Raw genomic sequence first — 72,089 nt, 5'->3', positions numbered from 1 at the left:
CCGTCGAGGTCAACACCGCAGATAAGTAAATAACCCATCTCTGCATACAACCACAACACACAACTGTTGTGCTGACATACGTTTCCTGTCTACATCAGACACCCTGGTGGAGACAGGAACTTATTCCCCAGTGTACATACAGATGTCCTGCTTGTCAGAAATTGACACCACTGCATCAGTGTCACCCATCACCATATAAATCACTGCAACTAGCCCGGTCATGTCACTGCAGCAGTGAAATTGTGGGAAAACCTGCCCACAATGTTGTAGGAGTCCAGGCAAGGCCGGCGCTAGTCAAGGAAGTGTGGGAAGCTGCCCAGGGCCTGCAACTTTTAGCCCACAAGCAATTCTAAAACCTTTCCATTGAAGGTGTGAGAATTGATTGTGGGCTCAAAGGTGTTGGGGACCCCAACACCTTTACAGGGGGCCAGAGGGGAAAAGCAACTACATTGCCCAGCATCACTTGTGGCATGAAAGGCTTCTACGTGCTTCCACCATGTCCAGAGGTGCTGAAAAGTGTCTTCACCCTCCCGCAGCGCAGGATGCCACACCTTCACCGGGGGACAGAGGGGGGAAACAAGTACGTTGCCAAGCAACACTTGCGGCAGGAAAGCCTGCTGACGTGCTTCCACCGCGCCTGGAGGCGCTGAAAAGAGTCTTCACTCGTCTGCAGTGCTGTAAGCTAACACCTTTACCGGAGGCCAGAGGGGGCAAGCAACTACGTTGTCCAGCATCACTTGTGGCAGGAAAGGCCGCCCACGTGCTTTTACCACACCCAGAGGTGGTAAAAAGGGTCTCCACTCTCCTGCAGTGCGGGACGCATGCAGGTGTGCCTGGGATGCACATGGGCATGCCCGGGCCATGCCTGGGCCAAGGGCAGGCCCATCTTCGCACGTCCGCGACAGGAAGAGGCAGGGCAGGGCCACTCCTCCAGGTTCCATCTTCCTCTGATTGTTCCAATGGGTAAGACTCCTGAACTCAAAACCTTGCATTGGCTCATCGTTTAGAACTGGCATTTATCTATGCACCTTGACGAAATTCCTACAGCCATATGGTAATAACTGTTTATGATTGCACTGGACAAAAAAGGGGGAAACTCTTTTTGGGATTATCAGTTTGTTTGGCTTTACTCTTTCTTCTTCTCCTGTTGCATGAACATCTGGGACTCTCAGGCACATACTGGAAGAGATCTTGTGATTGATAGTGACACTTAATCCGCATATCATCCTCACAGATTTGTGCGCCTATAATTGGATTACTATACAAACCATACTATGATTTAGAGTATTGTGTAGTTATATACTTGCTGGTCACCAAACACTAGCTTGTCCTCCTCCCTGCTTTATTCTTTATTTATACCATCTCTTAATTATTTTTAAATAATTTTATAGTTGATTGTACACATTACATTCCAAAATAGCCCTGTCCTGGGGTGTTTTTTAATGGGATAGCTGGGGTTTAGGCTGAACCAAGTTGTACGATGGGGAAGCGGACATGCCAGCCGAAGCCTAAAGCTACCACTCTACCTCCATTGCCACAAACCTCGATTGACAGGATGCTACAGTGACCATAGGGGCGGTTAACACTGAAATTGAGCTTACGGAGAGGGGTCTGTCACTTACCCCATACTTATATATTTCAGTGTCCAACCTATCCACTCCGCAAACCGTCACTCAAGTCCACCTTGTCGAACTATCTCCACCATCACTTCTAGAATTTCAATTAAAAAAAACAGCACACAAATGCAGGAATACCACTAGCATCCAAAAGAATGGGAAGTGAAAAAAGGTACATGAGGCAGGACCTAAAAGAAAGAAAATGTGTGAGGATCCATTATTAAGTACAGAGGGCGAGAAGCAGGATCAAAACACAAGCGGTCCGTCACTCACTAGAGTAGGCATCGATCATCCTCCCTGGGCATTGAATTTGTTGACTGACTTGCAGAATCAACTAAGAAGTAATGTTAGGGAAGAATTGGCCCCCCTACTTAATCGCCTAGTTGAACCGGTAACATTGGGGGATGTAGGTAAATACATTTTAATACTAACACCACTCACACAACAGTAAGGGAGACTTACTCTGGTTGTCTGGTGGACACTCTAAGCCTAATATATCCAGACAGGTTAGGTGTAAAGATCAATGTTGGTCCCATCACAACTCAATAGACCAGGTATTCGAATGTCAATAATCACCATGCAGGCATGAGCACTAATTGTGAGGCTGGCGGTAAAAATGGAGCACCCCAATAAGGGACATGGGTACAAACAGCCCCCCTTACATGGGCGTAGAGGGACCTCAAGTGGGCGGGTGAGGGAAGAATGCACTGCTGCTAGGCCTGAAATAGTGAATCTGCTGACCATAAAGCTACCCTCTGCCTGCTCCCCGTATGTAATTATACTGTCAGGAATCCCAGAAATCTAAAACAACCAGAGGGAAACACAACTTGACTTTAGGAATAAATGCCTGTTCTGGCTAGCAAGGCACAGGCAGTTGGATCTTGGCAGGGCAGGGGAAATTTTAATGGTCTGTAGAGTAGGCTGGGTGGGAAACCAATAGAAATCAGTTCAAGGGTATTGTGTAATTATAAACTTAAAAAATCCCCAAATTGCAAGTAATCTACTCAATCAGCCAACACGCTACCTGGACCTACCAACAGGAATTAGACTTTTCCCATTGACTTTTTCTATACCCAACACCAAATGCTACATAGGGTCCATACTACCTCTAATACATTGAGATGGATATTAAGCCCTCAAACTGAGGGTAGATGGGATACCTCCCCCATGCCTCTATTATTTAACATACCAGCAAATAATAGATAAGGAAATCTGGAGGTGGTAGATTGACAAGAGGTAACTCCGACTCCAAATGGAGAAACTAGAAGGCAGTGGCTAGATATTGAACTGGATGAGTGTAGTGGGAATTTTCTCACCCAAACATCAAATTGTGGGCTGGGGGCAACAAGAAAGGACCAGAAATTAGACATATCCCAACCACTGGACCAGAAGGTGCCAGGGCACAAACGATAGGAGCACCAGCTGTGCCACTACTTGCCCCCTGAGTAAAGCTTCAAGAGGAGGTTTGTGTGCGAGGTCATCAGATAACCACCCCACTATGCAAATGAGGGAAACCCAAATCCCTAGTATTAGTACACTTGAATCACTCGATGGGAAAAGAGTGCAAGGTAACATACTGAGGGTCCTATCCTAGATCCTTGCTGGGCTTAAAAGTAAACTCTCCTGCCCAGACTGGGGGCTTTTTGTGGATAAACAGGATGTGTGCTTGTTTCAGGAAACCTGGGCCAGGGAAGATCACAAGAGGGTAGGCTTTGCTACATTCAACATCTCATCCAGCTCAGGGCGAAGGGGTAGACCATCAGGGGGTTTAACCATTTGGGTAGGCTCACACCTGGGCTGCAGAGCTGAGCAGCTGTCTACCCCTACGAGTAACATCCAGTGTGTTGCACTTCCCTCCCCTACAAAGACAAAAATTGCTCTTATCAATCGATCTGTTGCCATTAGCAAAGAATCAGTCACCTTAGAGCAACTGGGCCTTTTTATTCCCACTATTGATCCAGCCATAGTTAGTGACTTTAGCTGCCAATTTGAGCCCCTTATTGATATAAGCAATACCTCCCCCAGTGAAGAAGATCTCCAATGGCTAATCCCAGATCCACAAATCCAACCTATCAAAGCTTGGTCCCCGCTGGCTCTCTAGATTAACTCAATCACATTAGCTTACTCACTAAGAGCGTGCAATGGCCAGACAAAATCAGATAACCTGGGGCACCTAACATTTAACAGAGTTGGTCAAGCTTCACTGCTGGATTACATTCTAGTGGAAACCAGACTTTGGCAAAGGGTTTGTGATTTTGCTGTCATAATGAGGCAGGACAGCGATCACAATGCTTTAATCCTGGATCTGGAGTTGCCGAACCTGGGCCACATTAATTCTAAACCTAATACCACATCCCAGAACAATGGACTAATACTCTCAAACAAGTGATGGAAAATTAGGGGGGGGGGGGAATTCAACAGTCATCTCATAATCTGGCTATAGTCTACCAGACAGCAATCCCAATATTCATAAAAATGTGGGCGGTTGCAATCGCAGAGGGTTCTCCCTCAACTGCGGAGACGGTTGCAAAAATACATATAGAGTTAACATCAAAACTGGCAGAAATATTCTACCCAGTGGTACCCAGTAGGGCGAAAAGCTGGCCTAAATGTACCTGGTTTAACACAAAATGTCAAAAAGCAGGCCTTGCTGGAAGCCATCAGGGCACAGGATAAGCATCGAACCAAACTTAATCGGGTGCTGTTTAAAGACACCATCCAACAAGCAAACAACATTTAGGGAACTGGATAGATGGGAAAACCTTAAATCTGCAATATCTAATAAAGATTTGAAGACCTGCTGGGTCATAGTTAGTTCAGGTGACTTCGAAAGGTACCCAAAAAAAATGGATTACCATATCCAGGACCTAGCTAGGGTGGCGTTTTGACCCCAAATCAATTTGAATTGGAAGGTCAGGTATTCATGGCAAGAAAGAGCAAATGCTTTCTTGAGTCCCCTCACTCACCGGGGTTTCCAACCGGTGACATGTTTCTTCATTGGGGTCCTCTCAATCCGCCATCGATTGAGGCGTTCTTCAACTTGCGAAATTATGTAGGAGCACTAATAGGCAACTATGTGTGTTGCAGTGGATAGGAAATCTGAAAATACCTGGCTAGTGGGCGAAATATTTTATTCTAGCTCCTAGTCGGTATATTAAAAACAGGGGTACTAGACAACAATGTAACCATAATGAGTTAAAAGTCTCTAGTGTTGGTCAACATGTTTTGAGCCTCCACACGGCTCTTCCTCAGGACCACACAAGGGCCAGCCCTATGCGTTCCACTCCTAAGTGACCCAAAAAGTGAGGTAAATAGATTGTTAAGTGAAAAGTGATGTGTGCACACCTACTGTGTGTGCACTTTAATACATACTTTTTTAATTCAATTGATCGCCTCAGCAGTTAATCACCTCCTCGTACCCCTGGAAAACTGCATCTTCATCATTTACAGTCCCTGTACACCAATAAGGAAGTCATGACTGTAAACATCTACTGAGACTGCCCAGGTGATGGGCACAGGGATTACTATGTCCGAAGTGGTAAATGCAATCAACAAGCTTTCTTGTAACAAAGCACCAGGCCTCGATAAATTACCCGGAGACCTTCTTCATGGGGGTCTTCTTCAATGCCATCATGAAAGGCATTGACCCCCTGATACTTGGCTTGGGGCAGAAATAGCCCTGGTCCTCAAAAAAGGCTGCCCACTCTTACCTACCAATTATAGGTCAATTGGTTTGATTGATGTTACCCAGAAACTTTTTGCACGGGTACTCCTTGATCGCTTTCAGGTATGGAAGGAAGAACAAGAGATTCTAAGCACCTATCAAGCCGGCTTCAGAAAAAAACACCTCTACTGTCGACCAGATATTTAGACTCCAACTTCTTTTCTGGAAAACAGTGACAATAGAGGGTGGCAGTCTCTATTTAATATTTGTAGATATGAAGTTGGCCTTTGATCTTGTAGCAAGGGACAAACTATAGGATGCACTAAAGGGATGAAATGTACTATTCCCAGTCCAACCTAAACCAACTTGGGTAAGGTGTAGGACACTAAAGGTGTGACACTTACTATCCCCACTGCAATTTAAACAAACTTGAGGAAGTTGTTAATCACTGTACTTTTCCCACTCTAATTTACACCAACGCTGAGAAGGTGTTAATCACTGAAGTAGTAACATTTAGCATTCACACTCCAATCTAAACCAACTTGGGGAAGATGTTAGACACTAAAGGGTTCCCACTTCAATCTAAACCAACTTGGGGAAGAAGATGGACACTGAAGGCAGACATTTACTCTTCCCCCTTTAAACTAAACCAAGTTGAGGAAGGTGCCGGACACTGAAGGGGTGTCATTTGTTATTCACACCACAACCGAAACCAACTTGGGAAAGGTGTTAGACACTAAAGGGGTGGTATTTACCATTCCCACTGAATTCTAAACTAACTTGAGAAAGGTGTGAGACACCAAAGGGATGACATTCACTACTTCCGCTCCAGTCTGAACCAATTTGAGGAAGGTGTGGACACTAAAGGGGTGACATTTACAACTCACACTCCTATCTATACCAACTTGAAGAAGGTGCAGGACACTAAAGGGGTGATATTTACTATTCCCACTCTAAACCAACTTGAGGAAGGTGTTGAACACTAAAGGGGTGACATTTACAATTCCAACTCCGTCCTAAACCAACTTGGGGAAGTTCAGGTGTGATGAAAGTACATTGTATGTGTTCCACTGTTAATACAATCAAGGAGTGAAACAAGGGCCATACTAAGAAGTATAATGCCGTATTGAGTTAAAAAATCACTATCTTGACACTATGCTCTAAGTGAGCCTTCCTTCCATGGTTGTCATGCAGACATGGAACCTGTAAGGTTACTAGTTGCAAGGAAGTATAGGTCAAGTCATGCTCTTCACTTCATTAAAGCAGAGCAATAGTATGGGCGTAAAGATATTTATTTACCCGAAATCTTACCTACCTGAACCGATGACGCAATGTACCTATAAACTGTATGACTTACCATATCTGTTTTTAGTAGTTGGATATATAGCAGGGCAGGTCTGCATTGTTTAGTATTTAGGCTCCTAAGCAGGAGAACAAGGAATGACTTCCTGTTCTTTTTGTACAGTCCACAGAAAAAGCAGAAATGCAACTGCGATTGGGCAGAAGTCGAACTGCATGGACACACTGTGAGATCCTGTTCACAACTAGCTGTCGAGGTGCAGGCGGCCAATAAGTCTGATACACTAAGACAAAATCAAACTAAATAGTGATGCTATGAGCTTGGAATGGTAAGCAAGTATGCTAAATATGCCTAGTTATTACTAGCATGCCATGAAGTTTGAAGGATCTTTACTGAGCTCCCCCTCCTCTCTTTTCCTCATCTTATGATTCATCCATTCCTTCTTGACATGGCTTTGATGTGCATTGTAATGCTCGTGGGGTTGTTAAACGATCTTGTCTCCCTATCAAATTAAGTTGTACTTTAACATATTCAAACCAGAAAATGCTGCCTGCCTTGTCTAGCTGTAGACAATTGTTAATTACTGATTTGGTTAATAACGCTTCAGGGCTGTTCCAGTCTGAAACCCATAACATAGGAGGGACTACCTGGACATGGTCACTTACATAACAGAGGCCCGGTTCTTCATGACAAATGGATGACGGTACAGACATAGGTAGCCGTTACAATTTCCATACAAATTTGTTTTCAGCGACCTGCAGTTTTGACGGCTCCTGTATTCCCCAAATCCCTGCTCAATAGGTGGCTACTGAGACATATCTGGCTTTGTAAATGTTGAGCAGTGCACCAATGGGTGAGAAACCTAGTTTTGTGGTAAACTTATGGATAGCAAGCACATTCTGGTCGAATTTGACACACCTAACCAGGCCCAGATGTTTCCAGTTGCATTCCCTTTCAACGTGTAGCCAAGGTTTGTGAATGTGCTTACTGTGTCTATTTTTGTGTCTTGTAGGTGGAATGATCTTGTCTTTCTTTTGGGGCTGCCACATATCATGGTAAAGGACTTCACTTTATTAGTGTGCAACCCTATGGATTCCATGTATGCCAAAAACCCCTCCTGGAGCCTCTGGAGCCCCACTGCTGTTCTTAACATAAGAACGCAGTCATCTGAGTAAATTAACACTGAGATGGATCTTGTCCCTGCCCTTGGTGGGTCAGCCACAATCTTTCCTAAGTGTTTCTCCAGGCCGTTAACATAAATACTAAAATGAAATGGGCGAGGACACAGCCTTGACTTACTCCCTTCCTGATGTTAAACGTAGACGGACACTTCCAGTTAGAGCTGTATCTAGTACATCCCCCCACATCCTCTTGCAATTTGTTTATGATTTGCACCAGCCCCACTTCCACTCCCAAGTCCAACAGTTTGATCCAGAGTTTACCTCTCAATATTGAAAAATGCTGAGCTTAGGTCCATGAAGGCGAGGTATGGTAGTTCCTTCTTGACCCATACGTACTTACAATGAATAAGAAAGAGGTTTAGGTATTGGTCAATCATTCCCATTTCTCTCCTAAAGCCAAATTGAGCTGGAGTCAAAATCTTGTTGTCAGTTGCCCAGTTCTCCAAGCGTTCGAGAATTATCCTGCACAATATTTTCGCTGTGCCTATAAGGGATATCGGGCGATAATACCTGGTGTCCCCTCTATCGCCCTTCTTGAAGATCGGTACTATGATGGCATTTGATCAGGACTTGGGAGGCCCACAAATGATGGCACTGTTTAAGGTATTAGCCAATATGGGTGCCCACTACTCAGTGTTATTCTTAAGTAAATCTAGTGACACCCCGTCAGGCTACGGAGCTTTGTTGTTTGGGCATCTGGTTATTGCTAGGTTGACTTCATCTAGTGCGGTGTTCAACAGATAATGGCCTGTCCCTCTATCCCGGATCAAATGATCAAGCATTTGCTCATTATTTAGATTGTTGGACTCTAAAGGGGTGACATTTACTATTCCAACTCCAATCTAAATCAACTTGGGGAAGGTGTAGGACACTAAAGGGGTGACACTTACTATTACCACTCCAATCTAAACCAACTTGAGAAAGGTGTTGGACACTGAAGGAATGACATTTACTATTCCAACTACAACCTAAACCAACTTGGGGAAGATGTCGGACACTTAAGGGGTTGCACTTACTATTCCGAGTCCAACCTAAACCAACTTGGGAAAGGTGTTGGACACTAAAGAGGTGGTAATTACTATTCCAACTCCAATCTACACCAACTTGGAGAAGGTGTTAATCACTAAAGTGGTAACATTTACAATTCACACTCCAATCCAAACCAAATTGGGGAAGTTGTTTGACACTAAAGGGGTGACATTTACTATTCCAACTCAAATCTAAACCAAGTAGGGGAAGAAGTAGGAATCTAAAGGGGTGGCATTTACTATTTCCACTCCAATTTAAACCAAATTGGGGAAGGTGTTGAACACTAAAGGGGTGACATTTACTATTCCCACTTCAATCTAACCCAACTTGAGGAGGTGTCAGACACTGAAGGGACGATATTTACTATTCCCACTACAACCTAAACCAAGTATGGGAAGAAGTAAGAATCTAAAGGGGTGGGATTTACTATTCCCACTCCAACCTAAATCAACTTGAAAACGTTTTGGGCACTATAGGGGTGACATTCACTATTACCACTCCAATCTAAACCGATGTATACATAAAGTATTAATAGAAATTACAATAATTTGAAAATACTTCCTACCGATCATAACATTAAAAAAATACAATTATGTAGAAATCAAATAACAAATGATAAAAAAATTTGAAATATATTTTGTATAGTTTTATATTTTAAAAGTTTTGTAAACAAATATTTTACATTTCTAAAATGTTTTCATTTATGTTTTCATACAAATATTACAGAATCATAAAAATAATGTAATATTTTTAATTTCAAAATAAATCCAAATACACCAATTTATGAAAATTAAAAAATATAAATTTTACAATGGATATTTTTTAGATCAAATAATCAAATATAAATCTTATTTAATATCACATGTAAAAAGATTTTTCAAATAATATAAGAAAATACATTTTAAAATGCAAAATAATTTATTTATATATCTTTAAAATTATTAACTGAAAATGTAAATTTAAAATACATATTTTTATAAAAAAATATCCCCACCCTTAACCCCTAGTAACCTATCATCCTGCTACAAAAACGTCAATAATAATTAAAAACATTAAATACAATTTAAAATACAAATTTCTATAACTTAAAAAAATTATCTTAAATAAAAACAAAATCAAAAACAGTATAAACACATAGGGCCTTATTACGAGTTTCAGTGGTCCTGGAGACACCATTGCACCGCTCCAGGACCTCAAAAACTCACCACCGTCCACCAACAAGATTACAAGTAATTTTGTGATCTGGTGGGCGGGCCGCGTGGCGGTCACACAGCGGTGCTGTTTAAAGGCTCATTGTGAGCAGTAAACTGCACTGCCTCTGAACCGCCAGTGCTCGTTCCTGCACAGGAAGGAATGCATCATGTCGTGCATTCTCTCCCGTGCAGGAACTGGGGTGCATACCTACAGGGGAGCATAATGGGTGCACTCCTGCATGCACCCTATGCACAGAGGCACCAGGGGCCCTGTAGGGCCCCCTTTGTTGCCTCACCGCCACCCTTTTCATGGCCGTGCTACCACCAGGGAAAAGGGTGGTAGTTAGGCAACTCAAAATATGCAAAATATGCTCCTCAGTGTGGCAGTGGTCGGACCGCCATTACCACTACAGCTGTCTCATGGACCGCCGTAGTTGTAATTAGGCCCTTAGGATAGAGAATACAATACATTACACACTAATTAACACTAAAAACTATATTATATGAACCGATATTCGCTACATCGATATGTTTGACAACATTTTTTAAAAAAAACACTTATAACAATAGTTTACGTTGGATGCTTTTTTTCACGATATATTTGAAGTACTGATATTTTTAAAACAATATTTTTGCACAAAATATTTTTTATATGGTATTTTGTCCAAACATCGCTCACACTCCTTTCCCTCGTGTCCTTTACCCAACTCAAGAAGAACCATTAGAATTCTGTCCCTTATTTCCAGAAACTGGCAGCAACAGATAAGAAGGGCAACATCAAATGGTCTAGCAAATAAACTCATTTTTCCCCAGATTGGTTGTTAAAGTTAGTAGGTTTTCCTGGAAAAGGCTAAATGGTCCCCTTAAATTATCTGGACTTTTTTTTTTATTAGACTCTTTCTTAAGACATGCAATGAGATTTCACTATACCATTTCGGCCCAAAAAAAAGGTAATTCTGATTTCTCTCATGACACTTCATTAAAAATCGTTATCAAAATTCTGATATTAACTTTAACCCCATGAAGAGAAATGCATTTTGGAACGGAACAAGCGCTGAATTCCAGCAACTGCCACCACTCTGAGAAATAACAATTCCCTGACAATTATGTAGTACGCTTTAAGGAGAGACAGCTGGAAATAATCAACATAGTACAAATACAAAGTAAAAATCAAGGTTTCGAAAGATGGTGAAAAAACTAGAAAAATCATGGAAAACTAAAAAAAAATAACAGTGACGAGTTTCCTGTTCACTGTTTCCAGTCCTCGTTTCCTCATTTCCTCTTTTGCTCTCGCACTTCCTGCCAATCAGGCGCCTGAGATTGGATATCCACAAGGCATTGATGCTCCATCACCAGAAGGTTGTGGATTGTTGGACATGATTGTTAAAGGTCGGAATGAGATTGTCAGCCATGTCTGAGGGAAGGGGATTATGATTGCTCAATATCTTCGGGAGATGCCAGCCTGTGATTGCCAAAAACACTCCACAGCCGTATAGTTGGCAACAAGGTAACAATCCCTTCTAACATAGGCCATCACACAACTCGGTTTATGGGCACAAACGCACCCTCGAGGTGAGAGAGAAACGACAAAGTCCACAGCATGCTCACTCCGAACAAGGGCAAAGACTTCAAATTCACACAAAAGAGAGTCAGACAGGGACCCTCCTTCACAATAGTTGTAACTGCCAGAAAGCACTACATTGAACAGACACATCTGTACACTGACCTGGTAAGAGATACACAACCTCCAGGACTCCTATAAGTGAGAAAGTCACAATGTGCATCCTCCGACTGCTGAGTGTGTTACGAGGACACATGTATGACAGAAATGTGCTCTACAAGTGTTGGTAACATAAATAGCTACTAAAATGGTTACATTGTTACCAGGGTGAGTTTCTCTACAAATCAAGGGATTTGCCCATATTGATCAGAAATGGATAGTCAGGCGCGCAGGCAGATGGGTTAACAAGTATGTGTCTTCCCACCTAGGAACATTTAGGAAGATTTCTTCAGCAGAGGCAGAAAGGTGGAAAGCGGCGGTTGCTAAACCGGCCATGTCATCGTTTATTCATTATTTAGCAGAGACACTCTACCTCAGATTGATTTTCTGCTGCTGATTCTCTTCTCGACTGTCACGCGGTTGCTAAAGACTGTGGGCACTGACTCAGAGCCCATAACTGAGGCATTAGTAAGCCTGAGAGTGGGGGCATTGGAGCCATACACACATAATGGCAGATTTACAAGCTCCTTGCGCGGCCGGTGCGACACACCAGCGGCACAGTGTGGTGCTCTATATTTACAAGGCCAAGTAAAGCCACCACCATGAGTGGTGTTTCATGCCCTTGTAAATACACCCCTCTTCACTCAGCACTTTGCGTGAAAGGGATGTGCCATGGGTGTTGCTGTGGTTGTTCCCATGCAACACCCATGAATTCTGCCATATTCCCAGATTGACAACATTTTGCAAACATGGGAATGCATCTACATCCTTTGCCTCCCCAGGGGAGGAGTAGGGAGGCGAAACGAGGAGAAGTAGGTATATTTAGCCTCCTTTTTCCCTCTTTCTATGCGTGCTGCATTCTGCAGCGCACATAGAAAGAGGAAAACATTTCATGTCATGTCATGTCAAGTCATGACATTGTTTATTTGCAGGAAGGCGTCCCTTGCTGCGCAAAAACAATCTCCCCTAAAATGCAGACACCCTTGCACCATGGCGCAAGGGTGCCTGCGTTGGCACATTGCAGCCAATTTTGCACCAGCACAGGGATGCGGCATATTGATGCATCCCTGTGCTTTGAAAGCGATGCAGCGCGGCGCAGTCACATGGCTTGCAGTGCTGCACTGAGTCCCTTTCTTATAAATAAGGCCCATAAGCCGGAGGGTGGCACTTGTTAAAGCACCTCTGATGCTCAGCCTCAAAAGGCAATCAATGATGCACCAATGGCAAGCATGCACATTGAAAAAGGCTGTCCGAATGCATCGATGCGGTCCAATAGTCATGTTTAAGCAGCAAGTGCAACCAGCCCCAGCTTTTGAAGTGGCAGCAATTTGCATCCTGGATCGTATATTTTCACTTTTTCAATCATGTGCATAAAGATCCAGAATGCAAACTTATATTTGAAGAACAAGAACAGAATTGGCTTGGGGTGTTACTCCTCAGTGGACAAAGTTTTGAGAAGTCCTGATTTTCGCTCCACGTGACCTTATGGTCCTCCTTTGTACAGAAGGTTTCTTCACATTGCAAAATAATTTTAACTGCATAGCGAGATAATTTTTACTCTGTTTGCTGGAAAAAGCGTGTGACTGTTACTTTAAGTAGCTGTATATATTATAGGGCTTTTCTTACTGGAAAATGCAAAAGGTATGCAGACTTCTTCTTTGCAAACTTATCATTTCAGCGTGATTTCTATACATAAATGTATTGCTCAGGAGAAAAAATGTTTTATAACTCATTATGTGTGGCTCTAAATTCTGATGGGACTGGTAACAGCACTGCACTTTAATTATTAATGCTTTTGCTGACGTGGAGTTTTCAGCTGCTGAAAATAATTGAATTCTCCGGGTGAGGATTGGCTCATGAATGAATTACTTAGGGAATCAGACTAAACTGTACTGATCCTTCAGTAATTTCTCATTTTATAGTAGACCCTCTGGTATCCGTAACTTAGGGAATGGGGAAAATCTGGCCCATATCCAGAGCAGTTGTAGTTTGAAATATCCAGTAGGGAATATTGGGGCATATTACCAACAGCTAGCGATATTTATCGCTAAGTAGGCTTAGCGGCAATTTTTGTATCGCCGCGCATCGCCGGATATTATCGCTGAGATAACGTGCTATTAGCAATGTTTATCTCAAAAGCGATAATATTTCCGGCGATAGCGGCGAAATCCGTGAATATCGCTGAGAATACAGCGATATGCACGCATTATCGCTAACAGGGTCTTAGTCATTATATCCATATTCCATTGGATATAATTGCTAAGAACTGGTCTGAGCAGGCATTCGTTTTTGGAGATATTCGCGCTTAGCGCGAATATTTCCATCGCTACGCCTGCCTTGCTAATAGGCAATAGCGACGTTAGCGACTGCTTCCAGTCGCTAACAGGTTGGGTACGCCCACTTTGCATGTCAGTAGCGATAAACATCGCTGACATGCAGAGCGGGCCCCAAACCGCTCACTATCGCCTACAAGCTGTCGCTAACTGCTGTTAGCGACAGCTTGCTAATAGGACGATAAAATTATTGGCGCTTAGCGGCTGAAAATGGCCACTAAAGCGGCGATAATCACATATTGCCCACTTTGGTAATATGCCCCAAAGTCTCTTGCTCAATATTCAGGACCCATACCTTTCCGTTGCACTCATATTGAGGGCCTAGGTGTTTTAAACGAAGTGTATACATTTGTCTGTGGTAAATGAGGATTTAAACAACGTAAATAGTTGCAAAACTCATGATTTTCACACAATCACGCCAAAGCGAATAGCCTTCAAACCTATGCAAAGTTTTCAATAGAACTCTTTAAAGGTTGAAATAAAAACTTTGTAACTTCACACAGTTTTTACGCTGTAAGTATGTGTGTGTGTGTGAGTGGAAGTGGAGGTCAAATGCCGTTTGATGTAATGGGGGCTATCACTAGAGGTGGTCAAAATGTTAATTATACATGTATAGTCGTGTGGATTCAGGTAATTTTGCTCTCAGTGAAAAAGTACAGATTTTACCTAATTGTATGGACCCGCCTACATTTAGCTTTCCCCAATTGTGTGGCCCGGTGTCCTGTGCTAAGGGGACAAGATATCACACTGCAGGAATTTTTGTTTCCACACAGCCAGCTAAGTGACAGGTGGATATACAATAGCGGCTCCTGGGCGACATCGTCTAATTTCCCTGCTTCCAAAATTATGCTAGTCTTTTGCAGGAATGAGGAAAGAAGACACATTTCAGAGTAGCAAACATAAACAAAATAATTAACCAGCTACCTCTACCGGCCATGCTTGTGTGTACTGCCTTATCTTTTATGATCTTTAGAAAATGGCGTAGTGAAGCTTTAGAATTAATTGGTGAATTAAAAAATGAGTCAGTGGGTAGAGGAATTGATGCATGAGTGAGAGCATGGACAGGTGAATGGATGAGTGAGTGAGTGAGTGAGTGACTGGAAGACTGTAGGCATCAGTGGATGGATGGATGGGCTGATGAGTGCATGTATGGATGCATGGGTGAATACATGGCTAAATTCATAGTGTCCTAATACAGTTTCTGTAAATGTGAACATATTTGCTAAGTACTGAGTGAATGTAATTTTCCAAAACTCGTATTTAAGGGGAATCAGTCCAATGAACACTTTATCAAACTAGAAACTTATAGCAGTGATAATGGTGTTAATGACCCCTTGCTTTCGCTCCATTCAGTGGGCTGTTACATAAACCTTTGAGTGATATTTGTGCACTTTGTTTTCTGAAAAGATTTCACTCACGAGCATTGAAGCCATGAATGGGTGCCCAGCATAAGCCACAACCAGTCCCCATAAGGTACCAATGGGCTTCTTTATGAGTGCCCTTTGTCACTTCTGCAGCATGTAAAGTGGTACATGCCAGACGCAAGGCTCTGAGTCCAATTTTTGAAGCAACGCAAAGCCCCCCTTCATGGCTTTGGGTGGACCCATAAATCTTGAGTAAGGCAACACAGCACAAATTGCTTCGAAATTTTACTCTGCATCCGGGAGGCATTCTATTGGTGTTGCAATGGGTCTACCTATGCAACACACATGGATTTTCTACTCTCTCCCAAATGTTGAGGAAGCCCCAAATCCATAAATCTCCTGAGGTAAGCCGTAACGAGGCGAAATATGTTTATTTATCCTTGTATTTTCCTCTTTCCATGTTTGCTACATTTTGCAGCACACATAGAAAGAGGAAACACCTCTATGAACTGCTTTTGTACAGGAAGGTGCCCCATCCTGCACAAAATAACCCTGCATGCAATGGAGGCACCCTTGCACCATGGTTCATGGGGTGCCTAAGTTGGCACTTGGCTGCTGAAACTGTACCAGCTCAGGGAGAAAGGACAGGAATGCACCATGCTGTATAAATATGGTGCTATTCTGCCCTTTTACTTAGGTGTGGGGCAGCGCAGCAAGCTGCGCAGCTCCCTGTAAAAATCCCATAAGTGAGGGCTCAAGTGTAGGAACTTGGATTGGAGGAAGCAGCTGTATGTATCGGCCTAACTGCCCTATCAGCATCCTGTGGTGGGTCAGGAGAGAGCAGGAGCCCTGGACCCTACTCACACAACCTGACCAGACCAACTGCTACCTGTGTGTGTGGAGATTGGGCCTCCCATTTTGTCCAGACCCATCAGCAGAAGAACCACAGTACTTGAAAAGAGGAAGCAGCCGGTGACTCACTTATGACGTGGGTGTACATTTGATAGCTCTTAGAGGTGGCTACAACTGCTGAAGCCTCTGATGCTGTGGGCCGAGATGGAATACAGTCAGATCCAAGCACCCTTGGGAAAAATTCCACACACCTGTTCCAATCCTACTTACAAGGATCATGCTTCCAGCTAATGCACTTCCAGATTCAGGATAAGAGGGACAGCCAAAGTCCCTGTGGAAAGTATCATAGGGTCCACCCACTAACAAAAGGCATACACTTTCATACTGAAAGACACAACAATCAACTAGCAAGCATTTTCACATCAAGTCACAACTCTGGTACAGTCGCTTCAGTGCAACTGTCAGACAATCCTTTGATAAAAAGATCATTCAATATCCTCATATTTGTCCACACCCAACACAACATGCTTTTTCCTACTTCATTGATTGTCATTTGCATGACACTCAAGCATTTGTGTCACATGAAAAATCACCTTCGTGCATAAAGGTATGGCCTGCTCACCATAGTTACGAGACAGAGGGGCTTATTACGCGTCTGGCAGTCCATGGACCAACAGACTCATGGGGGTTTGGCGATTGCGGTCTTCCAACTGCCCTATTATGACCAGGGTGGTTGTGTTACCCTGGGACCACCACAAATGCCCGGATTCTTATCCCTGGCAGTGGTGCAGCAGTCTTGAGGCAGCAATATATTAAAGGGTGCCTTCTCGCCATCTAGATGCACTCATGGGGTGCACAAAATGTGCCCCCCTGTGTGCATGTTAATGTTAATGTTATAAGGTATTTGATGAGCGTGCGGCTAGGAGTGTTAGGGCGCTGTCTCAAAAACCCTTGACAAAGCAGTGTGAACAGAAACAATACGTATATCCTCTACTGTTAGAAAAGCCAGGTTTTCAAATGTCACCTTAAACCAAGGAGATCCTGCATCTTTCTCAGGGAGGGAGGCAGGTTTTTCCATAGTTTAGCGGCTGCTACTTGAAAGGAGCGTCCCCCCTTTCGAGCCCAAAAGAACTTGGGCCCGCCCGCCAGGTGCTGTGACGATTATCTCAGGGTTCTGTGAGGAGTATAGGTCTGAATTCTGTACATGAGGTAGGGAGCGCCATTGTCGTGGAGAGCCTTAAAAGCTAGCACCAGGGCTTTAAAGTTAACCCTCTTTTCCACTGAGAGCCAGTGCAGGGACTTTAAACAAGGGGTCAAGTCTGTCCTGGAGCCGACCCTCAGAATGGACCTGGCCACCGCGTTTTGTACAACCTGTAGGCAGCCAAGTAGGTATTCAGGAAGGGCTAGGTAAAGCACAGTGACATAGTCCAGCCTTGACATGATCAAGGCTTGAACCACTGTTTTCCTATGCGAGAGGAAGAGGGAGAACATTTCTCATCATTTTTAACATCCCAAAACAGGTACCGGCCACAGATTGGACCTGGGACTTCATAAACATATCTGCGTCCAGCTTCACTCCAAGATTTTTTATAGTGGTCACTGGGTAGGCAGGGGGGGAGAAATTCTGGCGCCACCATTGGTGCCATTCATCACCTGGAATGTATCCAAAGAAGATAATTTCAGACTTGTATGAATTACATAGCAGTTGATTGTATTTTAACCAGGCAAACACCTTGGTCAAGCACGTGCTGATTTCGTTTCCCCTTAGCACTGCGTCTTTCTCACAAGTAAACAACAGCTGAGTGTCGTCAGCGGAAGATATAACTTTTACTCCATGCTGTTCTGCTATGAGTGTGAGGGGGGCCATATAAATATTAAACATGGTTGGCCTTAAAACTAAACCCTGTGGCACTCCTACATTCAGCGGAGGAATGATAGCCGAGAAGGGGGGATCCAAAAGTTTGCTGGTGGCTTTCCAGGAAGGAGGAGATTCACCTGAGAACAGTGCCCCCAATGATGCAGTCCTGAAGTCTTCCCAGAAGTAGATTGTGGGGCACGGTATCGAAAGCCGCCAATAGGTCTAATAGTATCAGTACAGCTCTCCCTTCTCTGTCAAGAGTAGTTTTGATCGTCTCAGAGACTTCTAGTAGGGCCATCTCCGTACTGAAGTTGGCTCTAAAACCAGACTGGTTTGAGTGCAGAACATGGGTAGCCTCGACAAAATCAGTGATGACAGCATTGACATACTTCTCCAAAACCTTGGAGAAGTAAGGCAGCAGAGATATCGGTCTACAGTTGCTGGCTACCGAAGGATCTGCTGAGCGTTTTTTCAGGAGTGGGAGAATCTTTCTGTGCTTCCAATTGTCCGGCATTGATCCCTCGGACAAAGATACATTCAATACTCTGTTTACGGCAGGGTTCAAAACCTCAGTGATGGATGCCAGAATTTTAGCAGGACAGGGGTCGGAGGGGGAGCTGGATTTCAATGCCTTCATAATTTTAAGTGAAGTGACCATAGGAATAGGGGGAAACTCCAGAAGGGTTGCATCCACAACTGAGCCAATGGGGGTCATTTTATGGCATTGGGGAAGGAAAAAGATGTAAATATTTTAAACAGTTCCCTACTACTACTTCTGGCTCGCACAATTTTAGAGGCCAGAGAGGATTTTTTTCCCTCACGGACTCTGACATAGTGAGCTTTCAGGGCCAGTTTATAGATGGTTTTACTCAGAGGATCATAGTTTTTCCTCCAAATGCGTTCAAGGTTTTTGCATGCGCTTTTACTTTTCCAAAGTGTCTCGGTGAACCACGGAGCTGAGGCTCTCGAGTTTTGGATGGCGCTAGTTGTATGGTCCACCCATCCAGTGAGAGCCACCCACCCAGTGAGAGCACATCAGACTCTAGGGTGCCATTTGTGGGGATGGGGTGCAGACTAAGTGCAGCAGCCAAGGTCGCCAGTGTAAACTGCTGGAATGATTGAAAACTACCGGCCCAATGCCTACTGTAGGATTGAGACCTTCCCGGTGCTTTGTCTATCTTAAAAGTGACCAAAAAATGGTCAGACCAAACAATAGGAGGGGCACGGCTATTTCAATCTTAGCTGTTGAGAAAATTTGGTCCAGGATATGGCCCTTTTCAAAAGACATAGGGAGTAAGGTCGAAGGTGTTAAGAGATTCACATAACTTCCTAGATTCAGAGTCCGTCGGCTGATCCAGATGTATGTTAAAATCCCCAAGGACCAGGCACTGACTGTACTTGGCCGCTATTGGAGAAATGGCATGGCCAAGGGACTTCAAGAAGCGCCCTGCCGGCCCAGGTGGACGGGATATTACTGCCCCAGCAACAGACTGGTGAGCCAAAACCGTCAGATGGAAGCCAAGGCTCTTGGCCCCCTCAAGCTCTTCAATGGGTAATGGCAGGCACGGGAGGTCGTTTTTATGAATGATAGCCACTCCACCGTCCCTCCCGCCGGTTCTATCCTTCCTCATTACCATATACCCCGGGGGGACGGCTGAAGAGATGGTCGGGTTTGAGCCCTCGTTGAGCCACGTTTCATTGTCAGGTCCAAACTCACTAAGGAGATCGAAGAGCTGTAGCTCATGTTTTTTATGGACCTGATATTCAGAAGGGCTGCCTTCAGGTGCTCCCCTATCTCCGCATTTTGCAAGTCAGTAGTGCCCTCAGCCAAGTTGCTCCCCTGTATCGTAGCTCCGGAATCGGGTTGAGGAATGTGGGTGTTCCAATTACAATCATTACAATAGAGTCATCTGAGTCTACTGAGAGAGTAAAATGAGAGCTGCAGCTCGTTCTCTTCCCCCAACGCTGTAATTTACTTCATAGTTTTTCTGGCAAGTATTGCCTGATGAGGTACCTGCAGCGTTGACAGCGCCGGCCGCCTCCATGTACCCCAGTACCTTCACGGCATGGACTGCAGCAGTTCCTGCTGTGCAGGTACTGATTTTGATGCTCCCATTGCAGTGCCTATTACATAGGCATCGCCGTTGGAACTCCAAAGAACTGCCTTCAGACAGGAGAAAACTCCTAATCTGATGGGCGGTTGAAACATGGGTTTGGCAGTGCAGGAGCCCTAAGGCCCAAAGACATCAGCAAAGGGAGTGATAATGGACACATAATTTAAGAGTTACATATTGGATTGTGAAAAGAAATTCTGGGCAGAGGGTCAAGATATACCCGCCTGTGCTGTGTGATATCAAGGGCAAATAGTACACCCCTCACTGTGTGAAGTCATGACTACACCAAAACAATTGCTGTATTCAAATTACCTTATGGCAATCCGTACAACTGAAATACTCTATATCTCCTGAATGTAAGTAGAAATTAGTCTGAATAGTGTGGGCCAGTCTCATTTTAAGGATATTGGGGGCCCCGGGCAAGACATTCGTTGTGGGCCCCTGGTTAGAATTTTTTTTCATTCTATTACTAACTTCTTTCTAATGCAAGCCCCCATGATGCCAACAATATTAAATACTTTGTGAAACTTTGGTGAAATAAGCCTCACCTGAAAAGTCAAAAATCCTTAAAGTGACACTGGGTAGAGGGATAGAGTCAGAAGTAAAGGGTGGCAGAGAGTTTTAGATAGCGAAATGGAACAGCCAGAGAGAAAGTTAACTTTCCCAGAGGGGCTTTTGGAAGGTGAAAGCACTAGGCAATTGCCCACTTTGCCCATGCTTTAAAACATCTCTGGTGTGGCGTGATTAATAGTTAAATGACACTTAACATAGTCCACAGATTGGGGAGGATAGCTTTTTGCTTCTCTCTTTCTTTCCTTTTTCCTCTCTACACATGGATCGTATATGCTCTGCGGGTAGACAGCAACTGTTATCTCTAGCCAAGTAAGCCTTTCAACTAGTTCAGACAATCATAAATAAGTAAAAAAGGAAGAACAAGTTACATCACTAACTGATCAGACAATCATTATCTCAAAGCTTCCTCTCCCTGTCTTTATATATCTGCATTCCAAGGAGGAATAAAAACACATTCCCCCTAAAGTAGCCAACAACACATTGTTATGTAAATATGTGGGAGATTAACAAAGAACAGGCAATAAATAAAAAACTAAAATTACATTTCTACATTTGCAGTGTATATAGAGAGTGTCCTTCTAATACTCTTCTATGATATCACTAGCCCCTTCATAGAATGTGTGCAATTTAATATTGTAGGATAAAGGCTGGTACATTTGACAAAAAGAGAACTTAGGCAACAAGATGTTTAAGTGTGTAGAGTGGGTTTACCAACTTGGAACTCTAATCCTTGTTAAAGATGTACCATCTTCCCCAGTCCTTGAGCATGCAGATGAAGTATTCCACATGGCAGCTGTAGTTAAGCACTCTTATCTTCCTCAGCATACAATCATGCACTGCGAATTGCATCATAATGTTCAGATAACCACACCCGACACCTTCCAGCACATTATGTAGTTCCTGTCCAGAGTCTGCCCCAGAACCACAAGGGTCCTAGTGCATAAAATGCTACAAAAGACATCAGACAAAAAATTAGTTGGAAATGTTATAACGTGTGCAATCAACTTTCACCCATCTCAAATGCTTTCTAGCTTTTAGTAGCAAGCCTTTATGTTGAAACAAATGACAACCAGCTGCAGTGGAAAATTGCTGTAACTGTACAAACTATTTCTTTTTCCCAGCTTCACTGACAATATTTTGGGAAATCGGAGGGGGGCGTAACTTACTGTCTTTTGTGTGCATGTGTATAATATGGGGGTAATGAGCTGTACATCTCCAAAGAGGTCTATAAATATAAAAATGCAGGCACTGTCTTCCAAAAAGGTATTCAAATTTCGTGCTACAATGTTCTGTTTGGTTAATCGTATTCGTATAGCATTGTCTAACCCTACATGGGATATATTTGAAGGCCACTGCAGCTTTCAACGCCCTTCGCCCTTCATCGCTGCCAAAACAACTCCTAACCATCTCCCTAGCCTGCAAGTGCGACGGTTCAGATTATTCCAGGTCCCCAAAGCTAAAGGAATGGCTGGGGAGGCAGATATTAGTAATTTTTTATGTATTTTGTATTCATAAAGAACCATTGTTCTGCTCATCTATGAAATGAGATGAGCAGCGCTACCATGTGGCAGCCTGTCCTAAGTGCAGTGTTGCCAATTAAGTGCCAGTGCAGTGCATCAGAATCCACCGGCTCAAATTAAGCACTGCCTAAAACGGAGCTCCAGAACGGAGCGGTTTATCTGGATCCCAAGGGGGTCAGAATAACCAGGTTTACACCAGTTTTTAAAAAGATGAAACGTTGGCAGTAAGGAGAATATGCAGTAGGATCAGTGCTTACTTTGAGCTGGTGGTTGCCGGTCGGGGCTCCCAGCACTTATGTTTGGTTATTGACACCTATTTTTCTGCGTTAGACATTTAACAAGAGCAAGAGGGATATAAACACACAAAACGGAAAGACAGATGAAGAGAAAAGCACACAAAATATCACATTGGGGCAAAGCAGGAACCTGCAAGAGTGAGAGAAAGGGGCAGTGAGTGTCTGGTAGAATATTGAAGAGGCATGAGGTGGATTTAATAGCCCTGAATTGCACCAGCCACGGGCTTCCGAGCAGAGCTTCCGGCCTGGCATTTATTCATTTACAGATTAAGCACTGTGGGATGGTATTCTAGTCATGTGCTCCAAGAAAAGAAAAGGAGATTCCACCAGATTCCAGTGCTGGCAATCGGAAGCAGGACTTTAGGAGAATGATGAATACAGTCTTGTATTCACAAATATTAACTTCTGCTTAGGAGCATCTTCGGCTTCTCGCAGGAGAAGATTCCGTAACCTAATTATTAGGTATGTTTTAGATAAAAGTAAGCGTTCTGCAACATCATTAGGTTCCATAGACGTCTGCTGAAAGAAAATAAATATTAACTGTCGTAAATGTCATGTATTTTAGTATTAGGCTCAAACTGTCTCTTTTGTAGGGAGAGGACTGGTCAGTTTGAAATGACAATTGTCTTTTGATCATCTGCTGTGCTGCTAATTTTGCACTGGGGCCTAAACTGCAACAACAGCAAGATGATGGATGACATTCTTGAATTAATCTCTGCCGCTCGTTATAGCTCTGGGCTGCATTCGAGTCCAGCATTTTTCATCATCAATTCCACTACAGAAAAAAGTAAATTCTTATGCAAATCAGTACTGACCCTGCTCCTCATTAGAACAGTCCATCCAAACTGTCAGGAAAGGCACTCAACAGAAGGGACCACAAACAACCGTAGACCGATTTTAACCTACTTTGGTCTCATCAATGAAGTATAGCTTGAGTCCAATGGCACAGGGAGCATGAGACTCATGTCTGGCATAGTTTCACACTTAGGGAATAAACTCTAACAATAAGGGCATGAATGGAATGTTTAAATTAATCTTAGCCACTAGCAATCACCCTGGTATGCATATCAGTTAATAGTTTCTTGCCCACCATGCCACTCTCCCACCTTATGCAAATCTGTACTGACCCTGCTCCACATGGTAGCAGTCCATCCTGAACTGCCACACACGGCCCACTCCAGAAGGGACGACAAGCAACCCCTGAATGCTTTTAATGAATGTAGGTCTCATCTGTGAGGTATTGCTCGAGTCCTATAGTACACTGGGCATGTAACCTGTGTCTGGGCATACCCCTTGTACTTATTACATAAACTGCAATAATAAGGTTATGGATGGAATGCAGATTCTACTCCTCGTGGAAACAGTTTGTCTCAAACTCCCACGCAAGACCCCCTTCAGAAGGAACCACGAGCAACCTGAGACCAGTTTCGACCTACTTAGGTTTCATCAGTGAGCTATAGCTTGAGTCCTATGGCACAGTGAGTGTGAGTCCCACGTTTGGGCACACCCGGGGACACAAACAGTATCAACCAATGATGATGTATGGAATGCTTCAATTAATCTCAGTCACTGGCAGTCGCTCTGTCCAGTCCAATCTTTTTTTGTCAACCATGCAACTTTGGACAAAGTCCTAGCTTACTCGAATCAATCTTCATGAGATCAGTCTGTCCTGAACTTTCAGGCAAGGTCCCTGCCAGAAGGGACCACAACAAACCAGACCAGTTTCAATGTCCTTTTGGTCTCATCAGTAAGGTTTTGTTTGTGTCCTGTGAGCAATGTCTGGGCATACCTGTCACACTTAGTCACAAAAACAGTGTGATAGATGGAATGCTTGAATTATTCTCATCCACTGACAACAGCTCTAGTTGTAATCCGGTCCATCATTTTTGCCCACCATTCACCTACCCAATCTCATACAAATCAATACTTACTCTACTCCTCAAGGGACAAATCCATCCCAAGGTTCCAGGTAAGGCTCATTTAAGAAGGAACCACAAGCAACCTCAAACTGGTTTAGACATTCTTGGCCACATTCCATTCCATTTCATTTCATCAACCATGCAATTTTAGACAAAGACTCATATTATTCAAATCAGTACCGCGCTTCTACTCAGGGAAACAGTCTGTCCTGAACTACCAGGAGGTTTCGTTTGTGTCCAATGGCACAGTGAGCACTGGACCCATGTTGGACCTGGTCCTCTCTGCAGGGCCAACCCCAAACATTTTGCCTTCACTCCTATTTTTACTGAATTAATGTTTGCTGGCCTTCGGACTCTGTACACTTACCACTGCTAACCAGTGCTACAATGCTTATGCTCTCTCATTAAAACATGGTAGAATTGACTTACACCCAACTGGAACATTTAATTTACTTATAAGTCCCTAGGAAACTGGTACTACGCGTACCCAGGGCCTGCATATTAAATGCTACTAGATGGCTTGCAGCTGCAATTGTGCCACACCTTTTAGTAGCCCTTAAAAAATGCCTCAGGCCTGCCATTGCAGTCTGTGTGTGTGGGTTTAAACTGCTATTATGACCTGGCCAAACGATGCAAGACCCAAACCTTCCTTTTTAATACATAGAAGTCCCCCTAGAGTAGGCCCTGGTCAGCTCAGAGGGCAGGGCGTAATGTATTTAAAAAGCAGGATATGTACTTTTGAGTTTTACATGTCCTGTTATTGAAATACTCTTATGTTTGTTTTTCACTGCAGCAACCTCGCTCACAGGATAACATTGGATAACATTGGATTTATCTCATCCCCTTTTATCATTGTAATTTCCAAATAGGAATAGGTGATTAGTTCATGTTTGGAGTCTTTGGAATTGAACTTTAAAATGCTAACTTACCGTGAAGTCGGATTTTAAATTATAATTTTGAAAATGTAGCTTTTAGAAAGTTGGTATTTTCTTGCCTTAGCCATTTAGCGCCTTGTAGGCGATAGTTGGGCTTTGGGCATTCCTCCTAGACAGCCACACAAAATAGGAAGATTAGGGGTGCCTGGATGTACCATCACTGGCAGGATGGGACGGAGGAGCTGGGTAGGCTTTTTGGTGCAATTTTTACTAAAATCTTTAAAACTGATGATGTCCAGTTCTACATTTGGATTTGTGTTGTTTTGATCTTCTTTTATTTATTAAAGCTTTCTCTATTTTACCAACTCTGTTGTGGGCTCCTTTTGTGGTGTATTTTCACTGTGTTACTATTCGAAGTGTTGCACAAATACTTTACACATTGCCTGGGTTAATCCTGACTGCTCTGTGCCAAGCTACCCAAGGATTTAGCACAGGTTAATTTGGGGTGTGTTTGTGACTTCACCATGAGAAGAACTGTGGCTGCTGCTTGAGAAGGGTTTCGCCCCCCTGAACCAGTAATCCAATTTGTTACAGCCCACGTCTGGGCATACCCATCACACTTAAAACATAGACTGCAACAAAAACAGGGTGATAGATGGAATGCTTGAATTAATCTCAGCCACTGGTCTAATCCAATGGTTCTCACCCACATTGCCACTCAAGACAAAGATCTGCCTTATGCAATTCAGTACAGATCCTGCTGTTCATAGTAACCTTCTGTTCTAAACTGCCAGGCAATGCCGCTTGCAAAAGAGACCACAAACAGATGAAGATGAAGGCTCCGTTATTAAAAAATTCAGTTTTCAATAGGTTCCTGAAAGGTCTGTCTTATGGAAATCAGTAATGACCCTGTTCTGCGTGGCAACTGTCCATATCAAACTGTCAGGCAAGGCCCCCTTTAGAAGGTATCACAAGCAACTCCAGACTGGTTTAAACTAACTTAGGTTTCATCAGTGAATTATAGCTCAAGGCCTATGGCACAGTGAGCTTCAAACACACTAGACATGCATGTTTCCTGATATATTGTGTTTGATCTTTAATAGAATCATCCGCACGTGACATTACATCAAAACAAAAAATAATGATATGATAATGGCAGCTAATGAGGGCAATGTAACTATTAAAAAGGGTCGGAACTAGAGAGGTGCCCTGATAAACTCCACAGATTGTTTTGATGGGTTTCCCGGTGAAAGGTGGCAGACGGAGAGATTGAGTCTGTTGGATAGGAAAGCCTGAAACCATTACAAAGCCTTTGAGTGTACACCAATACCAAACATTGTTTGAGTAGGATTGTGTATAATACTTTATCAAACACTCTTGAGAGTTTGAGATGGATTAGGGAAGCTGGTCTGCGTTTATCAAGTGTGCCTTTATCAAGTGTGCATTTAATGTCATATGCTGCAGCCAATAACTCTGTCTCAGTGCTCTGAGCCCCGACTGCGAAAGAAATAGCCAATTACTACTTTCTAGGTAGGTGGTCAGTTGTGCATTGATCAATTTTTCAAATAACTATACTGAGCACCGTAAGGGCGAGATTGGTCAGTAATTGATCAATTTAATGGAATCGGCAGCTGCAAAAAACATCTGCATTGATGGAAAAAATAAGCTAGCGGCAATAGCCTTCCGTCAAATCTGATTTGACAGTTTGCATGATTTTGCTAACAGCTGCGTTGTGTATAATGGGATAAAGCTTGCTAGGGAGCATCCCTTCTCAGATAAATACACAACATTGATGTACTCCAAGGAGTTCAGAGTGTGTGGAGGAACAAATTTGATATGGGTGTTTTTTATCTTTTCCTGGAAAAAAGTCAATGTGAAACAAAGAGACTGAGGTAGATGTAGATTTCCAGTTGCGAGAATTCCTTGATGATGTTAAAAATCCCATCTTCAAATTTATGGTTGGATTCAATATGATAAGCCAAGTATTGCAAATATTGTTGGCTTTGTCTGTCTCCACTTTAGAATGTCACCAAATGTGCTCTAAATACTTGCTGAGGGGCTTGTATTCCCCTAGTTGTAACTAAAGCATTGGACTGAAGGAGCTTTACAAGCTTTATTATGTTTTCTTGTGAGGGGCGAAGAAGTGCAGGGCCTTTCTGATGGCTTTGTTACCCACTGCAGCTGTGATGTTCATGTCACTGTTTTTGGCAGAGTGGATAATGTGTTCAATAATCTCTCTTTAGTGACACGTATCCATAATCTAATCTTGAGATTGGCTATCACGGGTGAGGGCATCAGATTGTTGGAGTTGGAGAACTTGAAAAAGGTGGTGGTCTGTCCAGATCATAGGTAGAGTGGGTTACACCACAATCCTGTTTAAGTTAGTCGAAATTTGGTCCAGGATGTGGTCAGCAACATGGGCCAAACTATCTATTTTCTGCAAAAGACCAAGAACTCCAAAGTCATCTATGAGAGTGGTCATGTGAATGTCAGTTATGTCATCAGTATGAAAATTGAGATTGCACATTAGTATGAAATCATTATATGGATGAGTATTGGGGTCAGTATACTGCCTAACTAGTGGCTGAAGTCTTTTTTAGGGTCAGGAGGCCTATATTGCGGAGGTTTATGCGTAAGAGTATGAACATTGATCAGTGTGCTAACGATAAGGAATTCCAACCAATTTTATTATCAGAATTTGTAGATGACAAAAAAACAATAAATTCAAAGTAATCTTATGTTTGCCCAGCCCATATAACCCCACACAATTGCAGTAGCGGTTGCTACTGATCGGAAGTGGTGAGAGGGGTTAGGTGTGGGATGAGGTAAGGGATGGAATAAAAATAAAACGTGCCTTGGCCAGCCAGCCACCCTCGCTCCTCGGCCCTTTTCTTCCTGTCTCCAACGTTGTGTTTGGTCTGAGTGCCGAACCACGACACTCAGACAGGGACTGGGTGGCTTTGCATGTTCCTCACCAGGCTCTGTAAAGCAAGCCTGTTCGGGAAGATGCAAAGTGCGCAGGACTGTTTGGCTGGCCTGAGTTGGCCGACTAAGCAGTCATGCACATTTAATTAGTGTAAACCTCTCCTCTGCTTGCTCTGGGCCGCCACACCCTGCACCGAGAGCCACCCACTTCCATAGGAAAAATAAAATGATAATAACAATACGTTATTATCATTTTATTTTTAGGTCTCGGCCTGATCCAGGCAATGCGCTAGCCTGGACGAGCATTCAGTAGGTGCTCTGGGAAATGCTACTTTGCGGCGATGAGCTTACTGTCACACGCACAATAGCGCGCATGACGTGCACAGCAGCCATCGGGTGCTCTCACTTTCTTTTTTTTTTTTTTTATTTATTGAGAAAAATACATGAGTACAAAACAATATTTCACAACAAAAGATTGCTGCTCTCACTTTCTTAAAGAGCTCAGCAACAGCGTGTGCTTTTGTGGCGAAAGTGAGAGCACCCGATGGCAGCTGTGCACGTCAGGCACGCGCACACAGCTCCCGTTTGCCCCCTTGATCGCGATCGCGATCACTTTCACTTTTGCTGCTGTGCGCAGCCAATGCTTGTTGTTTTTTTTAATTTAATTTCGCGGCCGCCAATGCTTGCGCGGCCGCCAATGCTTGTTCTTGTTTGGATTTCGCCTATTATGTCAACAGTGATAGATATCTCTACGCTTGGTACTGTACATTGTCATGAGCACTCCTGTTGACAGATTCCATATGAACTTTAACCATTTTGCAGAGTCAATTGCTTGTTGATATAGCGCATTGCACCACATCTCTGTTGTATCTAAGTGGTGTAAACACGTTTCAGTTATTCAATTCAATGGTACTACACTTACTTACGACGGAAATATGTAAAACTGAGTCTGCCTTGCGAGGATTTCACTCGAGCCATCTCTCAGTGCTGAAATTATCTGACCTCCTACACTTTTCTTCCATCTTCGATCTGCGTGCCTTTTTTCTTATCGTGCCAGTTTTCTTTACCTCAACATCCTATAGCATTTCTTCAACGCCGGAAAACTTCACTTCACATTCCACTGAGGTTTCCCATGTCATCCCTTGCCGTTTGAAAAGGACATGTATTTTCCAGATCCAGTTGCCGCTCTTTTTGCCTGTGTTTTGGGCGTGATTGTTGTTTTAAAAATTATAAATGGACGGAAGAGCGACAAATACAGCAACTTTCCTCCCGGACCGAGGCCGCTGCCAATCATCGGCAACCTGCACATCCTCAACCTGAAGAAACCTTACCTGACCTTACTCGAGGTGAGTGAACGAGGCGACGTTTCGGTACCATAAAGATATCCTTACAGTTAAAAGATCTGCGTCATAGGATCTGATTTCACCTAAATTGATTGAAGTTAGTTTTACTGGTGGGTACACTAAGAAGAAAGGCGGGCGCCACCAAACATATTGCATTACAAATGCTATAGGTGTCACATTTGCAAAAGTTATAACTATTGGCATTGTAAATGACAAAGCTATTAATTTCGCTATTTTCAAAACCTACACATAAATAAAAAATGTGTCATTTACAAGACCAATAGCTCAAAGTTTCCTAATGCGAGACCTATTGCATTGCAAATGCTTGTTCTTATTGAAGTCAGTGGGGCGACGCTCCTCTGCGTTAGCGGAGGAGCCACCACTGCAGGTTTGTCATTTATTTACACATAAAAACATGCTACTATTAAAGAATATACCAGACCTCACGTCGAAAGAACACATCACCAGAAATAATGACCCAGCATGGTATTACTTTTCATTCCAGAAGACATTGAAACCCTGTCTTCCATAACCTGACTTCAGAACAGCACTGTGAACTCTGGTCCTTTCCCACTTGGATGGAAGTATTAGCCTACTCAACCCTAGCAGTCTTGAAAGCTACCCAAAATGTGGAGTGTTTTATTTAGGGTCTGAAGAAAGTCTACCATAAAAACTCAACGTTAAAGAAATATGCATTCTTCTCCTCCAGGCTAGTATTATCTGCATGATCAGCTACATCTCTGTCAGAATAAGGCCTTACACTATTTGGCTATGACATTAACCACTTCTAGTGGACAGTGCAGGAGCTAGGACTTTGCCAAACTTGAGACCAAAAGATGCAAAACGATAAAAAAAAGACTTTCTCCTTTTGTGCACCCAGGATGAGCACCCTCAATGACAACAAACTACTCTGACGCCTCCTACATGTAAAAAAAAAAAGGAAAATTGCCTCCAAAAACTCTTTCCCTGCGACCTACCTCCCTTAAATAATGGTATTGCTCATTGGGATCTTCCCTTTTCAGCACTCCATTGCTTCCTGGCTGAGCTCATGCCATGCAAGTATCAATGAATGCAGAAATACATACTTCACTTATCACCATTACAGAAATCCTGAGTTACTCTTACCAAGACTGGAACTACTGACCTTCAGGCCGCAACAAAAAACAGCAACAAGCACATAAGCACAGCCATATTGGTAGCTAAAAAAAATCCTCTTTGCGCTGATATACCTGCTCCCTAAACATTTTCTCACAATAATCTCTATTGTTTTTTTAATTTCCTGTGCAAAGTGAGCCTAGAGACAAGTATCAGCCTGCCAAGAACATCCCTCGAAATGAGAATGATTGTGCAGATGCTTAACATCACTCAGTGACAGTCTTTTTTGTATTCCCCACACGATCCACCTATTTCTGTTCTCTAGAAGTCTCAGACTTTATGGTAATTAATGAGTTTCCTAGGAAAACCCCCTTTCTCTTACTTCTCTTAGTCTTGGTCATGCTAATTCACAGGAATTGGTAGAGCTTTTAGCAAGAGAGAGAGAGAACAAAGCTGGTGGTGTCTGGCAAGGATGCAAAGGTCTTCTCTCTGCTTGTCACCTTGTGGTTTTACTTTCATCGGTACCCTCTGATCTTTATCAGCTCTTGAAAGCAGTGTCAGTGCTGGTATAAGTATATCCTATCATCAGGAATGCCTGAGATAATAAAACAGAACATTCTGAAATGGATGAAATTAAAATCATCAAGGGGACTAAAACATCTACAGAGCAGGATTTCTATATTGCTCATTGCCAGACTCCAACTCTCAGAATACACTAATTTGTAAAATGAAAGTTAAGGACTTGCAATGTAATGTCTAGTAGCCATGGAACAATGTAATCCCTTCAGTGCCAAATGACGCCTAAAATGTCATGAAGGGTTATGCAGGCGAAATTTAAAACAGCAAAATGGGCGTAATTTCAGGAGTTTTGTGTGACAACATTCCCAAAATAAAACCATTATGCTACTTCGCGTAATTACAGGCCATTCACAGAAAACTTTTGCTGTGAATGTATAATTTGCAGTAAAATGCAAACGCATGGAAACAACATATTGTGACCTGCAGCTGTTCATGTGTTTTTCCACCCAAAATTCCGATGACGCATTTCACGCTAATTTATACTACACAATTAAAAAAAAAAACATTTTTCTTAATGCACACAATTTCACATCATTTTGCGTATTTAAATCAAAGCAAATTGCACAAATTTCACACTCACACTCAAAATTGTTGCAGACAAATTTCACACTCCACTACTTAGAGCCATTAATCTTCAGGGTGTCCACAGATCCCTCCAGTAGACACTCCCCCCCCAAGAGGTCTCTAATGAGATTTAGTAGCCTGAACATGAGAGGTAAAATTATTTCTTGATTTCCGTTGCTTTGGTTATGACCAGTTGAAATAATTTTAAGTTCACATCCTTCTGCGACTGTTACCATGCCAACACATTTAATTAACAAGAACAATATTATATTTTAACTGTTAATCTGTTATTATAACGGACAAGGAAGCACTGATGTCACATAGCATTCCAGTGCTCCTACACAGAGCTCTTTGCTTCATTCCCTCGCTCACTGTGAGTGAGGGAGGATGGCTAGTGCCAGATCTCTGTAGGTGTGGCACCAGCAGGGTAAGGGCCTGTTTACGAGTTTGATGGTAGGGAAGCGGGGCAGCACACCACCTGCTCACTCTCTCACCGCCAAACTCGACCGCAGGCTACCTGCCCACTTAAGAGTTTTCTTGTTGTCAGGTGGGCAGTCCTTTGGCGTTCCCATGGCGGTGCCCTTGAAAAAGGCACAGCCATGGGAATGCCAAAGTAGGTCCTGGCACGATATGGACTGGTAAGTCCATGCCATGCAGGAACTGGGCATACATGCAGACAGGGCGCCATGAAACCGTCTGGTGACCGAGCGCGGTACAAATAATTTTAACATAACATAACATAACAGGGGGCAAGCCATTTGCCCCTTGCATGCATCCGCATGGTCTGAGGCACCAGGAGGCCCTGTAGGGCCCCCTTAGTTTTCTCAGTGCCAGCAGTTTCATGTCATGAGCACTGCCATGAGACTGCTGGCAGTGAGGAAACACGTAATGTGCTTCGCAGGGCCGCAACAGCCCTGCCAAGCACATATTTCAATCTCAAGACTGCCATGCCACCGCCAGAGATCACTATCCCTGGCAGTTTCAGCGGTCCCACTGTGGTACGACCGGCGTAGTCGTAACACAGCAATTGGACCACTGATGCGGTGGTCCCTGAACGCCACCGCACCTCCACCACGGGTTTGGTGGTCCATCGGACCACCAAACTTGTAATCAGGCCCTAAATTCGTTTGCCCGCTTTCCCTAAAGGTAGTGAGAAAGGGCTTGATCATATGCTCATCATATTCACATTTAAAGGTCCCTTTTGTGGTACAATTATTCCCTCCACCCCAAGTTAACAATACAAACAGAGGGATTGGGTATCTGGAGGGAGAGGAATGAGCACCAGGAAAGTTCAAGATGTACCATGAGGATGCCCTCAGAAAAAAGCAAATAATGGTGGATCAGTAATTCAGAATCTATTCTCCCTGTGACAAACTCCAGATTTTGCGAATTACTGATGATCTTGTAATTATGAAGATGCCGTTAATGAGTTCACTATATTGGCTTCATTGAAATTACCAGGGCAATGTTATGAGGGCCTTCATGACATAATACATGTGGGAATTCTGTGTTCTTGCACTTATAATCACTTCACTATATATGGCACACTTTCAAGATTATTTGATGGCAATGTATTTGTGTCCTCCAAACTAGGGTCTATGGGCCTGGTATATGTGCACCCCTTTGCAATTTGTACAATGATCGGTGCTATAGCGTTTACTGGGCACTTACAAACTTTTCACTCATCTTAAACTACTCATATATTCAATTGGTCCCCGATGGATCTTGCTCTGTGCTGAAATGGGTTGGATATTCGGGATTAGACAGTTAACAAATGAGGACCAGGAATAGGATAACTGTATCTAAACTCAATTTTAACAACTTATAGATTATTTTTTTCCAATACATCGATAACACAATTGATGTTCACTCTCAAGGAATAATGAGACAGAACAGCAGAATCAATTTAAATATGAAAGTTTAGATATTTATTTTAAAAGGTAAAGAACATTTGCATTCAATAAAGTGACATACAACTCTATTAATCAATTAGTAAACTATTTAATGAAATATACCAAGTCTCTAAGATTCAGGGAGAATCAGATGGGAAAATCTTCCTGAGCCAAGGCAATCTGATCACATACAGCGTATGTATCGATAGGGATAGGTAGTCAGAAAGAGCCCGAGTAAACCCTCTCAGGAGAGTTCAGCAAAGTTCGAAGTACCCAGTCCAGTTTTTGAAGACAGTGATCTGTCTCAGTTCGTTGCTGAAACAGCAAGAGTCACAGCAACGTGACCTGAACCATTCATCTAAAAAGGTTCAATCTGCAATCAGGACACTGTCAGCAGTAATAAGTCCCAGTTCTCAAAGTCTCAGAAACCAGCAGCGCAATAGCGCAAAGAAGCTCCAAGAAGCCTTCAGAAGCGGCAAAAACCTCATAGGCCATTGTCCTCACATTCTTCCAAAAAATTGAAAATTAAACTGAAACAGTTCTGGGGTGACACCCCTTGACATCACCTCAAATATGTCAGGCCATTCAGTTCATTGGTTAATCCGTGATAGGGTGATGGTGATGTGGTAAAAATAAGAAAACAAATCCTGAAATCACTTACGCAGTTCTTTAGGTCATGTAAGCATAAGACACACTCAACAATAGGGCATTATAAAGTAAGTATAAGGGTTCTAATGGTCTCTTTTTGAAGCAGCTATTCCAGAGTGTAACAAAATTGTTGCAAGTGCACTATTCAGTCCAGGAGATGTCAAATGGAACAGTTATCCTTTCTAAAGAACTTGCAATATTGAAAGAAATTCTTATGTGCTTGGAATTGTTCAGTCAATGACTTCACTGGAAAAGTAAATAAGGCCTACATGAAATTTGAGCTATTATATGACAAGATCATGTTCATTTGTGAATTGTATATTAAAAGATTACTAGTATGTGAATTCAAAATATGACAGAAATACATCAGTAAACATTTCATTCTGATCAGAATTAATATGTCTGTATAATGTACACATAAAAATGTGTTTTGTTGTTGACATTAACCATATAAGAAAATGTATATACATTGTTGTTGTTTATGTGTCTTTCATCTAATACATGTGTGAAATTCATGCTAAAACGTTTCATGAGAACACATCTAGAAATAGTCGTGTGGCACCTACTTTTCTTTTGTAATTTTTGGTGCACACATTATTAAATGAAATTACATTATAGTTAATTTTCACATGAAAACCAAACTAAATCATGCTAATTTTATTTAGTCTTAATAATTCTATATTTGTTACATAAAAATCAAATCAATTAGCAATTAAATGCAAAAACGTGAGATTTTTCTCCTACATTATTTTAACACATAAAAATTAGTGAACATAAAGTTTCATGATTAAAAGTCACATCTATGTTAACTGAATGATTAATATTTCTCAAATCTTTTTTTCTGCATGCTTTTATGATGTAAAAACCAAAATGTATATTTGTGTCCATTTTCAAAAAACTTGCTGTCCTGATATCACTCCTACCAAAACTTTTTCTCACAAAGTAATTTATATTGTTCTCTTCATTTCCTCTGGAAAGTGAGCATAGAGCCCTCATCTATATTGTTCTCTTCATTTCCTCTGGAAAGTGAGCATAGAGCACAGTACCAGCTTTCCAAGAGCAGTTCTCAAAATGGCAATGATTGGGCAGATGCTTCCCATCACTCAGTGACATTCTATTTTGTATTCCCTACATAATCCATCTATTTTGCTCTTAGATGTCTCAGACTTTATGTGAATTAATTGTTTCCTAAAAAATTCCCTTTTCCCTCACTTCTCTTAGTCTAGGTCAAGCTAATTCTCAGGACTTGGCAGAGCCAAAGCTTTTAGCTAGAGAGTTAGAGAACAGAGATGGTGATGTCTACCAAGGATGGAAAGGTCTTCTCTCTACTTGTCATCTTGTGGTTTTACTTTCTTCTTTACCCACTGATCTTTATCAACTCTTGAAAGCAGTGTCAGTGCTGGAATGAGTATATCCTATCACCAGGAATACATGAGATGATAAAACATAACATTCTGAAGTGGATGAAATTAAAATCATCTAGTGGACAAAAACATCTTGTATTTTTGGGAAACTACAGAGCAGGATTGCTATAGCGCTCATTGTCAGACTCCAATTGTCATTATACACTAATTTATTCAATGAAAGGTAAGGACTTGAAGTGTAATATCTAGCAGCCATGGAGTGATGTGACCCCTTCAGTGCCAAGTGACGACTGAAATGTCCTTGAGGGTTATACAGGTGAAATTTAAAACAGAAAAAATTACGTAATTTCAAGAGTTTTGTGTGATACTTGTTACACACAATCCCAAAATTATACCATTATACCACTTTGCGTAATTACATGCCATTCACAGTAAAGGTTTGCTGTGAATGTGTCATTTGTGTTACAATTTTTTTTACTGCAAACGCATGGGAACAACAGATTGTGACCTGCAGCTGTTCGTGGTGCTTTTATTTAATATGTTGTTCCACCAAAAATTATGATGATGCATTCCACGCTAATTTATAGTACAAAATGACAGATTTTCATTTTTCTTAATACACATAATTTCACATAATTTTGCCAACATTTTGCATATTTACACCAAAGCAAATTAAAAAAAATTCACACTCCACTAATTAGAGCCATTAATCTTCAGGGTGGCCATAGATCCCTTCAGTAGACACTCCTCCCCAAGAAGTCTCTAATGAGAATTAGTAGCCTGCACATGAGAGGTTACATTTTTTTTAATTTCCTTTGCTTTGGATATAACCTGCTGAAATGATTTTAAGTTCACATCCTTCTATGACTGTTACTATGCTAACACATTTAATTAACAAGAACAATATTATATTGAAACTGTTAATATATAATTGTGTCTGACAAGAAAGGACTGATGTCACATAGTATTCCAGTGCTCCTACACAGAGCTCTTTGCTTCATGCCCTCGTTCACTGTGAGTGAGGGAAGATGGCTAGTGCCTGCTCTCTGTAGGTGTTGCACCAGAAGGGTAAGGGCCTGATCTGGAGCTTGGTGGTGCGGGAGCAGGGTGGCACACCACTTCCCCACTCTCTCACCACCAAACTCAACCGCCGTCCGCCTGCCAGCTTATGAGTTTTCTTGTTGTGTGGCGGGCAGTCCTTTAGCGTTCCCATGGTGGTGCCTTTAAAAAAGGCACCGCCCTGGGAACAGCAAAGCAAGTTCTGGCACGGCATGGACTGGTAAGTGCATGCTGTGCAGGAACTGGGCGTGCATGCAGACAGGGGGCCAGGCCATGCACACCACTGCATGCATCTACATGGCCTGAGGAATTAGGGGGCCCTGTAGGGCCCCCTTAGTTTTCTCCCTGCCAGTAGTTTCATGGCATGAACACAGCTATCAGACTGCTGGCAGTGAAGAAACTCATATTGTGCTTGGTGGGGCCACACCAGCCACCCAAGCTCATACTTAGGTCTTAAGACTGCCAGGCCACCACCAGGGATTGCAGAACCCTGGCAGTGGTAGAGGTACCACCATCGTAACACAGCAATCGGACAACTGGAGAGGCGGTCCCCAACCACCACCGCACCTTTACCTCAGGTTCGGTGGTCCATCAGACCGCCAAATTTGTGATCAGGATCTAGTCTCTTTGCTCTCTTTCCCTAAAGGTAGTGAGAAAGGGCTTGATCATATGCCCACCATATTCACATTTAAGGTCTCATCACGAGCGCCTCTTTTTTGGTGCAAGTATTCCCTCCACCCCAAGTTACCAATCCAAACAGAGGGCTTGGTTATCAGGAGGGAGAGGGAGACACAGCGGGATATTTCAAGATGTACCATGAGGATGCCCTCAGAAATTAGCAAATAATGGGTGATCAGTCATTCAGGATCCATTCTCCCTGTGACAAACTCCTGATTTTGCGAGTTACTGATGATCTTGGAATTATAACGATGCCATTAATGAGTTCATAATATTGGCTTCATTGAAATTACCAGGGCACGTGTTATGAGTGCCTTGGGGCCAGGTGTACGACCAGTGTAAATTGCGACTCGCAATTTTCAATGTACAACAGTGTCAGAGACACTGATTGTGATTCCCAAAGGGGTATCAAATGCCAGCCTCATGAATATTAATGAGGCACTTGCAATTTGCGACCCTATTGGAAATGACTGGCCCTCCCAGGGATGGTGGCATGTTGGGCTCGGCAGACCTCTGTGTCTGGGACTGCTTTTCAATTAAACAATTTTCTTTTTTAAATGCAGCCTGTTTTCCTTAAAGAAAAACGAGATACATTTAAAAAAAAAGAAATGTTTTTGTTTAATTTTTCAAGGGCAGGTAGTGATTCCTGGGACCACGGCCTGCCCCTAAAAATATTTTTCTCTGCATTTGCAAAGGGGAAGGGTGCCCCTGGGGAGTCTTTCCCATTTGCAACTCATTACCACCCTCTTGAAGAGGGCGGTAAATTTCTACATTCACACATAGGGTAGCAAGGCGCAATTTGGAAGGGACACCCTTGGAACGCCCCTTCCTAATTGCGAGTCGCTAAACACTTTTTTGGAGTCATATTTTTTTGTAGCTCACAAAATAGTGTTTGTACATGGCCCAAAGTGATTTTGCATTGTCAAACAGGTTGCGGTTGCAAAACTGTTTGTGCATTCAAAATCACGTCGAACATCTGGCCCATTGTGGTGAGGAAAAGTGTCCTTCTTGTTGGCATTTATTTTTTGTCAGGACTCCATTATTTTTGCGTTGCCATTTAGTGTCAAAAACCTCTGCACGACCCTTCTGGTTGTTTCTGCTGATGTCTGATGAAATTCTAACTGTCAGACCCACCCTGCCCTTCCTACTCCTTGTGGTTGAGCCAATTTCGAAAAAGGGAATAAAGAACTGGCCTCACCACCCTCGGACTGAACTCCTGCACACACCCATCCTGTTTCGCAAGACTTGGTCACGCCACCGTCCCAGAACTTGTTTCTTTCACATAACCTGTTGTTCAAGATCTGTCTGTTCTCTCACGTACATAGCCTGTTTTGCAAGACCTGTCCGTAATCTTTGTACCATCTGTTGCAGCCCCCGTCCTGCCTGAACAAATAATGGCGTAACTGCATTTTGACTCGGGGGTGCTAGGCCCCCACCCAAACTGGTTTCTTAAGGTGGGAAATGTGTATATAAGGCCTGTAAGCTGCAGAGTGAAGCAGCAGCCTCCTCTGTCTTGTCTCCGCCGAGCTTGGGAATTTGTTCCATAGCCTGGGCTATTCGAATAAAACTTGGCTAGTCCTGCAGATGAAGGCTCCTGTGTCTTCTTGTTATATATATAAGGAGGGTATAGAAAACTTGGGCGGTTCCCCCGCCACCGAGACCCAGAAAGTGGGTATAAACGGTTATTCAGTGGCATTATACATGTGAGAATTCTGTGTTCTTGCTCTTATAATCATTTCACTATAGATGGCAGACATTCCAGATTATTTGATGACAACGTATTTGTGTCCTCCAAACTAGGGTCTATGGGCCTGATATATGTGCATCCCTTTGCAAATCAGGGATCCAATTTGCACAATGATTGGTGATGTAGTGTTTACTGGACCCTTACAATATTTTCACTCACCTTGTGCTGCTCATATATTCAATTGGACCTCTGATTGATCTTGCTCTGTGCTGAATGAGGTTGGATATTTGGGGAATGGACAATTACCCAATGAGGACCAGGAATAGGATAACTGTATCTGAACTGAATTTCAACAACTCATAGATTAATTTTTTCCAGTACATTGATAACCCATTTAATGTTCACTCTCAAGGAATGATGAGATAGAACAGCAGAATCAATTTAAATATTAAAGTTTAGTTATTTAATTTAAAAGGTATAGCACATATGCATTCAATAAAGTGGCTTACAACTCTATTAATCAATTATTAAAGGATTTAATTAAATATACCAAGCCTCTGATATTCAGGGAGAATAAGATGGGGAAATCTTTGTCCGCCGAAGCAGAGTCTGATCACATACAGCATATGTATGGATAGGGATAGGTACCCAGAAAGAGCCTGTGTAAAGACTCACGGGAGAGTTCAGCAAGGTTCTGAGTACCCAGTCCAGTTTGTCAAGTCAGTAATATGACTCATTTCACGGCTGTAATCGCAAAAGTCACAGCGACATGATGTGAACCCTACCTCCTAAAAGGTTCAAACTGCACTCAGGACACTGTCAGCAATAACAACTCCACGCCCCCAAAGTTGTGGGCTACATATGTGAATCTTCTATTTAATGCAATATTTATGGGGTGGAGGGATTCTGGATACTTGAAGGGGGGTTGGAAGTAATCCAGATTTTTAAAAAGGGTGATACTGGATGTCATTCAAACTACAGGCATATTGGTTTATTAGATACTCTTCCAAATATATTTTGTAGGCAGGCTTTAAACAAATTGCATGACTGGATGGGCAAAAACATAATATTATCACCCTTCAAGGCAAGTTTCCATGCGAATATTAATATATTAGATCATGTTTTTTAAGTTCTCACTTCTTTATTGGAAATATGCACTGTTGAGCATTTAAAAACTATACAGAGCATTTGTTGATTTGTGTGACGCATTTTATCTGATTCCTCGGGAGAACCCCTGGAGACTATTAGCAAGCATGGGAATTTCCATTGGTTTAATTGAGCTACTAGCCACACTGCATGAAAAGAATTATGCGCAGATCAGGTGGGGTGATAGAGGGCAATTGACAAAGTGCATCCCAATGGCAAGAGGGGTTTGATAGGGGTGCATTTTGCCACCCACCCTGTTCACCTTAGATATGATCCAGCGTCACTATAGAAATTCTGTCTCACATGCGTCACCATTCACTACCTTATACTCACCAAACTAATCAATAACCAGGCCCATGCAGCAAGACAGCAAGACAGAAAATCTTAGAGCTGAATCATGTGGCCTAATTTATCACACTATTAAACCCATATTATACATATTTACAACTGCAGTATAACATTTATATTCATAAATTTATCAGAGAATCATTAAATTAGACCACTGAGGCCAATGAATCAAACTATTGGTAACGACTAAATAATCAAGACCAGCTTGACGTTTTAAGTCTTTTATTTTTAAATTTCAAAGTTTCAAAAACTTTAATAATTCATTTATTAATTTTGAGCATCTTTATTAAATCAGTTTTATTCATTAAATCATTGGCTCAAAAGATCTGGCACTACGAAAATGTAACGAAATGACAAAATAAAGAAAACATCAACCCTATTCCCTATGTTAGCTTTCTAACCTGAAAAGGAAAACAATTTATTATATCATGCTTACGAGTCCAAAGGAAAACGGACAGCACTTCGCTGTCAGGAAACAGTCAGCCCCGCTCCCCTCAAGAGGCCAAGTTTATATACCTTTTCTTACTTACTAATCTAACTAATATGTTATTTTTTAAAGAAAGCAGCAACCTAATTGGTTGACATCCATCAGACCACCGTGAGCCCAACGCATCAAACTCTGTTACATCATTATGTCATTGTCCATTGACACGAAGCAACATTGGCTTCCCGAAGTCGCAACTTTTAACTAAAGTTCTTTTTCGTTTCCTCCAGGATTTTAGGCAAGCTGCCTCTACACGCTTCCTTGGCCTTGACGCTTTAGCTTTTCGGAGCTAGATACACTGAACTTCTTTGTTTGAGCTTCTGCACATTTCCGTGGAAGTTTTTATAATTATGACAAGATCGTCACGTCGCGCTCTGCTCCTTTTGTCAGGCCAACCAACTTTTCATTAGCACTAGGCCCCAAACTTTTCACTCGAGCTGGTATTTAAACAAACACAAAAAGGTGATTAATTCAAGTAAAATAAACCCTTATGTTACCCACCCTACCATTGCTAATAATTAACCCATTAATAAATGACATCTAGCAGAAGCAAACAAATAAAGCAGCACATTTAATATCTACCATTCTTCATAATGTCCAGCTGAAGTCTTTGTATATCTGAAAGAGTAAAAAGATGATCGAATAATACACAGACAGACAATCACAACATAAGACAAACATATAAGCACACATAATAAAGCACATGCCATAAAATGATCAGCCGCATTAATAGTGACAAGGACAATAGGACAAACAAAACAATATTAATCATATGTTACATGACAAACTCGCATATGCAACAAGAGCACATCAAATTAGTCCCACGTGTTTGTGTGTGTGCAATCTTACTCTAAGTTGAATTAGTAAAACAAATCATGCAACAATTCATTTATAAATTAGTTTATGTTACAGGGAATAAACTTTGCGGGTCAGAATGAAATAATTCCTGAAACTCGCTCCATCAACTCCCTCATCTGGTGATTTAATAATCACCAAACAACACCCAAAAATTTCAGAAAATTTTGAACCCTATTTTGTGACATCACATTTTGAATTCTCTCTGTATTAGTTTCTCTAAACCCCTGTTTCTGCTGTTTCCTCAACAGTTTGAAACTGAGCCCTTCGCATCTCTTCTAACTCATATTCCTTCTCCTGTTCCTTTCTGAGTTTGTAAATCCTCCTCTTTTCTTTCTGATGCTACTTCCTTTTGTGAATCATGCAACTAATTTTAGCAACATTATCACTATAATGATTACAATTACTGGATAGAGCACCTTGCCAATGATGGAGCTTCCAACTTCCGAAAACCATTATTTTATTGCCTCCATTCTTTTGCCTATTCGTTCTGTGAAACTTTCCTTTTCCAGGGGTTCTATTTCTTGGTGAAACTCAGTAATATTTTTAATAAGCGACTCTATATTCCGACTCTTGTCAGGAATATAAGTACAGCAATGCTGGACATGTAAGACCCCACAGACTCCTCCCTCTTTTGCAAGCAGAATGTCTAATGCAAGACGATTCTGCATAACCATGCTTCTGGTAGCAACAAGTTCTGTATTAACTAATTGGAAACCACTTGCAGTATCTGTTGACAATCTATCTACAATTGTAGAAACCTTTCTGATTTTGATTGAATTCATGGTAATTCCTACCATAGGAATAACAGCACCAAAGATGTCTCCCAGGACTTCTGTAAAACTTTCTCTTTTGTACCTATTCAGGTGTTCCCCAAATTCAAAGGTACCCTTTTTATTTCTGTCAACATGAAAAATTTTTGGAAAAACTAAACCTAGATAACATGTCCCATACCAATGGTCTGGGAGGCTAAAATATGCTTTATTACCACAAATAAAATAAATTCCAGGAAAAATTGGATCCTTACCACCTTTAAATCCCCATCCCCCTATGATACGATAAGTATCCTCACATTGACTAGCACCCTCAAAATAGTTATCATAAAGCGTATTATCTCTCCTAATGCAAAATTTACCACTAACTGGTTCATCTATGTGTATAGCAGCATTTGTGTTAACACCATTTAGTTTAGCATCCTCCATTTGCCAGTACTTGGACTTGGCATGTTTTAACATCTCATTTCTCTTGTAAACAGCTCTTCTCTCCTCCACCATATTCAGAAAAGTCTTTTCTTCTGCTCTCATTTTGCATGTTAAATTATTTCTATATGCATACTCATAATTGAGTTCATTAGTAACTAAAAAGAATTCCCTCATCTGTTGCGCTGGTGATTTCGCGGCTGGACTATGCCAATGCCCTGTACAACGGCATCCCTGCATACAGCCTGCGGAAGCTCCAGATGGTCCAGAACCAAGCGGCTCAGTTGGTGTATGGTCTCCCACGTTTTCACCACTCTACACCCCTCCTCAAGGAGCTCCACTGGCTTCCTGTCAAGGAACGGTCCCTTTTTAAAACCGGCTGTATGGTTTTTCAGGCCCGCCAGGGCACTGCCCCGCCTTCATTTCCTCTCTGATCAACGAATATGTCCCGATCAGAGAGCTTCGTTCTTCTTCTAAATCCCTCCTGCAAATCCCACGTTTTAAACGTAAAAAGTGGGGTGGAGCCAATTTCTCAACCTTGGCTCCCACCTTCTGGAACTCCCTCCCTGACCACCTACGATTTGCCACACAATATTCCTCCTTCCGCAAAGACCTAAAAACGTTCTTGTTTAAACAGGCCTTCCCCTTGTAACTTGTCCCTCCTTTCTCTGCGCCAGGTTCACCCCGTCCTCAGTTGCTGGACCTACCACTATAGCGCCAAGAAACCGTATGGTGAACGCTGCGCTTTACAAATGTTTTAAATTCAAATTCAATTCATTCGCAGGTTTCACTTTGTTCAAGCTATTTACAACTTTGAGATGTGCAAAAACCTCATCAAAATCTGAATAATAATATTCCAGACGACCAGTTTGATAAAACGAGCTAGCAATTACACTGCAAGTAATGCCATAAGTGAGAGGTAACATATTATAAGTCACCCCCTCTGAAACAGAAGCAGGCAGCTTCACACAAACATAACAATCTTTAACATTCATTAAATTTAACATATTCAGTCAGAAGCCTTGAAAATGAATTGCTTGAGAAATCTCCACAGATCTATCTTGATGAATCTCTGGATCATGCTCAATAACTCTGCTTGACTTGCTAGCATGTTTCTCATGTTTAGGCTCTACCCTACTTGTTATGTTAGTCTTGAGTTTTTGCTTATTAATATCAAAAGGATAAACTACCGCTAATATTAACCAAACTAGGATTAATAAAACCACACAAATTGAAGTCATTTTGCAACATCTTTTTAGTATTGAACACCTTGAAGTATCTGATCTAGGCATTCTAAAAAACAATTGAAAAACAAAAAAAAACAAAATTTAAAATAATGTGAATTAACTAAAATAAACTATATCCCCCCTTTTAGATTTTTTTTTTAAAATAAGACCCTAAACAGCTTTTCTTCGACCTTGTGTCACATAAATATGTGCTTTCCAACTAAACACAATTTCTTCGACCTAAAGTCACCTAACACATTTTCTTCAGCCTTATGCCAGGAAACAAACCCTTATCTAAAATTTAAACAACTTCAATCTTTGTCACTGAGCTCTTCCAAATCTTCCTGACTACTGCTTTCCACCTCTACAATTGGTGGTATTATGATATAGGTCCACTCTGGGGACTTATATTTTTGGTTTGGCTTTATTACTCTTTTTGTCTTTCGAGTGATTACTTCAATCTTTTTATTCTCGTTTTTCTTATCAGAGTCACCCCCCTGAATTGATACTTCGTTGATCTGCTCTTTTGATTTCTTCACCAATTTGAATTTCAAATTATTTTCAGGCCAAATATCTCCTTTCCTCAGGATCTTTTTCTTTGGCACACTTTTGTTACATTCAGCTTTCCAAGCTCTTTATCTAAATTTTCTTACTTCAGATTCTTCATCACTCTTGTCAGTATCTGTATCTGAGACTTCAAATCTGTACCTAGGAACTTCTTTACTCGGCAGCTTCACTCCATTAGGAACAATATCCTCACTGGTACTTGGTAATTCTTCTTCTTCTTCAGGAATCACCTTCAGCTTCCCAGTTTCAGGCTTTTTGCTCCTGTACACAGATTTACTCTTTTGCTTTTCATTACTCTCCTGGATTAGATTTTCGTCTTGCTCAGAATCTTCTGCTTCTGAATCTCCTTTTTCTTTTTGAGATTCCTTTTCTAGCAAGTCTTCATCAACACCTCGATTTCCAGTTTCGATATTCAGATCTTCTTCATTCAAGTTCTGATTCTCGTCTAGATTTTCTTGATGTTGATTTTCTTGCTGATCATCAGACTCGGGATCTTCTGGATCACCTTCTGAATCTAAATCAGTTGTTGTCTCACTGTCTTCATCAGGATCCTCAGGAGGTGGTACATGAATTGTATGGCTCGCATGCACCCACCTTTTCAACCCCTTGCATTTAACAGCATTTGTTGTGACCAAAATCACTTGTCTTGCCTTCTGCCACCTTGGTACTAAACAGTTTCTTCTCCGGTGAATTTTAGTCCTTACCCAGTCTCCAGGTAACAAATCATGTGCTTGCACTTTCTCCTTTGAGATTACATCTGTTCCCACCTGATGAAATATAGAATTAACTACATCAGAAAGATTTTGTCAGTATTCAATGATTGCACTATCATTAATACTCAATAATTTGCCAACTGGAACAAATGCTTGCCTCATTACTCTACCCATTACAATATAATGAGGACTAAGGCCTGTCTTTTTCTCTGGAGTACTTCTTAATAATGACATCAGAACAAGTGGAAGAGCATCTGTCCACTTTACTCCTGTAGCTAGAAACATTTTTGAAATTCTATTTTTAATAGTTCCATTTACTTGTTCAACAACACCTGATGCTTCTGGTCTGTAAGCACAATGCAGCTTTTGTTTAATGTTCAAAGCTTCACAAATCAGTTTCATTAACCTGTTTTCAAAATGAGTTCCGCAATCACTTTCAATGGTCACCGGAAATCCGTACCTAGGTATGATCTCCCTTAAAAGCAATTTTGCCACAGTGACTGAGTCATTGTGACGAGTTGGGAAAGCTTCCACCCATCTTGAAAACAAACAAACAAACACAAGCACATATTTTAGCCTGTTGTGCATCGGCATCTCAATGAAATCCATTTGTAATCTGGTAAAAGGACCACCCTCCCGTCCTATGGTTCCCATGCTTACAACAGTTTTCCTGTTTGGATTCATCTGTTGACAGATCAAACATCTTTGGCAAAGTGACTCTGCAATGATTCTGAATTTGGGATTGAACCATGTTTCTCTGAATAATCTAATCATAGAATCTCTCCCTAAATGCCCTGGACCATGGTACATCCGTGCCATGTCAGCAATCATGCAGTTTGGCATTACAGGCCTTCCATCTTTGTAAACCCAAACTCCATCTTCTTCTCGCTGTCTACATTCGGCTTTTAACCATGAATTTTTCTCTTCTTCAACTGCCTCATCCTGTAATTCTTTTACCTCCTGTCATGTTTCAACTACAGAAATTAGCATGAGAGAATTCAACGTGTGACTTTTGTCTTTTTCCCGATTGATTGAATAATTGTTCTTTGCGCAGTACTTTGCAATTTCGTCTGCGTATGCATTTCCTTTAGTGATGTAATCATCACCTTTCTTGTGAGCCGCACATTTGACAACAGCAATTTGCTCTAGTAACTGAATGCCATCGATCAATCTCTTGATCATTTTCGCATTTCTGATTGGCCTACCTGCAGAGGTTAGATAACCTCTTTGAGACCAAAGCTGTCCATAGTCATGAACCACGCCATATCCATACTGACTATCAGTCACTATGGTTACCTTTCTACCACCTGCCTTTTCACAAGCTCGAATTAGACCAATCAGCTCTGCAATTTGAGCAGAACGAATTCCATCAAGAGGTGAACCTTCAGTAACATCTGAAACTGTACATACCGAATATGCTGCTCTCAGAATCCCTTCATCAGTTCTCAAGCAAGAACCATCAACGAATAAGACCAAATCTGATTCAGGCAAAGGAACATCTTTTATATCCATTTGTGGTTTTGTACAATAATCTACAACATCCAGGCATTCATGATCAATGTCATTTTCATTATTTACCTCAGTATTGACTCCATCCGGTAACAGTGTGGAAGGATTCAGATTCACGCACCTAGCAATTGATACGTTATCTGATCCCAGAATTGTTTTCTCATATTTCGTCAATCTGCTACTAGTCAAATGTTGAGTTTTACTTCTGGTAAGAAGAATTTCAACTGAATGAGGTACATATACTTTTACAGGAAATCCCATAATTATACCCTCACTTTGTTCAAGACTTACACTTGTTGCAGCCACTGCTTTAAAGCAACCTGGCAAAGCTTTTGCAACAGGATCCAAAACAGCTGAGAAATATGCAATAGGCTTTCTCAACTTACCATGTCTCTGAATCAACACAGACAATGCACATCCTTCCCTTTCACTGCAGTACAGTTCAAATTCTTTCTCATAATCTGGCATTCCCAAAGCTGGAGATTCACATAAGTTCTTTTTTAATTGTTCAAAAGCTTCCAGTTCAATTTTTGACAATCTGATTGGATCTTTTATGTCTGATTTTGTTAGTCTCTGAAGTGGTTTTGCAATTACTGAAAATCCACTAATCCATTGTCGACAGTAACCAATCATTCCCAGAAACATTCTGACCTGTCTTTGTGTTGTCGGTGGCTGAATTGCTCGAATCATTTGAATTCTTTCAACTGTCACTTTTCTTGTTCCCTTTGCAATTCTGTGACCAAGATATTTTACTTCTTGTTTACAAAACTGCAATTTTGCAGGTTACACTTTGTGTCCTTCATCTGCCAAACGATTTAACAGAGTAATGGTATCAGTAACACAATTTTCTCGTGTTTTTGCTGCCACAAGCAAATCATCAATGTACTGTACCAGTGTGGAATTACCAGGCAATATCAGGTCTTCCAGAGACTTCTTTAACAACTGATTAAAGATAGATGGACTCTCAGTATATCCTTGTGGGATACGACACCATGCTAGGAAGCGATTCTGGAACCTGAAAGCAAACATTTGCTGGCTTTCTGGATGTAATGGAACTGTAAAGATGGCATTACACAAGTCAATGACTGTGTACCATTCTGCATCATGCGGAATCTGATAAAGAATTACCGCAGGGTTTGGACCAATTGGACAACATGGAACAACAATCTGGTTAATTTTTCCCAGGTCCTGAACAATTCTATATGTTCCGTTTGGCTTTTTAATACCCATAATCGGTGAATTACATGGGCTGCTCTCAATTTCTTTTAGCACACCTTGACTTATGAATTTTTCAATCACTGGAATGACACCTTCAATTGTTTCAGCTTTCATTTTGTATTGAGGAACATTTGGAAAATCTATTCCCTGCTTTACAGTAATTTTTACTGGATCTACATTTTTCATAAGACCCATGTCATTTCCTGTTAGATCCCAAATTGCTGCATGAACTGGCTTTTTGAGCTCTTCTGGCAAATCATTTTTATCAAAAACAGGAAACAGTAATGTTTTTTCCTCATCAACCATTAACATTGTCAATTTATAAAGCCCATCTTCTTCTGATGTTTGCATTTCAATGCCATCTGGTGAGCAATATATCCTGCAATTCATTTTGCATAATATATCACGACCCAACAGATTCACAGGACTGCTGTCACAAACTAGAAATCAGTGTTTATCTTTGTAGTTCCCTATTTCCACTTTAACTGGTTCTGTTAAACTTGTTTTAATTTGCTGATTAGCTACACCTACAACTTGGATGGACTCACCAGAGAGAGGAAGGTTTTCTATTTCTGCTGATCTAACAGTAGAACGGGTAGCACCTGTATCCACAAGGAAAGTGATATTGACATCATTCACTTTACCATTTACAAATGGACCAGACTGATCTACCTCAAGAGTGGGTCCAAGGACACACTCTTCTTCCTCTCTCAGGCACCGTCATGAGTAATCTTCTGATGAATCACTCTCTTCTTTGTCTTTCAGCCAAAATTGAGAAGCATTTGACATGTTAACTTTTGACACATTATTTACCAAATTACCTCCACAGAAACCTGTTTCAGGTGAAAATCTCTGAGCGTTAGCACTATTAGGGAATGGTGCTTGTGGTACCTGACTCTGCTGAATTTGGCTCTGCTGTATCTGGCTGTGCTGAATCTGGCTCTGCTGAATCTGGCTCTGCTGATTTGCTATCTGTCGCAGTAGCTGTCGCTGCTGACTTAACTTGTTTAACTGTTGCTGTAGCTGTTGCGGTTGCTGCTGATTTAACTCACACTGCACCTGTGGATTCAATGAATTATTTTTAACATTTCTGGTGGGTTTTTACACTCGCGCTTCCAGTGTCCAATCTCGCCGCAATTAAAACATGGGAGCTTTTGTTTAAGCTCTTCAACATTTACATTAAATTTTGACTTATTATTATTATTGAAATTGTTCTTAAATTTCCCTTGATTCTGCTGCTGCATAGAAGCTAACTGCTGTTGTTGCTGCTCTGCTACCTTCACTTGTGCCCACATTGCATTTTCCTTGAGATTTTTCTGCTTTGCATCTATCTCATCACTACAATATTTTGCCTTTCTCAGGATGTCATTTTCACTTAATTTTTCGTAACCACTGTACTGTTTAAAGACTAACAGTAACCTTTCATAAAATGAATGAACTGATTCTTTTGGTTCCTGGTTTGTTCTGTCAATTTTAACCCAGTCCACTTCCTTCGGGGGAATTTTCCCTTTCAGCCAATAAATTACTTTATTATAAATGTCCATAACATCTTTTGATGGGGCACCTGTAATTGGGTTTCGGGGAGGTTCTTCTTTTGGCCAATCCACAGAAATTTTGCATTCTGTCCAAAGATCTGATGGGACGACAATGTCAAAGAATCCATGTAGATCAATCCACAGAACTTTTGACACTTTTATAAATCTATCTACTTGTCGATACCACTCGACTGGCTTTTCTCTAAAACAAGGGAAATCATTGGTAAACAGAAGAATATCCTGTCTGGACCAAGGAACATGTACATACCCTCCACCTGCTATTTCCCTCATCGGAAATTCTGTAACCACTTCTTCATTTCTCAACCTTTTATCCTGCTCTTTATTCTTTGACCATTTTATTCTCCATTTACCTAATTCACCTAATTTTCTAAGAAAACTTATTAATTCTTTTATATGGGCCATTCTTCCAGCAGCATTGAGATTATCAATATCTCTTTCAGAAAAATCCACTCTGTAGTGTTTCTGTAAATGTTTCTGTTTACTTAAATCAATTTCTAATTCAGCAGCCATTTCTTCCAGTTGTTCATACCTGTTTTTCGTTTTCCACTGGATGCTTTTGCAGATAAAGAGGAGTTCATCATCCTGATACAACTTCAAATTGTCAGTACCAATTGTGCCAATGATTAATTCTTCTAAATCAGCTTTTAATTTTGCCACATCAAGCTTTTTATAATCAATAGTTTCTGGAGACAATGCATTTTGGGTTAAATCTATTCTGTTTAGACTTTTCTCTGACAGACCTGAATCTGATTCTGCCACAGATGGTGTTTGCGAACCTGACAAACTTCCATTTAAAGTTAAATTTGGCATCATAGATTTTTCTCTATGTATCTCTGAAAGTTCCGATTAAAATCTTTCAGCCACTTTTTGAATTTCTGCATTTAATGGAACTGACAAAGCTGAATGTCTATTTTCTCCTTGATAGAAAACTGGTACGACAGGACCAATAGTTACTGGTACTGTCACTGCTTCCATGCTTTTTGTCAATTGTTGAATTAAATCTTCCTTCGCTTTATTATAACTTGAAATTTCTGGCATGACAGCAAGTATTCTTTCCTGATTTCTCACAAAATTATTTTCCTGTTGAGGAAATCTATTTTCTCTAGGTGTACTAAAATTATTTACTGACCCTACTCTTTCAGGTAATTTAAAAAATCTGGGAGATTCTTCCTCAGCTTCTCTAGGAGGTGCACTTGGAGAAGTTCCTGTAGAAACTCTCGGGTAGTTTGAGAACTTACTTGATAAGGTGGCGGTTTGCATTTAGTAGCATAAATGTCTTCTAAACCTGCATCATCTAATTCCTCATCAAGTCTTTTTCCAGCTTTCTTTTGTTCTAGATCTTCAGTAATCATTATTCTCACTGGATACAGACCATCATACATATCTGCCTTTCTCCAGAGTCTCACTTTGTCTTCATGTGTTTCTCTATTTAGAATATACTTAGAATTTCTAGGTGCCAAGCATTTGCTTTCACGCTCAAGTTCCATCATCTCAACCTCCCATTCAACTAATGCCTCAAATTGTGTAGGTCTAGGCTTCGGCACAAGATCCATCATTTTTCCTCTCAAGTTTCTCAAAACTTTCATATTAAATGACCCATCTTCTGGCCAAGCTAATACGCCATCATTTTTAGTATAATGCATCCAATTGTCAAACCAAATTACAGTATGATAGCCATATTCGCCTTCCATATAGGCTGCGGGTGTTTTGTACTTATGAAGTAATTTACCACCACGCGTTTCAATTTTCTTGTCAGGTTTAAAATAATTTTTCACTTTCTGAAACCATGAAGGCTTCTTTATCTCACTATCGTTCCAAAAACTCATGTTTTAAATCAAAATTGTTTATTCCGAAAGCTTCGAAATGTTTTCTTGGTGTTCCGCTATTCCAGCCAATCCGTGCGCGAAAGACACCAACAAGCCAATCAGGTTAAGCCACGTCACCACCTTGCTCCACCAATAGAAATACAGTATTCGGAACTGACCAATCTGGTACTAGCTCGTCACTGTCACGTGAGCCAATCAGTGCGCTTTCTGTGACGTATGTTAGCCAATCACAGCGCGAACCAAAATGACGTATGCTGCCGCTGCAGCTTCTCTGCGTGTTACTCCGTACACTCACCCCTCCTTCACAAAACTTTTTCACGGCGCCATTTTAAGCAAAACTTTCCAATGAATTTTTAATTAGTAACTACAAATAAACAAACCACTTGTCTGTTTCGCTAACAAAGTGATAGTTTTACAAACATTCAGAACTTTCTCTACGCATAAAATAGACAACGCTATTTCTATACGATCATTTGCTCATTCATACGAAAACCCAAATCATTCACACACGAAATCTTGGCAGGACTTGAACCAACCACAGAAAACGTCAAACGTTAATAAGAATAGATAACGCTATCTCACCCTTCTCTCAAGCTTGGATAAATCCTATTACTCTTTTCACAAAAAGTTTTAAAACGGGCACACCAGGTCCCTATGCTTAATGCTACGATTTCATAGGCAATCCTCACTATAACATTCAACCAGTCAAATCTAAGGTCCCTAAACTTGTGTTGTACGTCCACAACACGTGATATATTCTATACCACAATTTTGAAACAGAACAAATGCACTGTGTAACTCTTCTAGTCACACTACCCTTTGCCGGCAAATAATCAGGAATTTTTCACACTGCTGGAAAAAATCCTTTCAACTACATATAACAAGTGAACAAACCTAACAACATATTTTAGACATGTATCCTATGTAATTTGCATGTAACATGTATGTTACCATAGTAACCAAACTCTGCTACCATAAGAATTGATCCAGCGTCACTATAGAAATTCTGTCTCACATGCGTCACCATTCACTACCTTATACTCACCAAACTAATCAATAACCAGGCCCATGCAGCAAGACAGCAAGACAGAAAATCTTAGAGCTGAATCTTGTGGCCTAATTTATCACACTATTAAACCCATATTATACATATTTACAACTGCAGTATAACATTTATATTCATAAATTTATCAGAGAATCATTAAATTAGACCACTGAGGCCAATGAATCAAACTATTGGTAACGACTAAATAATCAAAACCAGCTTGACGTTTTAAGTCTTTTATTTTTAAATTTCAAAGTTTCAAAAACTTTATTAATTCATTTATTAATTTCAAGCATCTTTATTAAATCAGTTTTATTCATTAAATCATTGGCTCAAAAGGTCTGGCACTACGAAAATGCACGGAAATGACAAAATAAAGAAAACATCAACCCTATTCTCTAGGTTAGCTTTCTGACCTGAAAAGGAAAACAATTTATTATATCATGCTTACGAGTCCAAAGGAAAATGGACAGCACTTCGCCCTCAGGAAACAGTCAGCCCCGCTCCCCTCAAGAGGCCAAGTTTATATACCTTTTCTTACTCACTAATCTAACTAATATGTTATTTTTTAAAGAAAGCAGCAACCTAATTGGTTGACATCCATCAGACCACCGTGAGCCCAACGCATCAAACTCTGTGACATCATTATGTCATTGTCCATTGACACGAAGCAACATTGGCTTCCCGAAGTCGCAACCTTTAACTAAAGTTCTTTTTTGTTTCCTCCAGGATTTTAGCCAAGCTGCCTCTACACGCTTCCTTGGCCTTGACGCTTTAGCTTTTCGGAGCTAGATACACTGAACGTTCTTTGTTTGAGCTTCTGCACATTTCCGTGGAAGTTTTTATAAAAATGACAAGATCGTCACGTCGCGCTCTGCTCCTTTTGTCAGGCCAACCAACTTTTGATTAGCACTAGGTCCCAAACTTTTCACTCGAACTAGTATTTAAACAAACACAAAAAGGTGATTAATTCAAGTAAAATAAACCCTTCTGTTACCCACCCTACCATTGCTAATAATTAACCCATTAATAAATGACATCTAGCAGAAGCAAACAAATAAAGCAGCACATTTAATATCTACCATTCTTCATAATGTCCAGCTGAAGTCTTTGTATATCTGAAAGAGTAAAAAGATGATCGAATAATACACAGACAGACAATCACAACATAAGACAAACATATAAGCACACATAATAAAGCACATGCCATAAAATTATCAGCCGCATTAATAGTGACAAGGACAATAGGACAAACAAAACAATATTAATCATATGTTACATGACAAACTCGCAAATGCAACAAGAGCACATAAAATTAGTCCCGCGTGTTTGTGTGTGTGCAATCTTACTCTAAGTTGAATTAGTAAAACAAATCATGCAACAATTCATTAATAAATTAGTTTATGTTACAGGGAATAAACTTTGCGAGTCAGAATAAAATAATTTCTGAAACTCGCTCCATCAACTATCAATGATGAGGCCAGGGAATTAACAAAGTGTGCTAATGACACTCCCATCCTGAATGGGCTTAAACACCTAGGGGCATATTTACAAGAAAGTGGCGAAGCATGTCATTAAGCCAAGAAGGCTAACAACATGCTTCGTAACTTTAGAAACACAGGGCTGAATTATATTTACTAGAATATGGTGCAGTCCTGAATTTCCCCCTTCACTGGTGCTAAATTAAGCTGCCTAGTGCCAACACAGGCACCCTTGCATCTTTGTGCAAGGGTGCCTGTCTTCAGGGGGAGATTGTTTATGTGCAGGAAGATCCCCCTTCCTGCACATAAACAATCTTTAAATGCTGTTTTGCAACTTCTCTGTGTGCTTAATGCAGCACACATAGTAGTTGCAAAATGGCATTTTTTGTAAAGGATTGTTTATGTGCAGGAAGGGGACGTTCCAGCACATAAACAATCTTCCCTTCAACCCTTGCACCATTGCACTATGCTGTAAGGGTGCCTGCATTGGCACTAGGCAGCTTAATATTGCACCAGCGCAGGGGGTATATGCAGGACTACACCATGGGCAGCACACATAAAAACAGCAAAAAACGAAGAGAAATAAAGCATTTGTCCTTGTTTCGCCTGTTTAAGGCCAGGTTATTCCTGGTCTTAATTTTGGCGCTGCTTCATATTTACAATGCTGTTGTAAATAGGGGGCAGCGTCAAAATCAATGTGTGTCAGACAGTTTTCAGGAAACAATAAAAATGTCAAGATAACTCTGGTTATTAATGTTTCTGCTGGAGAGAGAAATAGTTTTGTCTAGTGGTAGTTCTGACCCATCACAAAGTAGCTCCGAAGGATAATATGTCTGCTGCAAGGAACATGTACTGCACAGATCACAGAATTGTATTTGAGCACACTGTGCTGTATGTTAGTTTGAAGCATAACAGTGCCATTTATCAGGCAGAGCTTTGCTAGCTATATGGTGTTGGTTTTATGTGCTTGATTGAGAGAGGGTCCTGTCTAGTGTCTGCTGACTGAGCAAGATCATTTGTAGGTGAGATTGAAACAATGGTGTTGAGGTATTCCTATGTAAAGAGTGCTGGTGAATGTCTAATAAACGCAAAATATGGGTTTTCTGGCATGGGTTCAATAGGTGTGGTAAGGAAAGTCTATCATGTATTAATTCTGGGACTGTATGTCAGTTCTGGGTTTGGAAAATTAGAGTACTCAAAGAAAAACTAGGTATTCTCCCAAAACAGCAAAAATACAATACAATCACCTTTCCAGGCAAGTTTCCATGCTAATATTAACATATTAGATCACGTTTTTTAAGTTCTCACTTCTTTTTTGGAAATATGCCCTGTTGAGCAGTTAAAAACGATATAGAGCATTTGTTGATTTGTGTGACACATTCGTTCTGATTCCTCGGGAGAACCCCTGGAGAGTATTAGCAAGCATGAGAATTTCCAGTGGTTCAATTGAGCTACTAGCCAGACTGCATGAAAGGAATTATGTGCAGATCAGGTGGGGTGATAGAGGGCTATTAACAAAGTGCATCCCAATGGCAAGAGAGGTTTGATAGGGGTGCATTTTGCACCCACCGTCTTCAACTTAGATTTCAATGATGTGGCCAAGGAATTAACAAAGTGTGCTAATCACTCTCCCATCCTGAATGGGCTTAAACACCTAGGGGCATATTTACAAGAAATTGGTGAAGATTGTCATTAAGCCAAGAAGGCTAACAACATGCTTCGTAACTTTAGAAAAGCAGGGCTGAATCATATTTACTAGAATATGGTGCAGTCCTGCATTTCCCCCTGCACTGGTGCTAAATTAAGCTGCCTAGCGCCAACACAGGCACCCTTGCATCTTTGTGCAAAGGTGCCTGTTTTGAGGGGGAGATTGTTTATGTGCAGGAAGTTCCCCCTTCCTGCACATAAACAATCTTTAAATGCTGTTTTGCAACTTCTCTGTGTACTGCTTAATGCAGCACACATAGAAGTTGCAAAATGGAATTTTTTGTAAAGGATTGTTTATGTGCAGGAAGGGGACTTCCAGCACATAAAAAATCTTCCCTTCAACCCTTACACCATTGCACTATGCTGTAAGGGTGCCTGCATTGGCACTAGGCAGCTTAATATTGCACCAGCGCAGGAGGGAAATGCAGGAATACACCATGGGCAGCACACATAAAAACAGAAAAACGAAGAGAAATAAAGCATTTGTCCTTGTTTCGCCTGTTTAAGGCCAGGTTTTTCCTGGTCTTAATTTTGGCGCTGCTTCCGATTTACGCTGCTGTTGTTAATAGGGGGCAGCGTCAAAATAAATGTGTGTCAGGCATTTTTCAGGAAACAATAAACATGTCAAGATAACTCGGGTCATTAATGGTCCTGCTGGAGAGAGAAGGAGTTTTGTCTAGTGGTAGTTCTGACCCATCACAAAGTAGCTCAGAAGGTTAATATGTCTGCTGCAAGGAACGTATACTACACAGATCACAGAACTGTATATGAGCACACTGTGCTGTATGTTAGTTTGAAGCATAACAGTGCCATTGATCAGGCAGAGCTTTGCTAGCTATATGGCGTTTGGTTTTATGTGCTTGATTGAGAGAGGGTCATGTCTAGTGTCTGCTGACTGAGCAAGATCATTTGTAGGTGAGATTGAAACAATGGTGTTAAGTTATTGCTAGGTAAAGAGTGCTGGTGAATATCTAATAGACACAAAATCTGGGTTTTCTGGCATAGGATTAATGGGGTGGTAAGGAAAATCTATCATGTATTGATTCTGGGACTGTATGTCAGTTCTGGGTTTGGCAAATGGAAGTGCTCATAGAAAAACTAGTTATTCTCCCAAAACAGAGTACATTTAGTACTTATTGTAATGTTGGGTGATGCCTCCTGGGAGTGAATAGTCATTTGAGGTTTTCCTTTTGGAGACAATCATAAGGAGAGACCAGCAACCTTTAATCACAGAGAGAAAGGCACTACAACTGTGATCTGGTCAGGATAAATATATCAATAAGAATTGAACAAGAAAACATCTCAGCATTGATTGCTTTTTTTTAACATAGTCTATTTATGGTAAAGAAACCTCACATGCAGGTCCAATCTGCACAGAAGAGGGGACATTCCCTCTGGAAGTGCAGCTGTTCTCTACCCCCTTGACTAATATAGTTGTGGAACCGCATATCTGAGTGTCCAGGAATCCTGGTGGTTGAAGGGCTAGTAGGATAAGTTGCAAATAAAGCATATAGGGATTTGCGTTCTTCCAGGACTTAACAGGGTGAGGCAGAAATCACAAGAGTATTTTACCCTTACTGGATGACTTGAATGATGCCTTCCCAGCCTGCTTGTGAGAGCAGGCATTTGGAATATATGATCAAAGTGGCCAGTCAGTTTGAGCTCAGATAGCTTCAAGGGGCAGTTGGATCTGCTGAGGAGGAAACTGATGCGGAAAGCTTGGGTGCCAGCTCATTAGCACCTGCCCCACCAGATCGGGTAGGCATAATGACAGGGCAGATGCTAATGAGCCGGCACCCGAGCAAAACTCCTGGTAAGATGCGGGCACCCTATGCCACTAGCCTTTGAAGGACTTCTCCCTTTTTCATTAGGTCACTATCAGGAGTGGTTCCAACTATTTAGTTGTAGACTAAACCTTAGGGCTCTCAGCTTGCGGCCTCCGTGGATCGGCCAGAGGGTGTTTACCCTTTTATCACTATTTACATGTACAACACACCACACACTGTCTATTTGGTCCTGATGAAACGACGCGGATCCTTGTGACCACATAGGCCTGAATTATGTCGACCTTTTAGTTACCTGGGCACATTGCGCCTTCAGGGGTAACCTGCAACCTACGGGCTTTTTACTCTGACAAGGGTACCATAACATGAAACATACCTCTCCTGGTAACCCATAGTGTGTTTTAAACGTTTGCACGCACCCTATCACCCTCCACATAGGACTCACCCCACATCCCACATACACCATACAGTTCTCAAAAGATCTCCGACAAAGTGCCCCTTTGAGAGACCCATAGGGCATTGCACTGCAGGCCCGACGAGGAGCAACTGCCCGATGAAGAAGCATTGCATCCTTTGGGGTGTGTGAGGGCTACAAAGGCATGACTTGTGCTTTCCTCTCATCTAGTGGGTTCTAGTCCGGGGATCCCTTCCTCCTTTCTTTTCTTCTTCCTCCTCTTTAGCGAGTGAGTGACTCACTGCACCACTCTCTAGGAACAGTGTCCCCCCTTTTTTGACTTTGAGTCTTGCTGTCTTTGGCTAGAGTGAGTTCCTGACCCCTAAGAGGAGCCTGGACCCTTTGTGTGGTCTCAGTTGAGCTCCCTACTCAAGAAAAGGGGGAATCATAAAACTTTGGACTCTTTGCAATCCTGAATAGGCTTGTTCATGCCCAGATCTTGCGGCTCACACCGCCCACCAATCTGAACCAGAATCTATGTGCTAGAGCGCCCGCCTGCGACGCCCAGCAACGCAAAACCTGAATTTTGTGCTACAGAATAGAAATTCCGTGGAGACCGCCATTGCGAACCTCCAGCAACAACCATCTGCGACACCTGGCAGGATCTTCGCTCTACAGCGATAGCCATTTGTGACGTCCAGCCTGCTATTTGAGCAATATCGATGACCATCGACAAGGAACTGTTCGTGCTGGACTCTTGAAAGTAACTCTTTCAGCAGGACTAATCCTGTCCCTGTATCCGGCCTGAGCGCCATCTCTATTGTCCTGAGCTTGTGACTTTCATCTGGTCTTGCACAACCAGATAGCTGCGAGTGGCACTTTGTCCTTTTATGCACTTGACTTATCTGAAATCTTTAAAATTGCATATCTATGGTATTGTATTTTTGTCATGTTGGTGTCACATCATTTACTTAACTTTACTCTATTTTTCTAAATTAATGCGGGATTTTGCTTGTATTGTGTTTTTACCTTATCATTGTTTGAAGTGCTGCATACATACTATATACATTGCATGAATGCATTTGTGCCAAGCTACAAGAGGGTGAAGCACAGGTTAGTTTTGGCTTGCTTGTGTTTTACCCTGATGGAGATTGTGGTTGCTCCTTGAATGGAGTTTCCCCTCCTCAACAAGTAACCTATTTTCAAACAAGGGCTATGCCATTACATTACATATTAAATCAAATTGCATATTTTGAGTGCTCAGTCTAATCACCTCTTCCAAGTGACTGTAACATGATATCCCTCAGCTGTGGGTGCAGTGCGGTCACAGGGAATCGTAGACAGGAATCAGGGGTTCAAGTCAAAGCAAAATTCTGGGATGCATTGTGAGCAAACACAGTGATGGTTTCATAAAATGCTTTTTTTTGTTGCTTTTTTTTTAGTACAAACTCTCTTTACATGATCACCAGTTGTGTTACAGATGGACACATTCATTTTTTGTTAGGTTTGTGGAGATCAAGTGATTTGCCAAGAATCCCAGGATGTTGAGGGTTCCTGCTGAGACTCGAACCTGACTCCCCAGCTTCGAGGTCGACTGCTCTAGCCATTAGACCACATCCTCTCCCCATGCTTTAAAGACAATAAAGAAACATGATCTAGAAACCACTTATCCCTTGGGACAATCCAGAGGCTCAAGTCTTTAAATTGCATGTGTTTAGACTGAAACGTTAACATACCACTATTAAGCCCTGAATGTACTGAGATGGACATAAAAGTGAACAGAAATCTGGGGGAGTCTGCACGCCACTGGAAACTGAGTGGAAAACACTTTGGCTCTGTCACCATCCTGAAGGACCTGCCACAGGCAATTCTGTAGTTTTTGCACTGTGTCACAACTGAAAAGCTTCCAAGCTCCCCTTCTGCAGTGCAACCAAATAATATACTGTTGCACATAGTTTATGCTTTATATCACAGGCTTTTTCTGACATCCTTGGCTTACTTTGGGATTTAAATTTCTTCTGAAAGTCATTTCCTGGAGTAAGGAAACAAGGGCTGTTTATAAAGACTACAAGCTTTTGACGGCTGCTACTGAATAGTATGCGGGGGAGCAGGGGAGGGTAGAAACAAAATTAACTTATCTCCGGCTGGTGCCTCTCCTCCATATTTCTGCCCATGTCACACGGAAGCAGAAAGCACAAATTCTCCAAGGCTCCCCTAGCCAATCACGATGCTACTATCAACAGCATGACAGCAGCTTTGATTGGTCTGAGCAGCTGGTTCACCGCTCAGACAGGGACTGGAAGCCTGGGCCAGATCGCCACCTGGATTACAACTAGGGCTCCCAGTTTTCCTTTTAAACTGATTTTTACATATAAATACAGATGGAAAACAATTTTTCCGTTGTCTGTATTTATATGTAAAAACAGCAAAATACTACAAAATGTTGCCGTGCTCAAATCCAGAGTTATTTCGCCACGCCCCCTTCCTTCTGCTGGAAATTCTTTCCCGGGCACACACACAGCCGCACCAGAGTACTTCACAGGTCTTTTGAAAGACCATTTACTTTTTGAATAGGCTTTATTGTTCTTTCACCCCATACCGTAGCCTCATACCAACGCCCCTGACTCCTCCTGTCCCACGCCCCATACAGTTGCCCAGCTCTGCGCAATGATGCCTTTAGCCCACCCGCCCCAGACAGATGCCTGCACTTTTTTATCTCCGGTCGATTACTAACTAGTCCGGTTTAGAAATTCTCATCATCTGGCCACTGTATTGTCTGTTTCATTTTTAAGCACACAACCCTTGCCGCATCCCCCAGTTGTGTGCGTGCTTACTTGTGAATATTTCATTAACTTGTTTTCATTCATTAGTTTTTAGGTCTTGCCTCTCAATGCGCATGCGCATTGAGCGGAGTGAGACTATAGGGGTTTAAACAGACTTTAACTAACTGGCGATTTGATGCTGTGCCCGTGCGCTTTTAGGTCAATGCGCAAGCGCATTGACATAAAATGCGTGTGCACAGCATCAAATCGTCAGCCATCTGTTGCCCAGCTTGGTGACGCTCCACCCCCTGCGGCATCAAAGGCTTTCACGGCCGGCCGTGCTTTCAGTTTCACAGCCGGCCGGCTGTGTCTCCTTTTCTTTTAACTTAATTCTTGTTTTTTTTCTGCCCCTGTTGTGCCGTCCATCTGCCCTCCGTCACTGGTAATCTCCCCATCTCCTGCCCACAACGAATGGATGACCAAAATTTATAAAACCGCCTCATGAGAAATTCGTAAGGTCCTAAAAGTTTGCTGCAGACTTGGTAAAACCCAGGAGTTTTGATGAAAGAATGACATCGGAGTGAATGTATCTATTATACGGCCTCTGCTCTTTCCCCCTCTTTTCCCCTCCCAGCCCCCACCTATGTCATCCTGTCACCCCTTCCCATTCGTCTGCTGCCAACATGCCCCTCACTTCATTTGAATGCTGGACACGGCAGACACACAGAGATGAGGTTACGTTCCAGTTACTCAGTCTGTTTCTGCTTATTCAGTTTTTTGCTACCGTTCTGTCATTGCGCCGTCCGTCCGCCCTCCGTCACTGGTAATCTCTCCATCTCCTGCCCACAACGAATGGATAACCAAAATGTATAAAACCGCCTCATGAGAAATTCGTAAGGTCCTAGACGGACTGAAAGTTTGCTGCAGACTTGGTAAAACCCAGGAGTTTTGATGAAAGAATGACATCGGAGTGAATGTATCTATTATACGGCCTCTGCTCTCTCCCCCTCTTTTCCCCTCCCAGCTCCCACCTATGTCATCCTGTCACCCCTTCCAATGCGTCTGCTGCCTACATGCCCCTCACTTCATTTGAATCCTGGACGCGGCAGACACATAGAGATGAGGTTACGTTCCAGTTACTCAGTCTGTTTCTGCTTATTCCGTTTCTTGCCTTCCGTTCTGTCATTGCGCTGTTCGTCCGCCCTCCGTCACTGGTAATCTCCCCATCTCCTGCCCACAACGAATGGATAACCAAAATGTATAAAACCGCCTCATGAGAAATTCGTAAGGTCCTAGACGGACTGAAAGTTTGCTGCAGACTTGGTAAAACCCAGGAGTTTTGATGAGAGAATGACATCGGAGTGAATGTATCTATTATACAGCCTCTGCTCTCTCCCGCTCTTTTCCCCTCCCAGCCCCCACCTATGTCATCCTGTCACCCCTTCCCATGCTGCCTCCATGCCCCTCACTTAATTTGAATCCATCTGTTGCCCAGCTTGGTGCCGCTCCACCCCCTGCGGCATCAAAGGCCTTGCTTTCAGTTTCACGGCCGGCCGGCCGGCCGTGTCTCCTTTTCTTTTAACTTGTTTCTTGTTTTTTTTCTGCCCCTGTTGTGCCATTGTGTTGGATAGCCAAAATGTATAAAACCGCCTCATGAGAAATTTGTACCGTCCTAGACGGACTGTAAGTTTGCTGCAGACTTGGTAAAACCTAGGAGTTTTGATGAAAGAATGACATCGGAGTGAATGTATCTATTATACGGCCTCTGCTCTCTCCCCCTCTTTTCCCCTCCCAGCCCCCACCTATGTCATCCTGTCACCCCTTCCCATGCGTCTGCTGCCTCCATGCCGCTCACTTCATTTGAATCCTGGACACGGCAGACACACAGAGATGAGGTTACATTACAGTTACTCAGTCTGTTTTTGCTTATTCACTTTCTTGCCTTCCGTTCTGTCATTGCGCACACTGCCCACACTTTTCGGGATTCTTCCCGGTACCTTGCGTTCTTAATGTTCGGTGTGTGATCTAAATACAAACCCAAGGTTGGCTCAGATGACACGCATGGGGCCATTTGGTGAATATTTTATTTCACAGAACTCCCTCAATGAGCTGCTTCTGACATCCATCATTCAACATCCACCCATGCATCGTTTCACCCAAGCATTCACCCACCCATTCACACTTTCATCCATCTACGTGTGTTGCCGGAACATAGACCATGGAGGAACTATTCACCCCCACCCCCATAGCCCCTGTGCTTGGTATCTGCTTCAGCGTCAAACGTTCAAAACAATACCTTTATTACACGTATTTGCTCTTTTCATAGCTGCAGGACTTGGTTCGGATGCGGTTTTATTAACTGAATGTTTTTCTCAACTCATGTCACTCTCCCACTGTGGATAAAGTGCAGAGAGTCGGCCCAGGAACCTGCACAGCTCGTTAACGGAAGGGTTTCACTTCGGTGTGACATTCCCATAGTTCAGCAAACTTAACGTGACATCTAGAGAGGTGCAGCGTTGCCAGCTCTGCAAAGCGACTCTTAATATAAATTGTATCTGAAATTATCCAGTTTCTATAAATCCACCCATTCACACTTTCATCCATCTCCGTTTGCTGCCACTCCTACCCATCCACCCTCGCATGCAGGCACGCCCATCCAACTATATATTCATCCAAGTATACACCTATCAACTATAAACGTATCCATGCATCCATTCACCCACCCATTCACATTTGCATCCATCCATGTGTGCATCCATGCACCATCACCTCCAAATCCACCTCCACATGCAACACCACATCCACCACCACATCCACCACCACATCCACCATCACATCTACCACCACATCCACCGCCACATCCACATCCACCGCCACATCCACCACCACATCCACCACACCCACCACCACCCCATCCACCACACCCACCACCACTACATCCACCACCCCATCCACCACCACTGCATCCACCACCACCACCACATCCACCACCACATCCAGCATCACCACCATATCCACCACCACATCCACCATCACCTCCACATCCACCATAACATCCACCGCCACATCCACCACCACATCCACCACATCCACCACCACCACATTCACCACATCCATCACCACCGCATCCACCACCACCACATCCACCACCACCACCACATCCACCACCACATCCACCACCACATCCATCCACACCCACCACCACCACATCCACCACCACATCCACCACCACATCCACCGCATCCACCACATCCACCACCACACCCACCACCACATCCAACACATCCACCACCACTTCAACCACCACCTCATCCACCACCACCACATCCACCACCACCACCACATCCACCACCACCACATCCACCACCACCACCGCATCCACCACCACCACATACACCACACCCACCACCATCACTTCCACCACCACATCCACCACATCCACCACCACATCCACCACCACTTTCAACACATCCACCACCACCACATCCACCTCCACCACATCCACCACCTCCACCACATCCACCACCACATCCACCACCTCCACAACCACCACATCCACCACCACCACATCCACCCCCACATCCACCACCATCACCACCACATCCACCATCACCACCACCACCACATCCACCACCACCATATCCCCCAGATCCACCACCACCACATCTATATGTGTGTGTGTGTGTGTGTGTGTGTGTGGCTCTGTGTGTGTGTAGGTGCAAACGCAATGTTCTTGGATTTTCGCCACAATAAAATAATCTTCACAAAAGTTATTTACAAATGTTTAAGCTATTGCCATTATAAATTACAATAACTTTTATTTAAGTATTAATTATTTACAAAATTAAAAGCCATTGTTATTTGAAATATCAATACAGCTAAGTCACGTAAATACAAAACACATTGCATTACAAATGCTATAGGTGTCACATTTGCGAAAGTTAAAACTATGGACATTGTAACTGACAAAGCTATTAATTTTGCTATTTTCAAAACCACCACATAAATAAAAAAAGTGTAATTTACAATACCAATCGCTCAAACTTTCCTAATGCGAGACCTATTGCATTTCAAATGCTTGTTTTCTTTACTACTTCTTCTTCATCGTTTACGTCATCAGCCAAACTAACACTATGATATAAGCTGCTTAGTTATCATTCTGTATAAATACAGTATATTGTTAAAGGCAAATGCAATGTACTCCTAAGTGAAAAAGCAAAGACACAGCTTCTGCGTCCACCAAGTGAAAGCTTTAGATGGTTTGTTTAACCTCCCTTCAGCTGCATGAAAGTGAGAAAACTCCCACCCTTGGTTTTGCTGCTGTTTCACTCCAAGAGAAATACTGAATGCACTTTCTATTGAAACTGAACGGTGCGCTTTATGCGTTTAGAAGTGGACTGAGTAGAAACTTATATTTTTATGTGTAAAAATAGCTTGTGCAGCGGCATTCCAGTTAAAATATGTTCGATTACACTCTCGATTAACGAAAGCCCTGGTTTTCAAACCACTTTCTTTGAGAATGACGAGTCTCTGAATGGAGCGGCAGGGCCCAAGCACCAAAATCTAAGAATTGTGGGATAGCAATGAATGGCGCGTTACTCTATCCTAAAGTGTTTTTATAGCAGAACTGAGAAGCACAGGTACTCTCCTTTTCAAATTACTCAGTACCAGACCATTTAAAGCACTTCTAAAGCCACAACAAATCTCTAGTTTAAGTGAGCGCATGTGTGCAATGTCAATTTAAATAAATGTGGAAAAATACTAGCTGTTGTTGTCGTAAAAGCTTTATTCGAGATAATTTCTCATAAAAGCACAGCATAAAATTGAACATTACAGAATAAAAAAAAAATTTAAAAAAAACATATCATTTAACAAATACAAATTCATATAAACATTCTGTGCAAGCTCATACAATATCAACGTGAAAAAATTTACATATAACAAATTAGTTTAATTCTGTAGACAATTAAAAACCTGATTAACTGGACCCCCCCCAAATATCGCCGCCTAATTGCCCAGGCCCACCCCAGGTATTTGGCTACCCCAATTACTATCGACTCCTGAGTTGATGTAAACAAAATTCTTAATGCCACTGCGCTATCACGTGTCCCAAGATTTTTATATACAGGTGTAAGCCATACTCTCCTAGGTGATGAGTAGGCTTTACAAACAAATAGAAAGTGGCCTACGCTCTCCACAGCTGTTTCACATACTGGGCATGACATATTAGTCGACCTCTGCCAACCTGCCGTTAGTTTTTTTAGGGGAATAGAACCAGATCTTAGCTGGAAGACTAGCTTCCTATCCATTTGGACCGTAATAGTGTCCCAGTAATTTTCTAAGATAGGACAGATTTTTGTCTCCAGGAAGCGACCCGCCATAGAGTCAGACTTAACACCTCTCAGCAGATTGCCGTCCACCCAGTCCCAATATTGTAATTTGAGGGCTTCCTTACTTGGGAAGACTTCTTCCACTGGGTTAGTCCAAAGATTGGAAAACCCAAGGTTAATTAACATGGTCCTTAGATTTTTAAGCCATTTTATCTTGTGGAAGTTGTCTTCCTTGATTATCGAAAGGAAACCATCAGCATATTGCCTAATCTCAGGAGTTGTCCAAAGACGTCTCCAATAGAGGACAGGGCGCAATCGTGCTCTATCACTAATTGGACGTCTACCCAACTCCAGGAACAATGGTACTAGGGGGGTGCTCTGTGGGAGGCCTGTGATCCCTCTGAGAAACTTGTTCTCAGATGTCTGTAGGGCCGAAAGATTATCCCAAGCCCATAACTCCGCACCGTATAAGGTGGCGCCTAAAACCTTTGCGTCATACACTATAAGGGCGGGTTTGATCGGTTTCGTCTTAGATTTTCGATGTTCTCGCCGCAATGCACCTGAAAGCTGTTGGTGTTTTAGGGTCGTTTTTTCCAGATGATGTGACCAGCCAGGGCCCTCTGCTATCTGTACCCCTAAATATGTGAACTCCTTGACAGTCTCTAGCTTGCTATTATTCAGGGTTACCTTAGGGTAAATTTTACGGCGTGGGGAGAAGGCCATTAGTTTCGTCTTCCCCACATTTACTTCTAGGCCGTGCTCTTTGCAAAAAATATCAAAAATATTTAATGCGCGTTGTAGCCCAGCAGGGGTTTTTGATAAGATCAGGGTGTCGTCAGCGAACATCAGGATTGGGACCCTGACGTCCGCTAACGATGGAGCGTCTACGCTTGCTTTCAGCATTCGCTCAACAATCCCATTAATAAATAACGAGAAGAGTAAGGGTGCCATGGCACAACCTTGTCGGACCCCCCGTTCCACCGGGAAGTCTGAAGTTGACTCGCCATTCCCACCCCACTGGACTCTTGCGAAGTTAAATTCATGCAGACGCATGATTAAGGTGAGCAATTCAGCAGGAATCCCCAGCTTTTGCAAGACCAGCATAACTTAAACCTGGGGACCAAGTCAAATGCCGCCCGTAGGTCGACAAATGCGACATACAGGCAGCCCCTTCCAAGTAAAACCGCCTTCCACCGCAGTATGGTAAAGCGGAAAACCTGGTCAATAGTACTGGTTGCTCGCCTGAATCTGGCCTGATATGGGGAAAGAGCGTTGTTGTCGTCCGCCCAGTCCATAAGCTGATTTGTAACCATTCTCCCCATTACTTTTTGCACGGTTACTATCAAGCTTATGGGCCTATAGTTGGCAGGGAGTGAACGATCTCCCTTCTTGTGAATGGGAATAATAATTGCTCCTTTCCATAGCTCGGGAACCACCCCCCCCTTGGCTAGAGCATTTCCTAACAAGAAAATATACCTCACCCATCTCTTCATGTCATACTTGAAGATATCCGGGGGTATCCCATCTAACCCTGGTGCTCTCCCGCATTTCACAGAACTAATCGCATTTCTACTTCTTTAGGGGAGAACAAATTATTAATAGCATAGACTGGCATTATGCCCTCCCCTACCCCGGGGTGCATAACTTCGGCATATTGTGGTCTGAAATACTCAACCCAGGCTTCTTCAGCTACATTATTATCAGGCTTTGCGGGGCTACCTCCTCTACCCCACTTAATAATTTTCCCAAAAATCCTGGAATCCTTATTACTAGAAGCCTCTTTTAACTCGGCCCAGTGGTCTTCATCCCATTTCCTCTTGGCCTGGAAAATGGCCAATTTATACAATTTCCTTGTCACTCTAATTGCAGCACTGTCCCTGTTTCTAATAGCTTGTCCCAATTCCAATCGTGCGGATCTGCATTGGCGATTAAACCACCTGCCAACATCCTGGGTTTTCCTCCCTTTATTAATCTTGGTCAGAAAACATGGTTTAAGGAGGGAAAATAACTTATTATGGATGTCTGTGATATCCCTAGCCCCGGGAGCGGTGGAATCTACCGCCTCCATGGCGGAAATTGCATTATCCACCTCATGGTTGATGTAGGTCATTGTTTCCTCGTTAGCCAGTACCCTTGGCCATTTTAACCTACGTTCATCATTGCTCATGACTGGGATCTGATCGTTCCTTAGATGCAATTTTCCCAATCCAGCATTCCACCACCTATGGATCACACAGAGGGGGTTATGATCACTTTCTATTCTAGGCTTAATGGCCATATCGATGACCCCCTGCCACAGCTGGAGACTACATATTATATAATCAATTCTACTCCTGCTGTTGCCGTTGTCAAAAGTGCAACTGCCCTCCTTGTCCCCTGGGGTTCTCCCATTCAGGGCTCTTAGACCATATTCCATACAAATAGCATTTAATAACAGGATGTCTTTTGTCCACCGTGGGACGGGGTTTAAACATAAAGGTGGTACTCCCCAAAGATTGTCCTCATCCTTCCCTAAGGGATCATTTGTACAGTCAAGAGGTTCAAAAGTCCTGTTAAGATCCCCGGCTACTATTACCCTACTATCTTGGGACTTGGTTTCTAAGGAGGCAGACAGCACCTCTAGAGTGGAAGAGTTGGTTGTATTACTACCTCTTGCATAGACATTATACAAATCCATTAACAACCCCTTTTCTGTTGAGATTCTTAACAGTTGTAAATCGCTAGTTCCCAAGTCCAATATTTTAACAGTGATGTCCAAGTCCTGTTTTATCCATACAGTAAGGCCTCCCATAGGCCGACCCCTTCCACCTTTGGATGCTGGTATAGAGAAGTTTAAATAACCACAAAGAAAGACGGGGTCACAAGCCCAGGTTTCTTGGAAGCAACAAACATCAAACCCATTGATAAATTCCACCCAAGATTGGGAGTCTAACTTACTACCCAACCCTGCAACATTCCAGGATAGAAGCGTACCGAAGCTAGGCTCTATCCCACCTGAATTGCTATTGTTGAAACACACTTGAGAAATCATTGGGCTTTCAATGTTATTAGGGACCTTCATAGGATCATCAATGATATCAACAACCATGTTTACTGTTGGTGTGGGTAGTTTCATAACACTGGCATTTATTTTTTCTATCCCACCTCCTCCCTCTACAACGAGACTCCCCTTCCCTGTGAACCCGACAATTAAGGTTGTACCAGCAATAACATCATGTTCTTCACAAGTCCCCTTAGAGTCATTAGTGCTCCCTCCACTACTACTACACAACTCTTTGGCAGTTTGTCAACATCCCCATCCCTGATCCTGCCATCCAACATGAGGGTTATAATTCATACATGTAGTATAGTTTTGAGCAGGTAGAGGTGGAGCTGGTGTGGGGATGATTGGCCATGGTACGGTGGGGGGATTTATGGGTTCATTGAGCAGGCTAGTCAATACACTGGTTGGGCGGGGGTAGAAAAAGGTAAGATCTACAATTCCAATACCTCCCTTGTTTGTACCCCATCCTTGTCTAGTTATCCAACCAGCCACCCTTGGGTCTTGGAAGTTAACCACAATACAATCCCCACCCAGACTTTTGGTTGTATACCCTATCCAATCTATTCTCCTTACCCCTATGATTAACCCATCGATGTCTCCTGGGAGAGGTCGTTCTCCCTTAACCAGTGCATGATCTTGTTTTTAAGCATCTGGAAGGTTTCTCTCTGTCCTATAGATAGCGGTGGAACATTTATAAGGACTGCTACGTAGGGGAAAGAATCAGGGGTAAGATTCACTGGGGGTTTTCTATGTGGTGGCTTTGTCAAGGGTGGTGGGATCGATTTGGAAACTATAGGAACAGGGCGAAGTGCAGGTTTGTTTGACACCAACTGATTATTAATTGGTTGGGTTGGTACTAAAAGTTTACCCGCTGGAGGACATACATTGGCCCCTATACCAACAACAGGATTGTTTGATACTAACTGTTTATTAGGTGCTTTTGTAGGTACTGGAACATTACCCGCTGTAGGACATACATTAGCCCCTAAACCTACAACAGGGGATGGAATTTGTATTGAAGCTGATTGAAGCACCACAGACTGAGCTGGGTTTGTAGTGTTAAGAGGATTTAGAACAGGGCCTGGATGTACCAATTCAGTAGGTTTGGGAGTTGTATTTACAATGGCATTACTTGACTTTGATGGTAATGGGGGATTAGTTTGTGGCCTTCTTCCCTTGTCTTGGGTAACGTAGTTAGTTTTACCCTGGTGCTTAGTACTTACATCCACCCTAGCATTAGTTTTAATCAATGATTTTGTGGAATAAAAGTTATCTAACGTTGCCTGCTCGAAATGATTTAATCGATCAGAGAGCTTGGCAATTCGATCCTCTATCGGGGTAAGAATTAATCTAAGCAACTTTTCTAGTTCAGGGATCAGGTTAGCGAGTGATAACAACTTGTCATCAGTTGGAGGGGCTGTCTCAGGAAAGATATTATGTCCAGAGACTGGGCTATCCAATGGAGCAGCGTTATCATTCTGTACACTATCTGTGCTATGATTTGGTTCAATGGCAACCTCTCTAGTACTCATAGTTTTGTATAACTTCCTATGCTTTTGAGGGGGTTTCACCACAAATTTACATTTTCTCGGTACGGCAATCCTTTTCCTTTTAGATCCATGATTGGGTTGAGCCAGGGTAACCTTGGCACCAGAGTCAAGAAGCAACGTAGGATTAATATGACTCCCACTGGATTTAGTCAATTCAGTAACATTGTCCTTATTTATTACATTTGTGGGTGCGTCAAATCGTTCGTTTACGGCTGGAAGATTTACTGAAGATAGTGGTGTTACCAGGGCGGGATATGTTTGAATTGAATGCTTGTCCGTGGAATGTTTGAGTAGTTCAATGGATAGTCTGCGCTCTGCGCGCCTCTCGGCCAATGATAACTCTTTGTCAATAGATAAAGATGAACGGTTAAAAAAGAATTTATCCAGAGGACCAATTGCCAGTGGTCCGGTCTCGACCGGTGGAGTTGTCGAACTGACACTGGCAATACTTGTAGAGGCAGACATTGCTCTACTTCACACTAGTAGGGTACAGCGCTTCAATATCACCTACTGTGGAATGAACCGTTGGGCAAATTTCAGAGGACTGGCCCAGCCCGGCCTCCTTCGGCCCAGGACGGTCACAGACGGTCCCGCCCTTGTCCCGGGCTTCTCCCGGCACCCTCCCGCGCGCTCCCGCGCAGCGGGGATATCCAGTTAATAAAATACTGTCTTGGGAGGAAGAGGAGGAGCCTGCAGGGAGAGCGTCCCAGGTGACAGCAATTGGGAGTTGTGGGCGCTCCTGGGACTTGAAGTCCTGCGCCCACAACACGCTCGCAGCCCTGCAGGTCACAGCACCCGGAATCAAGCACCCAGCAGCCACGATAGAGAAGGTAGCCTCAAGCGAAGCGGGACCCGCGCAGCGGGTTCCGCAAGCAGTTTCCCAAAGGTGCAGATCAGGACTCAGAAGCAGCGCCCGTCCTGGCGTGGAGTCAGCAGCACAGAGGAATCCCTAGCTGTAGCGTCATCTTTTGTTTGTGACAAAAATAAATGTGCATAAATACAGAAAAAATGGCCAAAAAATAAATATGGATAAATACAGACGGAAATGGCACAAAAATAAATTCCATAAAACCGGGAACCTTAATAACAACACAGCTGGGTGGAG

Source organism: Lissotriton vulgaris, chromosome 11 (genome assembly GCF_964263255.1).
Source record: "Lissotriton vulgaris chromosome 11, aLisVul1.2, whole genome shotgun sequence".
In the NCBI taxonomy this organism is placed as follows: domain Eukaryota; kingdom Metazoa; phylum Chordata; class Amphibia; order Caudata; family Salamandridae; genus Lissotriton; species Lissotriton vulgaris.
Note: the sequence above shows the minus strand (reverse complement) of the source record.